The following is a 72,089-nucleotide window of genomic DNA, read 5'->3' on the forward strand; positions in this document are numbered from 1 at the left end:
AGCTGCAATCGCCACCAAACGTGTTCTGAAAAAGTTGACTCAGGGGTGTGAATACTTATGTAAATGAGATATCAGGATTCAATTCTCAATACATTTGGAAAGATGTCTAAAAATATGTTCCCACTTTGTCATTATTGGGTATTGTGTGTAGATGGTTGAGAAACAAATATAAAATGTAATAAGTCAATGAGTATAAATACTTTCTGAAGGCACCATACAAATGCACAACAACAAAATACAAAAAATAAAAAGGGGATTGTGCCTTAAATTCTCAATTCATGGAACACACCAACTTGGTGATGCTTAGAGGGGAAAAAAACCTTTCTCCGTGTTTGTTCTGTGTGCAAAAACCCTGAGGTATTAGGGTGCACTAATCTTTAAAAGGTTAATTTATTCATAGAGATTTTGACAGAGATGTATGGCCAAGCCAACATCTCAGGCAGCTCTTCCCAGAGGGAGACGGCTGGTGCGAAGAACAGAAGGGGGAAAGGGAGGAGGGAGAGGGAGAGTGGTAGAGAGGGAGAGAGGGAGAGATGGAGTGCAAGAAAGAGAGAGAAAGTATAGGGAGTCAACATTCTATAAACACAAAGACATAATTACCTCATAGAGGTTGGCAATGACTCTGCCCTTTCACCCAGTACACTTACAACACCATACTTCTTATTTTAGCTCGGGGAGAGTAGGGGGGGACTTGAACATACATACAGTAAATTACACTTAGTACTGATAACTGTAGCGTAAAAATGTAATACAGTGTCAATATGACAGATGTCAGTGTGTTGCAGAGTGTAATATAGTACATGCCTTTACTTTGATCTAAAAAAATAAACTGAGGTCCGAGCACGCCCCCATTCTCATCGACAGGGCTGTAGTGGAGCAGGTTGAGAGCTTCAAGTTCCTTGGTGTCCACATCACCAACAAACTATCATGGTCCAAACACACCAAGACAGTCGTGAAGAGGGCACGACAAAGCCTATTCCCCCTCAGGAGACTGAAAAGATTTGGCATGGGTCCTCAGATCCTCAAAAGGTTCTACAGCTGCACCATCGAGAGCATCCTGACTGGGTGCATCACTGCCTGGTATGGCAACTGCTCGGCCTCAGACCGCATGGCACTACAGAGGGTAGGGCGTATGGCCCAGTACATCACTGGGGTCAAGCTTCCTGCCATCCAGGACCTCTATACCATGCGGTGTCAGAGGAAGGGCCTAATAATTGTTAAAGACTCCAGACTATTTTCATTGTCCCGCCCTTTTTATGTGGCTGCTACTCTGTTTATTATCTATGCATAACTCTACCTACATTTAACCTCAACTAACCTGTGCCCCACACATTGACTCTATACCCCTTGTATGTAGCCTTGCTACTGTTAGTTTACTACAGCTCTTTAATAATTTTTTTACTTATCTATTTTTTACTTAGCACTTATATTTCTTAAAACTGCATTGTTGGATAAGGGCTTGTTAGTAAGCATTTCACGGTAAGGTCCACACCTGTTGTATTCGGCGCATGTGACAAATCAAATTTGATGATAGCATTTCTGTTCAATGGGTCTTTCCAGGTAACGATAGACATCCATTGATTCTCGAAGAACGTAACTTATGAACGTACATTAAAGTTATTTAGCAGACGCTATTGTACAGAGCAGCTTACATTAAGGACGTGCATTCACGGTTGTTTCACAACACAATCATTGCTTAATATATCAACTATCATGTGCATAGACTGTCATATTTGTCCAAGTTTGAGAGGGGTTACATTTCCCCAGCCCCATCCCTCAGCTAACCAAACAAAGTGGCAGGGTCAGGCTGTTGAACTGACAGATTGTGCCTTTATTAACATGTCATCTACGTTTTAAATAATTAGGTTTCGGGCAAATATGACCATTAAATATGGACTTTTAAATAGCCAAACCCATATTTAGAGAATGGGCTTTTGTAAGTTTATGACCTTTAGAAAATGAGGTAATACACAAAATGCCTACCTGTGTCAGTTTATAAACTCGGGCTCCACTACAGGAATTAAGCCACATGCATACAATAACCCCACGGTTTAAGCTAAATGACGCTGAAAGCATAACAGTGAGATTTCTCTATTTTTAATGGATAGGTTTCAAAAAAAAATGTTTTAAGTAAAAATAAAACATTGAAGTCTAAACAATTAGAGCTTTTGCTTCGCTGACCAACAAGAACCTAAACACCAGAGGGGTCCGCGTAGTGGCATGTACAAAAGGTCCCCCACTGGATATGTCGGGGCCGAATGAAGTGATTCTTTGTGAAGCTGAGTTTACGCCATCCATAGGAGGGTTCCATACATATCAATCATCCATGTCAGACTCTATAACCGAGGATCTGTTGCTGCGACTGACTCGCTAGGTAACACATGATTTCATTTGTCCCATGTTTTTTGTGTGTGTGTGTGTGTGTGTGTAAAAAAAAAAAAAGGCCACGCATCACTTCCCATGGCCACATTCAACATTCAAATGTTTACCCAGGGCCTGCATTCTCTGGCTACGTTGTTCCAAGTGCTTTGGTTTAAACCAGGGTGGGGTCATCATCATACCCAATTCTTTTACTTTTTGAATGAATGACCCGTCTTGTACAACTACTTCAGTAAATGGTTCTGTTCCATTCAGAAGTTAATGAGGAACGTAAACTATTGTGGTACAAATGTCACCGTAAAAGGTGGCCATATGGCAGTCACCTAAAGTGTGAACGTACGACAGATGTACAGGACACTCTGATCTTTTGGAGTCTCCCTAGCACTAGAGGTAGAGATTGTACATTGGTCAGCTTGCCTGGAACATGCCTAAGTGACATCAGTGAAATGTTCCATTGCCTCCGACCCACGTTCGTTCTATTCCTGGTTTCCAGATTGAAAACGGCATCATAAGGCTGGCATGGGAATCCAGCACACATGTGAATGTGCCATCACTGATTACGTTTAAGTGGGCCATGTGAAGCCACACTGACACAAGCTAGTATCCATTAGTCCCAGCCCCCCCCTCCACCTGCTCCAAAAGCATACAGAGCCTTTTATAAAGGGGGGGGGGGGGTGCGACATGCCCTCCCTCTTTCACCTCTCACTCCAATCTTAGGCCAGGTTTCCCCTTCTCCAAAAACCTCCCTTGCCCTGGGCGCATCTAATTGAAAGCCATCTCTGGGCTGAGAGAGTTCCGTTTCTTCTTTAATCCTTCCACTGGGGGAGGCTCACATGGTCTCAATTACCCCAGCACACTGGTTCTCCTCCGCAGTACCCTCTCCCTCTCTCCCCTCCTGCTCCAGCCTGCTCCTCTGCCAGCTAGCGCACCGGCCTGGGCCCTTTTTCAGCAGTTTATGTTATTAACCGCACGCTGCCTAGTTCCTGTCCGTCACGGGGGCCTGGAGATGTTATCGCCAGCGTATACAGTTACCTCCAAAATATTCCATAAATTAGATTGGGATTGGCAATTCGGAATATGGAAGTGGGGTTTGGGGCAGCGGGGGTGGAGGGGGGCTGGTGTTGAGGAGGGAGGCTGCAGTGCGGTGTAAGTAATAGCAGGAGAGGATCTCTCGTGTTTAGGTTGGACGGAGAACCGGCTGGGAGGTATGTCACTGGCAAAATGAAGGAGAAACACACGAGAGGGAGAAAGCGCTTAAGGGCTTTGGGACGAGAGGGAGAAGAGACCCAAATTCATTTTCTATTTGGATAGAGATTCCTTCTGGTGGGGATTTGAATATCTGGATTCCAAAGACGAAGCGGGCAAGGGTCGGACATCGGGATATATCGCCGGTGATAGCCGTGCATTCCCCTTGTAATGAAACAAGGCTGTGACTTTTCAACCCCCGGCCAGCCCCTGTCAATCCCCAGAGCATGGCTAAAGGTCCTGAGCTGAGACAGCCATCTGAGATTGGATTAGTAGGAACCTGTGAGGTCTCCAAACAATGGGCTCTCAGATGATCTGAACGACACAAACAGACAGTCTAAGTCAAAGAGTTTCAAAATGCACAGTGATAACCAAACATTCATTAGGGATGGAGAGTATTCTGTCAGACTAGATCACAGATAACACACACACACCTACATTTGACTGAGTTTCAACTAGTCTGTTGCTAGACCTAGCCTCATCCCATACTGTTTCACCTCATTTCTACCAGTATGTCACATGTACAACCAGAGGGGGGAAAAAACACACAAAAAATACAAATAAACTCTAGACCACCTTCACTCCACACACAGAGATGCATACAAAGCTGACCATAATTCTATCCTCCTGATTCAGATGACGCAGATGCTACGCGGACTGTTTTGCTAGCACAGACTGGAATATTTTCTGGGATTCATCCAATGGCATTGAGGAGTATACCACCTCAGTCACCGGCTTCATCAATAAGTGCATCGACGACGTCTTCCCGACAGTGACCGTATGTACATATTGAAACCAGAAGGCATGGATGAGAGGAAAAAATCCACACCGAGCTAAAGGGACAAAACACACATCACGACAAGAGACAACATAACACTATATAAAAGAGAGACCTAATACAACAACATAGCATGGCAGAAGCACATGACAACAGAGCATGGTAGCAACACAACATGACAACATGGTAGCAAAACAACATGGCAGCAGCACAACATGGTAGCAGCACAAAACATGGTACAAAAATAATTGGGCACAAACAACAGCACAAAGGGAAAGGAGCTATAGACAACAATACATCACACAAAGCAGCCACAACTGGCAGTAAGAGTGTCCATGATTGAGTCTTTGAATGAAGAGACAGATAAAATTGTCCAGTTTGAGTGTTTGTAGCAGTTTGTTTGTTGCAGCGAACTGAGTTGTGTGTGCTTTGGGGACCTTTAAGACTTTTATGCTCACATCGAGACAAGCAATACTGAAGCACGAGAGCACCGGGTGGTCCGGATGACTGTGTGATCACGCTCTCCATGGTCGATGTGAGCAAGATCTTTAAAACAGGTCAACATTCACAAAGCCACAGGGCCAGATGGATTAACAGGATGTGTACTCAAAGCATGCGCAGACCAAATGGCAAGTGTCTTTATTTTCAACCTCTAACTGACCAAGTGTGTAATACTGACATGTTTCAAACAGACCACCATAGTCCCTGTGCCCAAGAACACCAAGGTAACCTGCCTAAATGATTACCACCCCGTAGCACTCACATCGGTAGCCATGAAGTGCTTTGAAAGGCTGGTCATGGCTCACATCAACAGCATCCTCCCGGATACCCTAGACCCACTCCAATTTGCATACTTCCCCATCAGATCCACAGATGACACACTTTCCCACCTGGACAAAAGGAACACCTATGTGAGAATGCTGTTAATTGACTACAGCCCAGCGTTCAACACCGTAGTGCCCTCAAAGCTCATCAATAAGCTAAGGACCCTGGGACTAAACACCTCCCTCTGCAACTGGATCCTGGACTTCCTGACGGGCCGCCCCCAGGTGGTAAGGGTAGGTAACAACACATCTGCCACTCTGATCATCAACACCGGGGCCCCTCAGAGGTGTGTGCTTAGTCCCCTCCTGTACTCCCTGTTCACCCACGACTGTGTGGCCAAGCACGACTCCAACACCATCATTAAGTTGGCTGACAACAGTGGTTGTCAGCAAACAACGATGAGACAGCCTATAAGGAGGAGGTCAGAATGCCAGGACAACAACCGCTCCCTCAATGCGAGCATGACAAAGGAGCTGATCGTGGACGATAGGAAAAGGAGGGCTGAACAGGCCCCCATTAACATAGACGGGGCTGAAGTGGAGCGGGGTCGAGAGTTTCAAGTTCCTTGGTGTCTACTGTATATTACGAACAAACTGTTATGGTCCAAACACACCAAGACAGTTGTGAAGAGGGCACAACAACACAAAAAGATTTGTCATGTGTCCTCAGATTCTCCAAAAGTTATACAACTGCACCATCGAGAGCATCCAGACCGGTTGCATCACCACCTAGTATGGCAACTGCTCGGCATCTGACCGTAAGGCACTAGAGGGCAGTGCGTACGGCCCAGTACATCACTGAGCCCAAGCTTCCTGACATCCAGGACCTATATACTAGGCGGTGTCAGAGGAAGACTCCAGTCACGCAAGTCATAGACTGTTCTCTCTGCTGCCACACGGAAAGTGGTACAGGAGCGCCAAGTCTAGGACCCCCAAACCATATGACTGATGAACAATTATTCAAATGGACACCCGGACTATTTACATTGACAAACCCCTTCCCCCCTCTTTGTTTTTACACTGCTGCTACTCACGGTTTATTATCTATGCATAGTCACTTTACAAATGACCTCAACTAACCTGTACCCCCTGCACATTGACTCAGTACCCACTGTAAATAGCCTAGTTATTGTTATGTAATTCTCGTGTTACGTAAGTAGGCATTTCACGGTAATACAATACCTGTTGTATTCGCGCATGTGACGGATACAATTTGATTGGATTTTTGAATTGGCTTCAGCACATATAGTAGAAGACTAGTGGACCTGCATGTACTTCCTAGACGGATGTCAGTGATGAGGATATCACACAACTCAAGCCAAGGTTTCCAAGAGTGTTTATTTGGAGGTTGATTCTAAACGTGGACCAGACCTGTAGAACTATCGTTCAGACCACACAAGACAAAGAAATGTTTACTGCACACACATCTTCTGTCAAAACACTGCTGAACTCCATAACACAAGTTCAAGTTAAACCTGAATTTTCATTGTCATTCCCAGACGCTAAAGTCACAGAATTGGTTTAGGGCTGGAATTAGATTGTTATCAAAGCTGGAGTACAGACACCTGCACTACTGCAAGAATCTCAATACCTTTCTCATTAACACCTGCACCAATCCCCAGGGAGGGGGGGGGGGGGGGGTCATTAACAATCCTGTAACTATCCAGTATCCACAAGAAAGTAATCAGACATCCAAACAAAAATACCGGTAGACACTCCCTCGCTCCCCATAACACAGTGTACACATGCACTGGAAGACCTACCCTTGTCTCCCCTCCTCCTCCGAGGTGCACTGCCATGTCAAAGAAGAGGAAGCTCAGTGATTTCTGTCCTCGTTATTTTGCAGGCAGGCCTGTTGGGGTGGAGGTGCCCTCTGAGAACAGATAGAGCTCAGAGAGCCTGTTTCACTGTGGAGAGAGAGGGGGGGGGGACGAGGAAATGAGAAACTGTTTAGTCCCCTGCTCAAGCAAAAGCAGGCAGGCAGGCAGCTCAACTAAGGTAAACACAAGTAGGCTGCAAAAAGGGGGTCAGGGGTTCAGCCGCCGCCCGGGGCCAGACTGATCTAAATTCTGTTACCTGCTTGACTGTAACTCCATGCATGACTAATGTGGCGCGCTGTCCCTTTAATTAGGGCTGACCTCCTGTAGAGTCACTGGCGTTTTACAGCCGGGCATCTTGAGAACGGGGGCCGCTTCAATTTTACCCAACACTTGGATTTAAGTTGTTCATCTGCGTATTGAGCATCTACCTGGTCAGGCAACCCTCTGTGAGGGGAATCATTGTAAAAACCCTTTATTTGACTGAGCGCATCATAGAACAGCAGCTAACCATTCGCTTTTAGGGATTACTCAGCACGTCAGTTTTACGAGGAAAAAGAGCACAAGCAGAATTGTGCTGGTTGTTAAGACAGCGGCCGTTAAGCACAAGCAGAATTGTGCTGGTTGTTAAGACAGCGGCCGTTAAGCACAAGCAGCAGCTCTGCTAATAATCCGCAATTCTGGTGACCTGGTAATGGCACAGGTTATGAGACAAGGAGAGAGGAGATTGGGATCACTCTTCAGGCCAAGACAGCCTACAATAGCTAAGATGATATGACCACTGAGAAACTTTGAGAGGATGGGTGGAATAGCTGAACTAAATGAAGGACATTTCAAATGAACTTACATTAAGATTCTGATCAATAAATTCCAGTTTAATCTACTAACATCCAACATTCTTGAATAGGTCAAATATTCCGTCCTCCATAAATTGCCTACATATACTTTGTGTGAACAGTAAGAAGACAGAAAAAAAGGGGTAGGAATTTAAAATCAGAAAATTAGCATTTAGGCTAATTGCCTCTGACCTCAGATCTGAACAGGGGAAGTGAGCGGGAACAGAGGATGTCAAGCAGTGAGGCTCGTGCTTCAACAGAAACTGCAGGCTTGTTCCCAGAGGACAGATGACTACCTCTACATAATATACCTTGCCCTGTTGATCCCAAGCATTTAGGAATTATGTCTAGTCTCAAACAAGGCCATTTGAAACTGTTACAAGTGATGGGTGATGCCCTATATACACTTTGTTGTGTTAACGTTGACTTTAAAAAGCGCAAACTGATGCATGATCTTCTATGCCCTGGTCAAATCAATATGCCAGCTGACATTGACGATTTGCTTAAAAAGTTGTACATTGAAGCCAAATTATCTTGCCCACTTCAATTCTTTCTGTTGGTCAAATGGACTGTTGTCGAATGGTATTTTGGTGAATTACAGGAAGTGTTTTGATTTGGCTTGAGCTGGGAAGTGCATCAGAGAATACAAAAAGGTCAAAAGGTCATTTACACTACGAGACTGTGGTAATGTGGCATTGAGATCGTCACGATTTGATTTGCAACATTTGTCCAGACCAAAGGGCATGGCCTTGCCAAGTTTACATGCATCATTACATTGGTTTCACTGGAAATAACAGTACATGTTCATGTACAAGCATCTGCTGCACCAGCAACACTTGCAATGACACTTAAAGCCTCAGAAGATATGACAGTCTAGGAAGTGTTCCTTTCTGGTAATAATCCACACTCATCGCGGTAAAAATGCCAGGCTCCTGTTAAAAATCATATATATTTTACAACGTCAAAACATTCAGCGGTAAACGACATGTTCAACTGTGGTTCAAATGCGTTGAGCCAAATGTGCTTTTTGTCTGCACATCATTGATGGTTAGACAACCGGGTCTTCATTTTGGTTTCCTGATCCACGTGAAATGAACAACGTCTAACAAGAGTGTGGCACTGGAGTCAGAGAGCCCCACCGTCCCAGACAGGACAACAGCTCCCCCCTGCTCTGTGGAGCATACTGCAGGGGTCTGACTGCGTCTGTCCTCCACTCTGGAACATGTGCTTTTGGTTACAGAATGTTTTACTGCTGAACAATGTGTCTGCCTTGGAGCTCGGCACACCGCATAAAGGGCACTTTGTCCCTGGTGCCCACACGGGAAGAAGTCCACCCCATCACACACACACACACACACACACACACACACACTGGGCCATGATGACATCAGCAGCCCGTGCTGGCGAGGCCCGCGACGATAAAGCCTTTTTCACCCGCCTATCAGAGCGAGTGTGTTAGTGCCGTGCCCCTCGTATTCCCATAATTCCTCCCCTTTTTCCTTTGTCTGACTGACGTCTGTGTGCTGATGTGTCCATTTGCAGTGAGGTGATGTTAAAGGAAACTGTGTCTGCTGCTGCCTCTGCTGCACCAGGTCCTGGTTGTAAAAAAGGACCGAGCACAAGCTACCAAACCCCTGCTCTATGACAGATGGATCATTGGATCAAAGTGAGAACAGCAGAATGCTGCAGAGAGCCAAGTGCTCCGGACTGAAACGAATAAAGATCAGACGTACTGAGCGGTAGGGTCGTATAAAAAAATAATGAAACAAGAACTACAAAAAAATTGAATTACATAGGCGCATGTAAAAGCCAAATAAAACTACAAAGGGAATGACAAATTACCAAATTATAACAATGGGATCGCAACAGCCAATATGCTGCGAGAAAAACGGCACAACTTCAAGAGACAAGTATTCAATGTGACCAGCAAAAACATGACCAATGTGGCTGCATTCATCCAAAAAGGTGTAAAGTGAATGAGATGATGATGATGAGAGCGCAGGTGACTAGTACACCCAGGGGTGCAGGGGGAAGAAAGGGGGCCAGGCCTGGCATGACGTCACTCCTGTTTCTCAGCACCTCTCCATGGCTCAAAAATAATCATTCATATGCATTGACACAGCTGCTGTATGTAACGGCTAGTGATGCACGGGTTGACTCGTAACCCACAGTCCACCCGGTTATATACGCAGGGAGGGCAGGTTTAGGGCCATGAAATATTGTGTGGATGAAGGGCGGGTGGGTGGTGGGCGGGTTGAATACACAGAAACATTTATGGATTTATTTATTTTTAAAAGCTAAAGTTATCATTCTAGTGCAATTTATATCTATAATGTAATTTAGTTTTTTTTAGCACCTCTACAGATGGTGTCCATCTTCATCAACATCATAAAAGCTGATAGTATTTCAACCAGCATTCATTGAAGCATTCCTTCTACTGATTTATGATATTCTGGTGAGTAAGGGTTTATTTAGTCTTTTAGGGCAACATCAAATCAAATTTGATTTGTCACATGCGCCGAATACAACAGGTTTAGATCCAACTGTGAAATGCTTCACTTACAAGCCCTTAATTAACCAACAATGCAGTTAAGAAAAAAAAGTGATAAGAAAGTATTTACTCAAATAAATTGAAGTAAAAAATAGATAGAATTTTAACTATTTCTTATCTCTTACTGAAAGTTGCTGTCCATGGTCATGATACCACACCATGATCCAGATATTGTATCAATTGATAGGGAATATTTTACACCAATAAAATAAACCTTACAGAGTTTCTGACGCTGGTACTTTGATACCCCACAGAGTATAGGTTAAACCACTTGAACTTGGTTGATGGGCAGACATACATGTCTACCTACTCCTTCACCATGTCCATATCACTTTCTCCATGTGATGGGAGGTCATCATCTAACCAGGCCAAAAACATGTGACACACACTCTGCCCTCCCAACCCCTGAACACGCCAACAGATGGAGCCAGGTCAGAGTAGAGCGGCAGAGCCACAGGAATTCTGCCAGTGCCCAAAGCTCTGCCATTGTTGTCACTTGAGACTTCGCCTCGGAGGGAAAGCGCATAATATCAACAGAGACCTCAATGCTTCTGTAAAGCCATTAGATTTTCATGTATTCAGCTTGACATCTGTGCAGTTGCTTTAGCTTTGACAGATCTCACAAATCAAACATGAACGTGAATAAAAATGGAAATGTTTCTGTTTCATCGCCCTCAAAGCTTCTTATCTGCTGACATGTGAACACAGGCAGCTGAAATGTCTGTGATGTGATAAGTGTGCATGTGTAAAGTTCACATGCGTCATTACATTGGTTTCACTTTCATGCCATAACATGCAATCTACTATAAAGTCAGATTCACAGGGATAATCTGCAGCTGAAACAATAGTGTTCCCCCGCCACTGCTTCGGTATAAAAGTTGAGAGATGGGGCTGGGGAAATGGAACCACTTACATTCCTAAACAGTTCAATGGATACAAGGAGAGAGCATCCGAGACACACTACAGGGCCAAAAGTATGTGGACACCTGCTCGTTGAACGTCTCATTCCAAAATCATCTCTTCTGGGAAGGCTTTCCACTAGATGTTGGAACATTGCTGCAGGGACTTGCTTCCATTCAGCCACAACACCATTAGTGAGATCGGGCACTGATGTTGGGCGATTAAGCCAGGCTTGCAGTCGGCGTTCCAATGCATCAAGGTGTTCGATGGGGTTGAGGTCAGGGCTCTGTGCAGGCCAGGAAAGTTCTTCCACACCGATCTCAACAAACCATTTCTGTATGGACCTCGCTTTGTGTGCATGACAATGCCCCTGTGCACATTTCCACTTCACAATAACAATACTTACAGTTGACCGGGGCAGCTCCAGCAGAGTAGACACTTCATAAACTGACTTGTTGGAAAGGTGGCATCCTATGATGGTGCCACATTGAAAGTCACTGAGCACTTCAGTACGGACCATTCTGCTGCCAATCTTTTTATTTAACCAGGCAAGTCAGTTAAGAACAAATTCTTATTTTCAATGGCGGCCAAGGAACAGTGCGTTAACTGCCTTGTTCAGCGGCAGAACGACAGATTGTTAGCTTGTCGGCTCGGGGATTCGATATTTCAGTTACTGATCCAACACTAACCACTAGGCTACCCGCTGCCCCAATGTTCGTCTATGGAGATTGCTTGGTTGTATGTTCAATTTTATATGCCTGTCAGCAACAGGTATGGCTGAAATAGCCATATCCACTAATTTGAAAGGGTGTCCACATACATTTGGTCATGTAGTATATCAAAATGATAGTTTTAATCATGCAGTGTTCGTTTACATTTGCTTTGTTCACAAACAGAGTAAAACAAAGCTTATATTTTGAGTTCTGATGGGGTACAACAGTTGAACTAAGCTTATGTGGCATTTTTACAAGTTATATTCTTCAAGAATCAATTGCTACAAATAATTTATATAAATAATTTATAAATCCAAAAAATAATGTCGCACCCACAGATTGTCCCTTTAAAGTAGGGCCTAGGTCTACAGTAAATTAACAAGGTTTTATATGGGTGTATTCATTAATTGGATTCCGATGCAAAAGGTTTTGCAACGGAAATCCTTTACCGTTTACTTTAGGAACCAAGCGGACACAAACCTAGCCAAACAGGGAGGGACCTACCTACATTGTCCAATAGAAACTCTGGTCTTTGGAGTAAACGGTTTCCGTTGCAAAAACTGTTTACCATTACTCTAGGAACCAAACGGATTCAAACTGAACGAGACCTACCAGGGGTGTATTCATTACACCAATTCTGTTGCAAAACGTATCTTAAACAGAAGCAAACGGACGAAACGAGGAGGGACAATAGGTACATTTAGAAAACGCTTTGCCACAAAAACGCGAGTTTATATTGGACAAATTCAGATAGGTCCTGCCCCGTTTCGCTTACTCGGTTTGCTTCAATATGATTCATAGAGAAAACGGTAAACATAAAACGTTTTGCAACGGAATCTGACTAATGAATAGGTCTAGACCCCAGGTGTTATGGGGTTGTACCTGGCCCACTCAACAAAAGTGAATGGGAGAAACTCATCCTCTACAATCTGTGTGAATTGTCATATTGATAGCATAATTGTTCTAATATATAATCCAGGAGGGTGAACATTTGGTGGATAGGCCTAAAAAGGTCCCATAAAACCAGACTACACCTAATACAATTGAAACGACCTGACTGAACTATCCAATATAAGCAGAGTTAAGAAAATGGAATTAACAACAAAAAAAACTATTTCAATTTAGGTTTCGAAATTACACCAAAATTCAATCTAATGATAAAATAAAAATCATTACTCACTCTGTCTGGTGCTTGTCGATTCGGTCTCGCGCAAAGGGTTTTCGTTGTCATTTAAGCGTCTTTTCATTAATTGGAAACTTCAATTATCCCCAGTCCCCACAAATCCACCGAGATTGAATAAATTACCTACTACTACGGTCACTGAGTTGTAAACAGACATTTGTAATTTAATGGTTTTGGATCGTTCAAATAGCCCGTTGATAAATGTTGCTATTGTGGTGGTTCCTCCTCAATGCTCGCCTGTTTAACTAAAATATTATTACCTGTTTAACGTCATTACGCACCATTCATTCAGGTATGCGTCCTTAAATAAAATAAAAATACTAATAGCCTATTAATATAATATTCAATAAATAAACATATTTGACAGATTACATTTAATCTTATAACATGAGGGGCAAAATTGTTTATATCTGTACTTTGAAAGTTAGGTTTTAATCCTAAAAAGAGTAACCTGCTCTACGCAAATGTTATATTGATGTTTACCATAATAAAAAGCATTAGTATATGACATTAAAATGTAAGTCGCTCATCTTCTTAAAATATAGGTTTGTTTCAGTTGGACACATATTACTCCTCTCTCAGACGGATGAAGTGTAGTGGCCAAAAACTAGATTTTGTCGCCCTCCTCTGGTAAGTGTGTGCCACGCATCACACCAGAGCATAGCAAATACATTTTTAAAAATCAAGACAGAAACTGAACGGTTGTACAGTAATATGCATACTATTTTGTACACTTTTACATATACATACATAAAAAATAATAATAAAGAGTTATATGTTCTATGACTTTCCACACACAGACTTTGTTGGCTTAGACAGAGACATTATTCTCGCACTACCACTACTTAAATGCAAATTTGTGAGTCTTTTCATTGAAATACATTAAATGTGATTTGCATCAAAGCACAATTGAGATATAGCTTATAGAGAATGAATTATGAGGAAATTACATGTAATAATGTTGACCTCAGAGCCATCCAAAACAATGGCAACAAAGGTAGCAAAACCCTAATCTCATTTAATACATTCCCGGGGCTTACAGCGAACACTTCAAATCTGAGAGAAATGTTGGTGGAGAGAATTATTAAATTGCTAATTTGGCTGATAGGGCTTGTTTCCCCCACCACTAATGATAATTAACATGCAAATGAGTCTGGGGATCGTAAAGGAGGCACAGTGGTTCTCTGTTCATTACTGACTTAATTACTGTTTGAACAGTGGAATATCATGGTTATAAATGGGAGCGTTTCAGGTAATGGGCAGGACAATAATTAGGGTTATGACACCTAGAGAAATGTTCTGTTGTTGGTGCCCCAGCAAACTGATGCCACAGCCATTGAGCACATTACTTACTTAGCTTGATATACTGTAAAGGTAAAGTGGACAGTGGTTAATACACTCTGTTTGAACTGATCATTAGACCAACTAAGAGATTCTGCAAAGTGACAGCTGGACTGATGTTGATGAGACAAAGTTAATGTTAATTTATTAGGTGCTCAAGTGAAAGGCCAGTCAGTCCTAGAATTTATACTGAACAAAAATATAAATGCAACATGCAATGATTTTACTGAGTTACAGTTCATAAGGAAATCAGTCAATTGTAATAAATTAATTAGGCCTGAATCTATGGATTTCACATGGCTGAGCAGGGGAGCCAGGCCGAGCCAATCAAAATTAGTTCTCTCTACAAAAGGGCATCATTACAGACAGAAACACTACTCAATTTCATCAGCTGTCTGGGTGGCTGCTCTCGGACGATCCCGCAGGTGAAGCAGCCGGATGTGGAGGTCCTGGGCTGGCATGGTTACATGTGGTCTACGGTTGCGAGGCAGGTTGGATGTACTGCGAAATTCTCTAAAACAATGTTAGAGGCGGTTTATGGTAGAGAATTGAACATTCAATTCACTGGTAACAGCTATGGGGGACATTATTGTAGTGAGCATACCAATTGCACGCTCCCTCAAAACTTGAGACATCTGTGGCATTGTGTTGTGTGACATAACTACACATTTTAGAGTGGCCTTTTACCCTCCCCAGCACAAGGTGCACCTGTGTAATGATCATGCTGTTTAATAAGCTTTTTGATATGCCACACCTGTCAGGTAGATGGATTATTATAGAAATGCTCACTAACAGGGATGAAAACAAATTTGTGCACAAAATGAGAGAAAATCTTTGTGCATATGGAACATTTCTGGGATCTTTTATTTCAGCTCATGAAAATTAGGGACCAACACTTTACATGTTGCATTTATATTTTTGTTCAGTATACATATGAAGTACTCGGACCATAGAATATTCTCTCTGGTATAGTAACATTATACATTTGGTTAAACTTTTTTCTCTATATTACATTCAACAGCAATTTAAATAAGTTATCACTTTAAATCCTATAGTTCTTTAATTAAGCACTATATTTCCATATCCAGCTCCTGACAGGTGCAAGGGGACTCATTACTGTGATTTACAGCCAATACAAATGTATCTTAAAGCAAAGGAGCTAATTGGACTGTAAATGTCATTATCCTGTGTATTCAATTATGCTCCCCTGAGCTGAAACTAATGTTAATCAATACAAGTCACCGATTCCACCATAACGCAGATCCCTGCAACTCGAAGGGTTAAGCCAAATACAATGAACACCTTCTCCATACACATTTCATTCTTCTTCATCAACACTTCTTTAATGCACTTAACTAGCTTTTTTACATGAATGGTTAACATGACAACAAAATTACAGTAGTCACTGCATGCAAGTTTACACATTACAATCTCTCAAACATCTATCCACCATTGTATTTGCTTTGTAACTAGGGGGGGGGGGGAAATAAACTAAAAGCCAAATTGACATGTACAAAAAAAATAAAACAGAAGCAGAAAAGTATAAAGTGCACATTTTCATTCAGAACTTTCCAGAACACTTTCCAACTGCCTTGGCACAACCACGACCCAACGCGCACACAGCCAGACATATACCTGAAGGACAACTGCCATTAGTGACACTATTCAGAGACATTAAGGTTGAGACATTTACAAGTCATAAATAGGCCTTTCAATGATAGTGCTAATGCCTGAATATCATATTTAAAAGAGAAAAAAAGGTTTATGCCAACATAGCAAGTACATGTACCTTTCGCCATCTAAAATATCACCTGCTAAGAAGCAAGGCTTTGGGGTGCAGAGGTTTGATCATGATAAATGGTGATGTTTCCACTATAACGATCCTTTACAGTCACTATGATGAAAAAGCACAGGCTCAATGACCACACACTGAAAGTTATTATTTTTAAAGATCCTTACTTGTAGTTTATTTGCATTTTAAATAGAAGCTTGTTTGTAAATGATTATAAAGCCCAAATGGGTTGTTTAGTGTCTTAGCGCTAAACAAGCAGTCTAAACAGCTACAACTTCTCAACAATGATCGCTGAATTGCTACAGGCAAACAGCTCGGACAGAGCGTGATCCACTCTGTCCAACACTGATTTACACGGAGCAGCAGACAAATCAAAGCAAGCAGGACATAATACAGTGCACGACCCCAAGGCATGTGAGTGCATTCAGAACGGACTAACGCCTCCATCACCTAGTATGCTAGTCTACGCTCTTTCATATAGCCAGTGTCATTTCATAATCTGAATATAGAGTTACCACCACACCGTGGTGCAGTAAGCTTATAGAAATAAATCACTTTGCATTTCTGCTGCACTTTTGGATGTTCCCTGGTATTTACAACAAAAAGGTTTAGTTGTTTTGTGTGTGACCACCTTCAGATTGCCATCATTTCAGGGTGGCACTTAAATCATCTTCTGTGTTCAAGGCATGTAACGTCAAATCAAGTACACAAACGATATGCAACCTCTTTTGCAACGCATGACAACATATCATATGGCTGTATTTGGTATAAAATAAATTCATCTTCCATAAAATGTACTGATAAAAGATGTTACCTTTAAATTAATGTGAGTGCAAAAACAATATTCTAAAATGTCCTAAAGGAGAGAGTGAATGATTTGAAGGGGGTCATCCATGTCTAGCAGGGTTGGGTGTCAATTCATTTTCAAGCCATTCCACTTTTTGTTGTTGTATTTTGTTCCGATACGGCATTTTCAAATTCATCCATTGAATTTCAGTTCACTTTCTGATTTGACCGCATTGAAAACCAAATTGACCCCGACCCCATTGTCTAGGTAGCGAGGACTCCCTCGGGTTAACACAGAACAGTCGTGGTCAACGTTCTCTCCACGGTTCATCTCACGGCCGGTCAGTGGTCACTTCTACCGGCCCTGCTGCAAGTACTGCTGGGTGAACATGTTCAACTCACTGTCCAGCCAGCCAGCCTTATTCCTGCCAGGGGACAAGGCAACACCATACTCAGGTACAGAGATAGGTACACACCATCAAGACAGTAGTAGTGCCTTGTCTTCAATGAAAACAGATGGTACTTTAATATCACACTGCACAAAAATAAAATCACAACAATTTCAAAGATTGTTACAGTTCATTTAAGTAAAATCAGTCAATTGAAATGAATTCATTAAGCCCTAATCTATGGATTTTACATGACTGGGCAGGGGCACAGCCATGGGTGGGTGTCAGGCCCAGCCAATCAGAATGAGTTTCATAGGTTAGAATGGTCTGTTAATTGAATGATTAGAATATTCCGCCCTGAAACATGTAATTGTATGGAATTGATTAGAATGTATAAAATCATAATCAATAAAAATGTGTAGTCCTAGTCAGAATTAGGGTAAAACAATATGTCTTTATGGTATTTTAAACACAGACCGTCTGAGCTTGGTGCCGACCTGACTAGAGATTTGGGAGAGAACGGGGAGTACGTCTCAAGGACAAGGTCACTATCTCTGTCGGCTGGGTAGTGAGACACAGTGTGTGCGTCTGTGTGCATGGGTATGTGTGTATGTGCGTCTGTTTGTGTGCATGTGTGTGTGGGTATGTGTGCATGTGTGTGTGGGTATGTGGGTATGTGGGTATGTGTGTGTGTGTGTGTGTGTGTGTGCGAGCATGGCTGTGTGGGCGTGAGAAGTCAGTATAAACAGAATTGTATTCTTGACTTTAGAACGTTCCGTGAATAAACCTTTGACTATTAAGCTGGGCCTCCGTCTGTTTCATTCGGATCTTACAAATTCTGGTTTGCAGACAAGAGTATTATAATTCAATTGGGTGATGTACCTGGAGAACATAATTCTCTTATCAGTTTTTCCCCCACAAAAGGTCTTTATTACAAACAGAAATACTCCTCAGCACCCCTCTCAATCCCACAGGTGAAGAAACTGGATGTAGAGGTCCTTGGCTGGTGTAGTTACATGTGGTCTGCGGTTGTGAAGCCGGTTCGACCTATTGCCATATTCTCTAAAACATTGGAGGAGGCTTATGGTAGATAATTTCTCTGTGGTAACAGCTCTGGTGGACATTCCTGCAGTCAGCATGCCAATTGCATACTCCCTCAAAACTTGAGACATCTGTGGCATTGTGTTGCGTGACAAAAATGCTTATTTTAGAGTGGCCTTTTATATACCCCAGCACAAGGTGCACCCGTTTAATGATCATGCCGTTTAATCAGCTTCTTGATATGCCTGTCAGGTGTATGGATTATCTTGACAAAAGGATAAATTGCTCACTAACAGGGAAGTAAACAAATTTGAGCACAATTTTAGAGAAATAAGGTTTTTGTGCGTACGGAACATTTCTTATTTCAGCTCATCAAACATGGGACCAGCACTTTACATGTTGCGTTTCTATTTTTGTTCAGTGCAGTTAAGCCCAATTATTTTTTCCCCTTTACTATGAGCCCGTTGTAGTTATTGAGAATGCCAAGGAGCCTTGATCACTGAGCAATGTTGACTGAGCAGTGTCCGAAATAGTACCCTATCCCCTATGCAGTGCTCTACTTCTGACCAGTCTTTTGGGCACTTGGTTTTATAGGGAATAGGGTGCCATTTCAGACACAACCAGTGTGTTACCGAGCATCTTACCGGAGCAGTTTGGCCTTGCTCTGCAGCGCATCCAGCAGCTCTATCTTCGTGTTCATGTTGGTGATCTCATCCTCCAAGTTCTGCCGCGTCACGTCCACCTGCTGACACAGCTGAGCAAAGGTGCCGGCCAGCTCCCTGCACAGACAGACACACACCAGCAGCTCAGGGCCACGTAGTCTCAACTCTACTTAGTGAACTCGCTGAACAAAATTCCTGTAGAGCCATGTCAACTTCAGCATGTCCTCAAGCGTTTAGGCATTTTGAGGAATAGCGCTCTGAGATTCAGGGGCCATATGTGTACCAAGCATCTCTGAGTAGAGGTGCTCATCTAGGATCGGTTTGCCCCTATCCGTGTCATTTTAGGCCTCGTGATAAAAATAAAAAAAACTGGTCGTAAATCAGGAGTCCTTGGGTCCTACTTACGACTGTTAAGTCAGCTTTGTTTTCAGAATGACCAACAACTGCAAAGAGCAATAGGCTCACTCGGTAGCTTATAGGCAAACCAGATCCCACTGCCAGTCCCTCTCACCACCAGAGGGCCTCTATGAGGCATGTTCAGAGAACAACTCCCACACGGCAGGAGACAATCTATTTATATAAAGCAGGCTTACATAACGTTGTGTGACAGATTGACTGGCCAGTGGTTCTATGAAGAAGCTTTAGCAAATTCTATCCTAGCTGTCAAACATGCAGAACTGAACTACGGAGAGTGGCAGTGTGGAGCCCTGCCAAACATCCCATCTCTTTGTTGAGGGGATTATATTGGCCTTGTAAGACTCGGTTGTGGTGGAGTAGGAGGGCAGCAGGCAGATAGAGAAATAGATGGAGAGCAAATGGATAGATGGAGAAAGAGAGATAGGAAGGGATGTTTTTACTTTACCTCCCTCACCTCATTTGCTCACATTGTATATAGACTTATTTTTCTACTGTATTATTGACTGCATGTTTGTTTTACTCCATGTGTAACTCTGTGTCGTTGTATGTGTCGAACTGCTTTGCTTTATCTTGGCCAGGTCGCAATTGTAAATGAGAACTTGTTCTCAACTTGCCTACCGGGTTAAATAAAGGTGAAATAAATGTTTAAAAAAAGAAAGAGGGGATGTAGTGAGAAGAGGAGTGAGGGAGTCAGACAAAACAGACCGCTGTAGATGGGGTGTCCATTACTCACTGCTGAACCTGGTGGCTGCAGTTGGAGCCGGTGTAGCTGACGATGAGCTGCAGCTTCTCGCTGGCGTAGTCCACAAACTGGCGCTTGAAGGCCCTCTCCTTGGCCTTGGTGGTCCAAGTGAGGCGCTCGTACACGTACAGCAGGCCGTACAACCCTACCGAAAGGGCAATCAGACGCCAGCCCACTGCCTTCCAGATCTGACACACACATTTTCAATACTTAACATTTTCAAATGAACCGTTGTTGAGGGTAAAGGAAGAACATACATTTCATGCCTGGGTTAAACAGGGAAAAACATTGAAAGTGTAAACTCCTTTCCTACTTGTTTACGGAAACGATACTTTTGGTTTAGGGCATTGTCAACAACCATTTGCACATTCTTTAAAGGTTTCATGCAGTGCGTCTCCTCTATCCTTACCACGCCACCGACGACTATGATGCCCATGGATGTACGGGAGGTGAGGGAGGCCAGGCCGGTCACCATGGAGACCATCAGCTCCTCCTGAGTCATGGAGTTCTGGGGGAAAGGGGGCATGCTGGTGCTGACCGGGGTGAGGGCCATGGGCCGAGGAACCTACAGGACAGACACCAATGAAGTAAATAAACCGTGAGTAGCTGATGCTACGTCTTGACCAATAAGAGCCTTCAAAAGCCACCGTTACGCCATCATACTCGTCCTTTCAGAGATTTGATAACCGGAAGTGAATCAGGGGGGGAAAAAATGATATCCCCACATTAAAATAACCAACTTGTCAGCAATGCCACAATGTGCGGAATATGGATGCAGCCAGCACCAATTCAAGCAATGCGGGAAGACATTTCATAGGCAAATATCGAATGTAGTACTTTATGGTCCATTTTAAGAGAGACTGCTCCTGACAGCTTGTGGTACGGTGTAACTATAGCAACGCACGTAAGCCAATGTATGTATGCTAGCTAGCTTAAAAAGCGATAGTAAGCATGGATGACGTGGCGATACGTGTGTGGAATTAAACTGCTATTCTTATGGATTTTCTAATTGTCCTTTCACAGCGGTTGAACAAATATTGTGCATTGACAATGAATGTAGTTCACGTCAGCAGCCAGCCTGGTGCTGCTCTGTGACATGCTGTATGGAAAGAGGCCACCAGTGAACTCCGTGTTCACAGTCTATAGGTGGGTTAGCTGACAACGTCACAAAACCACGTGCGCGCTTCAAATGGGGCAGAAGTCAGAGTGCTGTTGTGATTCTGGAGGGCCAGATCGCTTGCAAGAGTGACAAACTGCCATGTGGGGAATCGGAAGTGGCTCGTTTCAGCTCATTTCACTTTGTTCTTGACACCATGTCTTGTTTTGAGGCGTTTTGACTGGATTTTATGTCAACGTCATTTGGGCAAAAATTCACTCGCTAACCAACAACTGTAACAGATGTATTTGAGAGACAAGTGCTCATTGTGCAAATGTATTTGTTTTCAATAAACATAGATGAAATATAGCTTACGTGTCAACAATCTCAGCCAACACAGTCCGTTCTGACCCATAGTTGCGCACACGTCGATTTTGTAGCTAAACAACCAACCCATCCATGAGTGAACCAGTTCCTACGTTTATTGTACTGATAGTAATTCATGGCTCTTTTTACTGCCTTCATGGGGGATTAACTTGACATCAGAGTGATCTCAGAGCACTGAGGAAGCACAGGAATAACAACCCAGAATGGGAGTATGCTTGTCTGCTCCCAAAGAGGATTCGCCCCTTGTTCCACTGAGAAAGGTATTATTTTATCTTCTCTTTACAGGGACAAGATGCAGTTCAAACAATAACAAAGTGGTCACCCAGCCAATGACTTGGTAAATAGCTGAGGGATGGTGCTGGAGAAATGGAACCACTCAAAATGAATAGACAAGAGCTATGGATGACCATCCATGAGATCAAAATGATAGTTTTAACCATGTTTTGAGCCTATACAGTGTTTGCTTACAATTACATCATAAAACAAGCTTATAATGATTTTTGGGGTTCTGATGGGGTAAGAACATTTAAATAAACTAGAGGCATTGTAAATGCTATTCTTTAAGAATAAATACATTTAAAAAGTCAAAAAAATTGAGGAAGCGATCACAATGACGCCTTTAGGGTCAGGATTGGGGGCTGGTGTAAACCTGATCCTAGATGTGTGGTGAAGGGCTACCTCTACCTAACCCTTTTCTTAGGGAAATAACACGCACACACACACCTGGTCGTTGTAGCCCATGAGGGCACGTCGTGTGTTCTTGGGTCCCAGAAAGCGGTTGACCAGCATGGTCCAGCCCAGGGAGAAGTGGAAGCCAATGTCCTCCTGGAAGTCACTGCACAACTTGTCGCAGGCCAGGTCGTAGCTGAGGGTGAAGATCTGCTGCCTCGGCACCAGCTTGTCCACCTGCTCCTGGACCGGCCCTGGCAGCAGGGGCTTCAGACCATCTGAGAAGGGGGATGCTAGTTGAGAACATCTCCACATGGTTTCACAATTGAACAACAAGTTAATTTACTGGGAATATTTCAGCCAGTGTGGCTGGTGGACCAAACAGTTCCTTTAAGAATGGGATGGGGTTTGGAATTGTGTGAGTGCCGCTGCTGCGGGACTGACCGATCATCTCTGTCTGGGTGGACTGCAGGGCGGCGGTGATGGCTGTGGAACACCTCTCAGACATGTTCCTGCCCAGGCCCTCCTCAATGTGCCTGTGGAGCTCCTGGAAAGAACACGCACACAGTACAACATCACCACCGCAATCTCAATGGTTCAGTCCAAAATGGACACCCTATTACCTATGTAATGCACTGCTTTTGGCCTGACCCTTACACTACAGCCACTTCCAAAATGTGCACCCTATTCTGTACATAGTGCAACACATTTGGTCAGAGAGAAAACTGCACATTATGACATTCTGAACACACACTAAAATATAAAACAATCCAAGTTCATGGAAGTTTGCCAATCTGAACACACCCTTAAAATGTCAAAGGGTGTGTTCAAGTAATTCCCTGCAAAGGGTTGTTCTCTTAGAGAAGATAGACACCAGGACAAAAACAGGCCCTAGGGAGAATTCCACTAACACGCTGAAAAGGATTGAGGCCTACGGCAACAGTGGCCCATCCTCCTCCTAGAGACCTACTGGGTATACAGGCTTCTGTTCCAGCCCTGTTCAAACACACCTGATTCAGCTAATCAAAGTCCCGATGACAGCCGATTAGTAGAATCAAGCATAAACACCCGGTAGCAAAAGGAGCAGGTGGTGTGTGTGTGTGCTCGTACGAACGCTCGTTTGTGTTGGAGGCCAGGGAATCACTCACGTTCTTGTACACCTTGAGCACCACCTGAGACGGATGGAAGTCCATGTGGAAGTCATCCACCAGCACAAAGAGTCGCCTGATCTCCTCTGCCATGGCGTTGGACACCTACACACAGGTAAACACACAAACAGGGAAGGAAGAACAATGTTCACTAGACCATTCTTAGAATTCAATCGTAGCGCGGGAGCCCATTTTAAACCTACCTGTCGCTCTACTTCCTCTGTGATCTTCTTGATCTTGCTCTTGCAGTCCAGCGTCAGCAGGTCCAGCTGTTTGTCGATGAACTCCATGCGGTCCTGGCGCTCCTCCCTGGTTTCTAGGCAGTGAATCCTGAACACAAGGTTCACAAAACATGGAGCACAACCGGTTGCCTCGCACAGCAGCCGTTCCCCATCACTTCTATCATATCGGTTCAAATGAAGGAAAGGAGACAAGGAAGACATTAACAATTGAGGCAGCCTGGGTACTTGGCTTGACCCGAGAACTCACCTCTGCTCCTGAGCCGCCACGTGCACCGAGTCCATGATGAGCCGTAGGGTCTCCGAGATCTGCTTGGCCCTCACAGTGTGCTGCTCAAACTTGGTCTTCACCGCAGACTGAGAGATACACTCCTACAAGAACAGGGAAAAACAGAGCGTTTCACAAGAGGGCCTAGTCAATGGGCAGAAATATCCCGACACATTCAATGGCTTTCAACTGTAGAGCTCACTCTCTCCTAACTAGAGCATGCAGACATGATGTGAAACAAGTGATAAAAGAATGGTGTTGGATTGGAAGTGAACTGCACTGGCACTTGAGCAGAGTTCGGTACATCTCTAATGGGAACCGAGACGAAGTATTGTAAACTGAAAACCCCATTCACTCAGAGGTTCTTTCATTAGAAAGCCTTACCTCGAAGCGCCTCTCAAAGTTCTGGAACTCAAACATCCTGGCCTGGAATCCCTCCGCCAGAGCACCACCTGAACAAGTAAGGAGTGTGTTTTTTTTTTTGGGGGGTGGGGGGAAATCATAATTTTCTTGGATATTAGATCATTGTTTTTCTGTGAATGTTTACCTGTGTGGCTTACAGTGCATTAGGGAAGTATTCAGACCCCTGGACCTTTTCCACATTTTATTATGTTACAGCCTTATTCTAAAATTGATTAAAATCTTAATCTACACAGAATACCCCACAATGACAAAGCGAAAACAGGTTTAAACATTTTTGAAAATGTATTAAAAAAATAAAACAGAAATGGCTTATTCACATAATTATTCAGACCCTTTAATATTGAGACTCAATTTCCATTGATCATCCTTGAGATGTTTCTACATCTTTATTGAAATCCACCTGTGGTAAATTCAATTGATTGGACATGATTTGGAAAGGCTCACACCTGTCTATATAAGGTCCCACAGTTGACAGTGCATGTCAGAGAAAAAAAACATGAGGTCGTAGGAATTATCCGTAGAGATTGTGTCGAGGCACAGATCTGGGGAAGGGTACCAACACATTTATGCAACATTGAAGGTCCCTAAGAACAGTGGCCTCCATCATTCTTAAATGGAAGAAGCTTGGAACCACCAAGACTCTTCCTAGAGCTGGCCGGACAGTCAAACTGAGCAATCGGCAGAGAAGAGCCTTGGTCACTCCGATGGTCACTCTGACAGAGCTCCAGAGTTCCTCTGTGGAGATGGGAGAACCTTCCAGAAGGACAACCATCTCCGCCAATCAGGCCCTTATGGTAGAGTGGCTAGACAGAAGCCACTCCTCAGTAAAAGGCACATGACAGCCCATTTGGAGTTTGCAAAAAGGCACCTGAAGTACTCTCAGACCTTGAGAAACAACATTGAACTATTTTGCCAGAATTCCAAGCACCACATCTGGAGGAAACCTGGCACCATCCCTACGGTGAAACATGGTGGTGGCTGCATCATGCTGGGTGGATGTTTTCAGTGGCAGGGACTGGCAGAATAGTCGGGATCGAGGCAAAGATGAACGGAGCAAAGTAGAGATCCTTGATGAAAACCTGCTCCAGGACCTCAGACCGGGGAAAAGGTTCACCTTCCAACAGGACAACAACACTAAGCACAGCCAAGACAACGCAGGAGTGGCTTCGGGACAAGTCTCTGAATGTTCGAGTGACCTAGCCAGAGGCTGGACTTGAACCCGATCTAACATCTCTGGAGAGACCTGAAAATAGCTGTGCAGCAAGGCTCCCCATCCAACCTGACAGAGCTTGAGAGGATCTGCAGAGAAGAATGGGATAAACTCCACAAATACAGGTATGCCAAGCTTGTCGTGTCATACCCAAGTGTGTGTGCATGTACCTGCTTCTGGCATCCCCTGGGCCTTCTGAACGCGGGCCTGTAGGACCTCCTTTGCAGACACAAAGAAGATGCGGTCGCTGGCCTGGGCTCGGTCCACCACGCCCAGCTCGTCCACCAGGAAACTGCTGCAGCGGTCCATGTGCTGCCTCCTCACCTGGGGGGGGCACAGAGTGACAGGGAGACCGGGTTCAATAGAGCCATTTTGTGTTTACCATCAAACGTCACGTTCGAGTGATGTGCGCATCCCGACGTCAGAACGCTCTGTACCTTGACAAATTTGCGCTGCGTGAGTGAGGACCCTGAGGACATGTAAGACTGATGGCTATCTTGCTTTATCTGGGATATTGTACCTTGCCTCACTGGTATGTAGCAGGTTTCTAGGTTATCAAACCTCTAACATATGTAGACAGTCTGATTACATGTTAACTCACACGAGCGCCATTTGAAGTTGCAAGTGGTCGTATCAACTTCCATGTAAACAAACAGCTTTCTGATGCGCACGCAACTTTTCAAACACACACAGCAGGAAAAATGATATATATATATATATATATATATATATATATATATATATATATATATATATATATATATATATATATATATATATATATATATATATATATATATATATATATATATACACACACACACGTGTAAACACAAGCCTACAGGTACATGCTCTTCCTTCAACAAGTTGTATCGGCAGACCTGAAATGATCACAACATATGGGATGTTCACTAAAGGGCCGGGACATTACCAGTATCGCAATGCTTGTTAGTGTCGTGCCAAGGAAACAAAAACGCCAAGCGGTATTAACTTCTTTAGGAAAACGGACCTAATGTTGAAAACAAACATCATTATGTTGTCATCCAGAGTCACAATTATTTATTTTAAAGTCTATAGCACACAATTTACGTACAGCAGGTTTTTAAAAAGTACCAGAGAGTCAGTTATGTTTTTATTTTTCCCCGTGGAAAAAGTATTGCGATACTGGCATCGTTGCAGCCCTCATGTTCAACCTGACATTTATTTCAAGGACATAAAGCCAGACTGAGGCCAGTCAGTCTCAGTTCAGTCTCCTGGCCAATCTCCAGGTGTCGTGTCAGTGTTGTGTTGTATTATATCAAACATCTCAAGTGTTTCCCTTGTTGGACGACTCAGATAACCGTTTAAAATTGATAATTTACCCAAGTTACCTAAAATTTCCATAACCCTTGAGAAAGGCACTTTAACCTAAATTGCTTCTGTCAGTCTCTCTGGATAAGAGCACCTGCTAAAATGACTCAAATGTAAATGTATGAGTTATTAACAAGACTGTGGTGGATTACAACCTCTCCTGGCCCATAGAAGACGTTCAAGATAACATCCAACTTCTTTGGGAGAAGTAGACGGCACAGAGAGAGCTGGGTTGAGTATCACAAGCCCGAAAGGCAGGTAGTCCCACAAGGTCTCGCTCAACCACCGGCATGATACGGCCATGTGAGGTGCAACCCTATACTTGAAATCAACACTTTGGCAGACCCTAGTGCCAACCCTACCTCAACATTAACTTAATTGCTGAATCTAATACTGTACTCTTGCAGGGAGTAGTTACCCCATGTACTCGGCTCAACCACGACCCAGAATCTGGCACAAACCCATCTAGCCTCTCCTTGTATAATGTTACCCAGAACACCTTTCACCTCTTCCATTTACTAGTGCAATTATTAGCCCAAAAAAATATCGCTAATTCTCAACAAAACACTGGTATCTGGTATAACCGTGATCTAAGGGTCAAAGCTAACGCTAATTCAGCTCAGAATTCTCATTGTAACCCTGACGGCTAATTCTAACTCACCTGAGAGTTCACAGTTCACAATGTACACCATTTTAAAACCATCCAAACTCCATTCGCAACCAGATTCATTTGGTAAGAGAGATTCAGTCAATAATAGGAATAGATTGTTCACCATCTATTTTAAATACTATTTGAGAAGGTCCGGTCTGGGTATGTGACAAATGTTCATGTTTCAAACTTCTCTCGTTCAAACAATAAAAATAAAAAAAATGACGTGAATTCACAATTCAGATATGGTCCTGTGTATGACTGCAAATCAATCTACCGCAGTTCTGGAAACCTACCATAGGGTTGTCACTAGTTACCACAGCCACAAAGTCATAAACCCTGTCTATTTCTACAATTGATCGTCTTAAAAATTTGATTTTAAACCCAACCACACTGATGCCTAACCTGGATGGTGTGTTTACGGACATATTCAATCAATCCTTATCCCAGTCTTCTGTCCCCACATGCTTCAAGAGGGCCACCATTGTTCCTGTTCCCAAGAAAGCTAAGGTAACTGAGCTAAATGACTACCGCCACGTAGCAGTCACTTCCGTCAACATGAAGTGCTTTGAGACTAGTCAAGGACCATATCACCTTCACCCTACCTGACACCCTAGACACACTCCAATTTGCTTACCGCCCCAACAGGTCCACAGACGACGCAATCACACTACCCTAACACATCTGGACAAGAGGAATACGTATGTGAGAATGCTGTTCATCGACGACAGCTCAGCATTTAACATAATGGTACCCTCCAAACTCATCATCAAGCTTGAGACCCTGGGTCTCAACCTCGCCCTGTGCAACTGGGTCCTGGACTGCCTGACAGGCCGCCTCCAGGTGGTGAGGGTAGGTAACAACATCTCCACCCCGCTGATCCTCAACACTGGGGCCCCACAAGGGTGCTTTCTCAGTCCTCTCCTGTACTACCTGTTCACCCAAGACTGCGTGGCCATGCACGCCTCCAACTCGATCATCAAGTTTGCAGACGACACTATAGTGGTAGGCTTGATTACCAACAATGACTTCAGGAAACAGCAGAGGGAGCACCCCCCTATCCACAGAGAGGGTAGAAAGTTAAGTTCCTCGGCGTACACATCACGGACAAACTGAAATGGTCCACCCACACAGACAGCGTGGTGAAGGAGCAGCAGCGTCTCTTCAACCTCAGGAGGCTGAAGAAATTCGGCTTGTCAACAAAAACACTCAAACTTTCACAGATGCACAATCGAGAGCATCCTGTCTGGCTCTATCACCGCCTGGTACGGCAACTTCTCCGCCCACAACCGTAAGGCAATCCAGAGGGTAGTAAGGTCTGAACAACGCATTACCGGGGGCTAACTACCTGCCCCCCAGGACACCTACACCACCCGATGTCTCAGGAAGGCCAAAAAGATCAAGGACAACAACCACCCGAGCAACTGCCTGTTCACCCCGCTATCATCCAGAAGGCAAGGTCAGTACAGGTGCATCAAAGCAGGGACCGAGAGACTGAAAAACAGCTTCTATCTCAAAGCCATCAGACTTAAACAGCCAACATCTGCCAACATACTGACTCAACTCCAGCCACTTTAATAATGGAAAAATATATTACATACATCACTAGCCATTTTAAACAATGCCACTTCATATAATGTTTACTTACCCTACATTACTCATCTCATATGTATATACTGTACTCTATACCATCCACTGCATTTTTTATGTCCGTATTCTTATTCATTCCTTTACTTGTATGTGTGTGTGTGTGTGTGTGTGTGTGTGTGTGTGTGTGTGTGTGTGTGTGTGTATAAGGTAGTTGTTGTGAAATTGTTAGGCTAGATTACTCGTTGGATATTACTGCATTGTCGGAACTAGAAACACAAGCATTTCTCTACAATCGCATTAACATCTGCTAACCATGTGTATGTGACAACTATTTTTATTTGATTAAAACCGAAAAGCAAAAATATAGCCAATTGACTGTGGTTGTGCCATCTAGTCCAAACCCTTACCAGTGTTCCACACCCATTCAGCAACAATTCTCTGCTGTGTGCCTCTCCATGTTCTCACTTCTAATCATTGTGATGGATTGTTGCAGTGCTATATGTAACAGCGTGTTCATAGACGTCCAACAATCTGTTAAAGCCACGTATGGTGCGCTTTGTACAATTTCTCCATCCGGACCGTCACAATTTTTCGACATGGCATCTTGTTGTATGTTTCTAGACATTCCATTAGGGTAACATTGAAGCTGACATCCTCTACCTTTGACAATGGCTGCATATCAAATGCAATCATTTCTGTAATCAGCGTTGTGATTTTCTCAGTCTCACGGTGCCTCCCTTTCAGCATTGCACCTGTACTGCCACAGTAGCTCAATTTCACGTCGCAAAGTTTGCATTTCACCACCTTCTCCTTTAAAAACGTATCAAAGTATTGCCATACAGGACTTAGCTGCTGTCGCTTCCGTCTCACTGACAATTTTCTGAACTGAACTGTTAACAACGATGACGTGCGGAGCGCTTTATATCCGTGGCAAATCATTTGAAAGATGCATATCTCCTACTAATGTAACAATGCTGTAAGTATTTAATCAAACACTTTCCCTTTATGATGATGATCAGGACCTGTTAGTGGCAGCTTTGTGATCCTAATTCTGAAAAAAAAAAAAAAAAAAGCAGCCCGCCCGAGTTCCTACACACACATATGCATTTTCTTTTTTGTAGTCAGGGCCCGCGGTCTGTAATGAACCAGTGTTTTCCTTATGTGTCAATATGTCAGTGTATTCTTTCTGTTGATTGGAACAGTGTTGTGAAAATGTGAACATATTATAAAGTTGTTTTGTCAATTTTAAAGACTCTTGGAAGATTAGTCCTAAAATAAAAATACGTTTAGGCCCTGACTGCCAACGCTAACCTCAGCGTGGCAATGACTGCCAACGCTAACCTCAGCGTGGCAATGACTGCCAACGCTAACCTCAGCGTGGCAATGACTGCCAACGCTAACCTCAGCGTGGCAATGACTGCCAACGCTAACCTCAGCGTGGCAATGACTGCCAACGCTAACCTCAGCGTGGCAATGACTGCCAACGCTAACCTCAGCGTGGCAATGACTGCCAACGCTAACCTCAGCGTGGCAATGACTGCCAACGCTAACCTCAGCGTGGCAATGACTGCCAACGCTAACCTCAGCGTGGCAATGACTGCCAACGCTAACCTCAGCGTGGCAATGACTGCCAACGCTAACCTCAGCGTGGCAATGACTGCCAACGCTAACCTCAGCGTGGCAATGACTGCCAACGCTAACCTCAGCGTGGCAATGACTGCCAACGCTAACCTCAGCGTGGCAATGACTGCCAACGCTAACCTCAGCGTGGCAATGACTGCCAACGCTAACCTCAGCGTGGCAATGACTGCCAACGCTAACCTCAGCGTGGCAATGACTGCCAACGCTAACCTCAGCGTGGCAATGACTGCCAACGTTAACTCACCTCCTCCATGTACTCCGGCTCCGAGGCAGAGGCATCCCAGCGGTTGTTTAAGATGAAGATGTTTGGACTGGAGAGACGCTCGTTGACCTTGTGGAAGAATGACTTCTCCTGCAAAGAGTAGCATTTGTCTATTCAAAATCCAATATACAGTATACCCTCAGACATAGCATTTGGTCAACATGCAAGTTCGGGCCGAGTGGATTTCTTTCTAGAGTAGAAACATCTTTCTTACCGTCTGCATCAAAGTGGACTCAGAGTTTGCCACCAGGACAAAGACGTCGGCATCCAGGCAGAACTTGTCGATCCAGCTGTCCAGCTCTGTCGTGACGTCAATACCGGGGCTATAGGAGCAGAAATATGGGATGACTTCAGGTCACAAGGCCACAGTAAAAACTATATTGAACAAAAATAAAACGCAACATGAAACGATTTCAATGATTTTACTGAGTTACAGGTCATATCAGTCAAATTAAGTAAATGACTTATGCATATCTGAAATCCATAGATTAGGGCCTCTCTTAGTCGGACACCTTAAAACAAAAAGTAGAGGCGTGGATCAGAAAACAAGTCAGTATCTGTTGTGAACACCATTTGCCTCATGCAGCACGACATCTCCTTCGCATAGAGTTGATCAGGCTGTTGATTGTGGCCTGTGGAATGTTGTCCCACTCCTCGTCACTGGCTGTGCGAAGTTGCTGGATATTGGCGGGAACTGGAACACACTGTCGTACACGTCAATCCAGAGCATCCCAAATACGCTCAAATGGGTGACATGTCTGGTGAGTATGCAGGCCATGGAGGAACTGGGACATTTTCAGCTTCCAGGAATTGTGTTCAGATCCTTTCAACATGCATTATCATGCTGAAACATGGGGTGATGGCTGTGGATGAATGGCACAATGGGCCTCAGGATCTCGTCACGGTATCTCTGTGCATTCAAATTGCCATCAACAAAATGCAATTCTGTTTGTGGTCCGTAATGTTTGCCCATACCATAACCGCACTGCCACCAGGGGGCACTGTTCACAATGTTGACATCAGCAAACCGCTCGCACACACGACGCCATACAGGTGGTCTGCGGTTGTGAGGCCGGTTGGACATACTGCCAAATTCTCTAAAACGATTTTGGAGGCGGCTTACGGTAGAGAACTTAACATTCAATTCTGGTAACAGCTCTGGTGGACATTCCTGCAGTCAGCATGCCAATTGCACGCTCCCTCAAAACTTGAGACATCTGTGGCATTGTGTTGTGTGACACAACTGCACATTTTGGAGTGGCCTTTTAGTGTCCCCCAGCACAAGGTGCACCTGTGTAATGATCATGCTGTTTAATCAGCTTCTTGATATGCCACACCCATGAGGTGGATGGATTATCTTCGCAAAGTAGAAATGTTCACTAACAGGGATGTAAACAAATTTGTGCACAAAACCTGAGATACACTTTCTGCGTATGAAACAATTCTGGAATATTTTATTCCAGCTCGTGGGACCAACACTATACATGCTGCGTTTGTTTGTAGAGGAGGAGTAGGCATACAACATTTAAGGGCGAAGTGAAGAGTGGTACCCATTCCAACATCAACCTCCGAGCACTTCCAGAGGACACCTGGTTGTGCTAAAATAACTGAATGCCAGAAGGGAATGGTCTACCTGATCCTTTTAGATGTGTGGTGTGTGTTGCCCTCACCTGTCCACCAGCACCAGGTCGTCCCTAAGCAGGGCACACTTGACTTTAGGCCACATGACACACACCAGGCTTCCTGCATCCAGGTCCTCATCCTGATGTAGAGCATGGGCTAGCTGGTTCACCGTCTGAGAAACAGTGAGCGAGACAGAAATAGAAAATTATTGTCCAAGAGAGAGACAAAACATGCAATAACATGTGTTCACATTTGAACTTTGACTACATTTGATTGTATGAGTTATTGTAATAAAAGGACAGATTACTAGGAAGGAAATATATTCATAATCTATTGGCATGTGTCCCCATTTAAACCCATAGCAACAATACCACGATGACATAACATATTTCCATAGAGATAAGGATTCGAGGGAAAAGGTTGCATCAAAAAGGTTACTCATCTGTGCCAACAAATAAAGTAGCCAGGCAGAGATTTTTCCTATGAGCAGAGTGGAGGTCTGTGTTGATCATTAGCCAGCGGAAATGACCGGCTTTCCGGGGTTTAGTCCCCATGGGGAGAGAAGAGAGGCCTGGGGAAGCTGTTAGCAGCCAACATGCTTTACACAGACCTACAGTACAGTCAAAAGTTTGGATACACCTTCTCATTCAAGATTTTTATTTTTACATTGAAGAATAACAGTGAAGACATTAAAACTATGAAATAACCAAAAAAAAAGTGTTATATTTTGATTTGTTTATTTTATATTTGAGATTCTTCAAAGTAGCTACCCTTTGCCTTGACAGCTTTGCACTTGCTTGGCATTCTCTCAACCAGCTTCATTGCAGGTAGTCCCCTGCAATGCGTTTAAATTAACAGATGTGCCTTGTTCAAAGTTACATTTGTGGAATTTCTTTCCTTCTTAATGTGTTTCAGCCAATCAGTTGTGTTGTGACATGGTAGGGTGGTATACAGAAGATAGCCCTATTTGGTAAAAGACCAAGTCCATATGGCAAAGAACAGCTGAAATAGGCAAAGAGAAACGACAGTCCATTATTAGTTTAAGACAAGGTCTGTCAATATGGAAAATTAAGAACTTTGAAAGTTTCTTCAAGTGCAGTCGCAAAAACCATCAAGTGCTATGATGAAATTGGCTCTCATGAGGACCGCCACAGGAAAGGAAGACCCAGAGTTACCTTTGCTGCAGAGGATAAGTTCATTAGTTTACCAGCCTCAGAAATTGCAGCCCAAATAAATGCTTCAGAGTTCAAGTAACAGACACAACAGATCTCAACATGAACTGTTCAGAGACCGCGTGAAATCAGGACTTCATGGTGGAATTGCTGCAAAGAAACCACTACTAAAGGACACCAATAAGAAGAGACTTGCTTGAACAAAGAAATATGAGCAATGGACATTAGACCAGGGGAAATCGGTCCTTTGGTCTGATGATCTCTGCATGTGTGGTTCCCACTGTGAAGCATGGAGGAGGTGGTGTTATGGTTTGGGGGGGTACTTTGCTGGTGACACTGATTTATTTAGAATTCAAGGCACACTTACCCAGCATGGCTACCACAGCGCTACACCATCCCATCTGGTTAGGACTTACACAGCTGGAATGTGAACACATGATAAGAGCGGCTGAGAGCATTCAGGGTTGCTGGTGTTTTGTTGATTCTGTTGCTATGTTTGGACACGCGGGTCAGTAACAGGTTTGATCAGGATGCATATCATAGGCACACGGCCATTTCTGGGTCATAAACTACAGTCAACAGGGAAGTGGATATTTCTGGGCTCCTTTAGGTGATTATGTGATACATCGCACCAACATTTCGGGATGCTGGTATTTTAAATAATAAAATAACATTGATAAGAAGTAGCTTAAATTCAAGAAGGAAAAAAAAAAAAGATATTCCATTAAGAGATGTCTACTTTCCAAGTGACAAAGGTGTGGTACTCATTAAACTGTGGTGCAACTGGCTAAGAGAGGTTTGCTTGCGTAGAATTTTAAAAAAATTAGGTGCTGGATAACCAGTGAGTCATGGTTTTGAGGGAGGACTATTGGTCTACCGGGCCACCCACCGTTTACTAAATAAGACAACTGCGCAACAGAAAGCCACCGTGACAGATCTGACTTCATCTGCTGTAGGACAAGCAGAAATGTATTCATACAGTACAGACAATTACAAGCCACCTGTTTTACTGCTGTTAAACTTAGATGGGCATTGCATCACAGTAATTACAATGCCTAAACTAAGATGGGCTTGGGAGATTTGAACACATCAAAAGGTTGAGAGCATGTTCTTGTCTCAACAAACTACATTCAATTTAAATCTTAAACTTCCTCTAAAAAGGTGTGTGTTGTGCTGAGCAAACTCCGAGGAAGGCGCAGTGCCGAAACGTTTGTTATCTTCAATACATTTTTGGGAGGACACGTGCGACTTTATTTTTCATAAAGTATGTTTCTCTCCCCCCCCCCCCCCCCCCCATTAGCCAGCACCTCAAACTTATTGTGTGTGTGTGCACTTAGCTAGCGTGCTAAGAGTTCAGAGAAGTCTTCCAGGGTGCAGTATCCAACTTCAAAGAGCTTTAAGTAACGTCTTGTTTTTTTTTAAACTTACAATTAATTGTATTCCAAAAAGGAAACTTGTTCCTGTTGCTATTTTTAAAAGTTTCTCTTTAACCACTGGGGAGGTACTGACTTTGATGCTCTTCTTCTCCTCTGACCCCTCTGTGAGCAGGAAGGACTCGTTGCCATCTGTCCCCTCCACCTGCAGGAAACAGTTGGTGGTATGTCCTATCCCAGAGGGGAGCACCTTATCACACAGCATGGCGTTGATCACTGAGCTCTTCCCATTACTTGTCCTATAAAGTAGAACACACTGATGAGTGAGGAACATTTAACACAGGTCTAGAGCATTTTCCAGAAATGTGCAGTAGTCCAACCCATTTTTAGAGAGACAAATTTGATTGTGTGATTCATTGAAAAATGAATAGCGGGGAAAACGTGCAGCTTCCGAACTCCAATGACTGGTGGCGGCATCGCCAGTGGTCATTACGCGGTGGAGGGAATGTACCTTCCGAAGAAGACACACTTCATGTGTCTGCGTGCCAGCACCTCTCCGATCCCTGCCACCTTTGACAGGTAACCGTGCACCTCCTGAACCTGCTCCTCTGTCGTGACCGGGTCCAGCTCCTCATTCCTATAGGTGTCTGTAGGCGGTAGAATTTTTTTTTATCACACAACCATTGCAAACCCCTAGGAACTACACGAGAGGTCGACAGTTTAATCGAAATGGCCGATTAATTAGGGCCGATTTGAAGTTATAACAATCGGTAATCGGCATTTTTGGACATCAATTGTGGCCGATTACATTGCACTCCATGAGGAGACTGCGTGGCAGGCTGACTACCTGTTACGCGAGTGCAGCAGGGAGCCAAGGTAAGTTGCTAGCTAGCATTAAACTTATATTAACATAGTCAGCCACCAATTGTGCAAGTCCTTCCACTTAAAAAGATGAGGCCTGTAATTTATCATAGGTACACTTCAACTATCTGCATGGAGGAATGGGCCAAAATACCAGCAACAGTGTGTGAAAACCTTGTGAAGACTTACAGAAAACGTTTGACCTCGGTCAGTGCCAACAAAGGGTATATAACAAAGTATTGAGAAACTTTTGTTATTGACCAAATACTTATTCTCCACCATAATTTGCAAATAAATTAATTAAAAATCCTACAATGTGATTTTCTGGATTTTTTTTCTTCTCATTTTGTCTGTCATAGTTGAAATGTACCTATGATAAATTACAGGCCTCATCTTTTTAAGTGGGAGAACTTGCACAATTGGTGGCTGACTAAATACTTTTTTGCCCCACTGTACACACACCTCTAAACTGGACCAACACTGAGAGAATGTGGCATAAATACATTGGAATCAGCACTACAAAGCAAACTTGAGCTGAAAAATTCACTTAGTGAATGACATGTGTGGGTGTTGAGTGCCAAAGACAGACGGAATAATATTTCCGTTGTACTCCACACACAGTACTGTTTGGACTGAAACCTAGCTGCCAATAGAACAGGCAAGTGTCAATCAATTCCACACCACAAAACATTGTGCTGTTCATTGGTGTAAACGAAAGCCAGCTTTATCGAACACAACTTGTGGTAAGGTGGAAGGCTGGTAGCTACCTTCCAGAAAGTAGGAGCTTTCTTTGATGTACGCGGCCAGCTGCTCGAAGATGCCGTTGATTTTCTTCTTGGCCGTGACAAAGTGCTTGAGCGGGCTGGCGTTCACCTCCGCCATGAGTCTTTTGTCTTTCTTGCCAATAGCGTTGGGGTTAGGTCGTGTGAAAACCAGAGACATTGCACTGAAAAAGAGAGCAAAGAGACAAAAATGTGTAATACTGAAAACAGATCATCCTAGGTAAAAAATAAAAAATAAAAAGAGGGAAAAAAGGATGAACTCATTTACAAATGTAGGCTGTCACTAATATGTAGGCCCTAGCTTCCTCTGAAACTGTGATGGCATTGGCAGGATAGGCTTAGCGAGCGACTAATCTGAACTGAAAGTTCAAAACCCAGGGAGAAAATAAAACAAAGCCAAATCCTTATCATATTCCAGTTGACAAGGTCTTAAAAAAAAAAGATAATACCATGTTATGTGATTAGGCTACATTTCTTAGCCTACCTGCTGTAAAATACAAATTGTAGAAGGCATTCGAAGTGTTTCAACAGTGAAAACAGAAGGAATGACAAGACACCTTACTAGTCAAATAGTAGCAGAACAATGGCTTATGTTCAATGAAAAACTAAACTTCATTAACTGACCCCTATTTTTACATTGTTCATTGGGGAGTCAAATGTAGAGTAGAACGGTCCTTTGAATGCCAGCTGCTAATAGGAAAAATGCTGCTCTGTTCAAAATGGTGAGGATGTAAACAATACATTCACTCTCCTATTAGGATCCCACAGAAAGGAAACCGGGATGTTTCCAGATCCCTTTTCAGCTAGTAAGCCTAGGCTATAGGCTTATATCCACTCTAAACTTGTTTTACAGTTGACTTTTTCAGGAGATTGCTTTAGATTTGGGTACCATATGCAAGCAAGATAGATTGTGAATAGTTTTGGAGCTGAACGACACCTCATTATCAGATGACAATTACACAGGAGAAAAATCAACTTCAGAATGAAAACCAGCTAGAATATAATCAGTTTAGTTTCCATAAAAAACATTGACAAACAATAGGCTAATGGTCAATCAGCTGATTTTTTTACTTGTGATTGGGGGGGGTCAATAGTCACATATCGGGATATTATTTAACGCTATAACGCAATATTACTTGTGTTAGTTGGCTGTAACTGCATAAAAAACACCAGTATTTTCCCTACATATCTTGTTCTCCATCTTTTTTCAATAGTGAGCGAATTTGTTTTCAGCACTTTTATTTCCATGATGGATCAAAACTTGTTTTCTCATGTCTCTCTTGTCCCTCTGGGCAATTCCACATTAATAGAGTGATGCCGCGACTCAGATTTTCCACTTTAAAATGTTTCAGTGCATATGAATAGTTTGGTAACAGAATGACGGCACCAAAAGCACAAACTGTCATTATTTTATCAAACTTCGCATCTGCACTGTTCTTCAAGTAAAATGTGTTTGTCAAAGTCCGAGGAGTTTCTTTTTAAATTAGTCCTTGTGCATCGAGTTGTTGTTTTCACTTTGAAATCATTGCTTTTTGTTTGGCATACATTTTAAAGTGAATAACGCGAGTCTCAGCATCACTTTGTTACCGTGGAATTGGCCCACTGCAGCAAACATATGGTGAGCAATATTTTTGAAACATAAAATCACAATAAATCTTGAGAATCGCAATAGGCCTACATTTAGTATCGGCACCTAGGTGATAATGTCGTATCGGAAGGTAGCCTAGTGGTTAGCGCATTGGGCCAGTAACCGAAAGGTTACTAGATCGAATCCCTGAGCTGATAATGGAAAAAAATCTGTTGTTCTGCCACAGAACAAGGCAGTTTACCCACTGTTCTTTGGGGGTCATTTTAAATAAGAATTTGTTCTTAACGGACTTGCCTAGTTAAATAAAGGTTCAATTCCCGGCCCTAGTTTTAATCTAAACAAATGACATTGTCATATAGCCTATATTACTCATGCAGTAGCCTAGTCAATCACACAACCATCATAAACACATCTCAACCGGGTTCACTTGACTTCCTGATAGATATAAAAGGATAGTGTCTTCTATCAAAGCATTTTTGTAGTCCTGGAGACAGACAGTATAGTATGGGCCTACAGGTCTAAGCCAAAAAGCACATGCACTGGCACGTGCTCTGCAGGAGTGCCAGACTTCACAGGCAATTGACTGTCACCAGGAGCTCTTGGCACCAGGTTACTAGTGTCAGGTGTCAACCTAACAGAAGCCTTAGACATTGCCATCTGATAATCTACCAAAACTCCATGGTAATCTGTGATTAAAGTGCCTGAGTGAGTTAACTACAACTCCTGAAACCTTATTTTTGTCATATTGTAGAGTTGACATCAGCAAGCAATGCATCAACTCATAATATCGAAAAGGATCTTAGAGTGCACTCTTAATAATGATAGTAAAAAGCTCAAAGTACAGAATCTTAATTTATTATTGTTCAATATGATCCTAAACCTACCCAACCCTAGTGACTCAGCCAATAAGAAAGAGAGACACAGAGACACAGAGAGAGAGAGAGAGAAGCTCTGTGAGTCACCTTCAGTAAGGCCTACACTGTAAGGACAAGCATGATTTGCTTTTGGCAGCTGTCCCCATTCCCAGTGTCAGACAGCCGTGGTTCACATGGACTACTGCCCTGTCAATAATGACAAAGTTCAAGCCACAAGCATATTGTAGCCCATGTAAAATTCAGATGTCTTTTTCAGCCACAGCCTACTCTTTGCAGTCAATTCTCAATTACAATCTCAAATGTGTTTTGCATAAAAGCAGTCAAACGTGCAATATCTTGAAAATGTGACTGCTGACATGCAACACAATTTGGGACTGTATCAACAGTTGACTAATGAAGAAATAAAAAAGAGTTTGGGTAGATTTTCCCTTTAATGCTGCTTTCGAGACAAAAAAAAAATTGCTCAGTTTCCCACTTGAAAAATATAGGAAGCTATAGGGAAAAAGAGTATGCAAATGTTAACTAATGGATTCCTAGTTGTCGTAAAAGCACTAATCACATTATCTGGTTTATGTACAATCTGTAGCTAACTGCCTGACTATGTGCATAGGCACCACTCCCCCTGGATGACTGCCTGTGATCCCTGGCCCTTGACCCAACTGTCCGAGGGTGCCTCAGGGAGAGCTGGATATGCAAAACATTTTTTTTACATTTCACACTTGTACATATGTGAAAAAGAACAACTATAAGCGGATCCTATTTGACCTTCTGTGTAAAGAGTAGAAAAATTCCCATCAAAAGCGATTCAGCATTGAGTAAAACTGAGGGTAGGTGCCACTTACCTTACCTACTTGTTAGATCAACCTTCAGGGAAAATATTAGGCTAATGTTACTTTATCTAGTTAGCTAGACAAGAACTTGATCGTTACCATTCACCTACATTTCGCAAGAGACTCAGCTGAGGCTGCAGTGGTCAACAGACTACATTAACGTTACCGCAGTGACCTAAGGGATAATCCACCCTAAAAATTAAACGTGCGACGTCATGATAACGTTCTCATGACTGGAGATAGGGGATAATTTGCCTAGAGATAGACCACAGACCTTGTATATCGTCATGACGGAGTAGATATTTCACCGACATGTGCTAAAACGAAACAGTGAACCAAATTAATCAACTCAGTTTTTCCGTGATTTTCGCTTCTCGTCTTGTCCTACTCGCCCTGTTTGTTTCTGTGTGAAAGGGCCGTTGGCCTTGCGAAAACTGGAATCACAATGACAATTGTGAAATGTTATAGCTAGCAAAATATTTCACATGCTGATATTGACTTTGGTATTATTGTGGGGTAGCTAGTTTGTGTAGTCTGGGTTACCGGTCTTTTAGCGAACATCCCACTCCTGTCATTTGCCAAAGACTGGCTAATGGCGGGTAGCTTGCTGCCGTTAACTAACCACAGGTGACAATTGCGCTGGTTTTACAAGTTTCTCTCTGACTTTGGACATGACATAGCTAGCTAAAGAGTTAGCTACAAAGGTAGATCGCTAGAAGGCTCCGATGCTTCACGTTGTCTCACGTGAATGTAACAACGTTAGCAGCTAGCTAACATTAGCCAACGACCGTTAGCATCACTGGAGAAGTCTTACCACGAAAGGGTGGACTGATTTATAACCAGTCTTCTTGCATCTTGGTCCTTCGATTATAGCAATGAATATGTACTTAAATGTTACAAAATCTAGTTAGTTAGCTGTTTTCTCCGACCTATCCAATTAAATGACCTAGCCAATGAATGGAAAAGTAGTCAATTTTGTAATTTTCACGTCCTTGTCAGTTTTGTGGTGGTTGACAACTACAGCAAAGGCACGTTATCGCCACCTACTGGAGTGGAGTGGAACTACCTACAATCACTGTAAATAGATGAATCAATCATTTAACGTAAATGTGGGTATACAGAAAGTACGCAAATAAATACAAAATATCGATAAATCAACACATTTAAAAATAATTACAGATAAAAAAACATATACGCCTTGTATCTTGAGAGACAATACTTTGTGGCTTGAGAGTAAATAAATAAATAATTAACTAGTAAGATCTATCAATAAATATTTCAAAAAATATGTATGGGAATAGAGTAATCAAAAAAACAAACTGTAATCACTATAACGACAACACATCAGTTGAAAAGTCACAGCCTAAAAGCTGTTTCCCCAAGATACAGATATAGGATTATTTTCCCCTCCCCCAATTCAAACCTTAACCATTAGTAGGGAAAATGCTAAACTGACCCAAGATCAGAATCTAAGCCTAGGGGCAACTTCACCCTACCCCAGCCTAAACAGCAGCTACTGTCTAAATATTCATCAAAGTAAAGGCATTTGGCCATGAGATTTGTGGAGAAGCAGGTATTGTATACACTATGTTGGGACAAATCAATGAATATACATTTATTTAGGACATGTCATTGGCATAACCTCTGACTGAACAGTCCATTCTGTAATTCATTCATTCCGCTATCTTTGTTAGGGCCACAATAAAAACGGTGTTTTGGCTTTTGATACAGTACCAACTACTCAAAGGATTGGTTGCAGAATGGAATCATAGTTTGGTTCAGTGTTTTATTGACAAATGACCAAAATATAAATTCGCACAACTATCTCTACTAGTGTTTACAACATTCTTCAGAGTATGCCCAGGCAGCATCAGATCAATTCAGTCAAACTTTGTCCTCAATGATTACTTGTCATGGAATGTTTTAAAAAATGTAGTTATTTAAGAGAAACATACAGTATATGTTCTGGTGCGCTTTCAGCAGGATGCAACGTTTTGGAACATTCTGATAGAAGTAGGCAATGTAGAACAAACATGCCTGTCTGACATGTAGAATAAGCACTCATGTCGGCTCTATTCATTGCATCGACAATGTTTGGGTGCTGAACATGGACTTGTTTTCAACATGAAAATGACAAGGGGACTGAGAATGTGTTACGAGCTGTGTTCTTTAGATATTACACATTCGAAAAGCCACACGGAATCTTTGGAATAAACTCCTTTTATACAAATATCAAAATAATAAATAGGACAGATGTTTTAATTATCTCCACCACCATGGTGCATGGCATACTGTATTAGGAGTGTATTTAGAAATGAAGGGCACTTTACAAATAAAGTTATTCTTATTGCCTCATACTGTATGTAGGAGTGTCTTGATTCAACAAAACAAGTTATTTTGACAGTTAAAATAATAATACTAAAACAGTACATTTGTCTCACAAAAGTTTCAAATGACTTTCAGTGGAAAGGGGTTTCAAGAGAAAAGGTCTCCCGCAACGCACACTTGGATTTGGCTAATGGAGTTTTCCTGAATGAACAAACGTTCAGTAAAGGCACCATAGAAACAACAGCTGACACCTGGAAGTGGCAGCACATTGCCATTGGCACTCAGGGGTCCACAAATGACACTGCGATGTATCGAGTGCCTGCAGTGGTTCGCAGGCCCTCGTGATAGTGGGTGAGCCGTCCAGGGTGCATGAGGGCCCAGCCTTTGCGGGGTGCCTCGACGGAGCAGTTATACCGTATGAACCTGCATCCCCCACCCTTCAATGGGAAAGCAAACAGAGATGAAGTCAGGAAAGGTATATCCAGCCAGGAGATTCACACATGCTTCACATTCTATACATAGGGAAACGTCAACTTGTCTAAGACTCAAGGTCATACTGCACAGGAGAACACTGAAGGCTTTCATCATAGGTACATAACTATGTGCAAATAACACATTGTGAACAGTGGAGAAACAGTAACTGTGCGGAAAGCACTTTCTTCTCAAAACAAACCAGATTATGCACCTATTCTTTGAAAGATGCAGGGTAATGACACGGATGCAATACAACACATCTTCAAAAGCCTTTCAAATGATGGTTGGGTTTTTTTTACGTGCAAAGGAGAAAGAATGAGAGTCACCAAAATGATTCTGATGAAAGCAATCTGGGGTGAGTTTCCCAGAAACATAAAGACCATCTTTAGCAATAAGATCATCTTAAATCCATTGGTGGGCAATGGAGGAACGAGTATCTTAATGCTAAAGACGGTCTTGATGTTTCTGGGAAACTCACCCTGGAATAATTGTATTCATAGAAACAAACAGTGATGAAAACATACAAAGCAACTAGTGGTCTGCATGCTTAGAACATTTCAGAAGACATACTGTACATTCATACACTTGCATTCCTACTTGAAATAAGTTGATTGGCAAACTTGATTGCAACATTTCAGGAAAACACACAACTTCACTGATCTTTCTGTTCCAATTTCACACTAAATGACCGTATACAGTAGTCGGGTTATCCTAACCAATTGTAATAGATGTTAATAATAGTGGGGCGCAGGGTTTTAATTACAGAGGTGCCTGAGGGTATAACAAATCAGGGCACATCCATAAGTGTTACAAATATTACCATGGGGGTAGCCCTACAAGTGTTCACATATCAAAGTTGGTCCAACCCAGTCTTTAGAGGCCAATTCCCCAAGTCAATGTGTAAATCATCACACAAACACACTCACCTGGTAATCAAGCACTTTTTGATTGAGTGCAATATTTATAGTAAATGTGGACGCGTCATGGTGTGGCCTTAAAAAGGGCTGCTCGTCTGGCTTATATCTAACTACAAACGCCAAGTCAAACTGAGCCTGCAAAGAGAGAGACAGACAGAAAATACCAGAGTGATGCAAAGAGTCATGCAGCATTCACAAACGAGCCGGGAGGGCTGCCGGGACAGGCCGCATGCCCCTTGACCTCCTGGTTGAAACCTCAGCTAAGAAAAAGAAAGAGCTCCCTGATTCCAGCATACATTCCCAGAGAAGAGACAGGAAAGAGGACAAAACACCTGCACCCTGTCCTCAAACAAGGGCTTAAGGGGTATTTGTCTAGGTTACCTGCCAGTTTAGTGTGTCTTACTGTACTGGACCCCTAATACTCATTTACCTCATAGTCAATTTCTTTGCTGTTGAGAGCTACATTAATAGTGAAAGTAGATGCATCGTGGTGAGGGGTGAGCAGGGGCTGCTCGTCAGGTTTGTACCTCACTACGAAGTTGAGGTAAGAGATACACTGATAAGAGAAGAGATGCATGTCAGGGTCAACATGGTAGCACAGAGGGACCCTGTTCTATACATAAGATTCTATTCAAAATATATATTTGCAATATAATTAAACACGTCTGTTGCATTTGAATTAAATTAATGATGCATTGTATAAATGTAGACCATTCTACTGTAAATCCTGCAGCATACAGTATAATTCTACATTTTGAAAACATAAATAAGAATATTAATATTGTTAACCTGTGAACAAAGTAATATTCAAAAGTTAATCAAAATAACAGGAGAGGTGTGCATTTAAACATATTTAGAAAAACAAACATAACTCTACTTGGCTAAATCAACGGATATCAGGCCACAAGGTGGCGATAAGTAACAGAACGGTGCACAAATTTGCAGAAATATTTACATTTTGTGGGACTTACTAAAGCAAGAACCACGATGTACCATTATAACCACACAAACAACCCCTCCAGCTGAAAGTGGAATATAAAATAAAACTTTCCTGATCATTTATGCATTCTCTAATGTTCTCCACGTTGTAATGATATAATTCAGGGGTTAAAATCCATGAAAAATGTGTAGAATAATGAAAATATGAATTTCTGTTGAGCTGCGCATAAATCCATCTAAAATGAGTATAAATGTGTGTTGATGTTTTTTTTAACATACCTTGGTGTAGTATCCAGGATACATTGTCTCTGTGATTGGGGCTATGTAATCCAACAGAAGCTTCTGCCACTCTTTCTCATAATTGATTTGAGTCATGTGGATATCAATGGTGGGGACATTCTCATAGCCACCCTGGATCCTTGTGTCCTTCAGTAAATAAGAACATATAAAAACATGATACAATGCTCAAGTTACTACATTTACAGGTTTGTTAGGTAAGATAATAATTGTAGGCTACATTGGTTTAGGAGTATAAATACATACCGTATTTCGGCCACCTGACCACTGTCCAAAGTTTTCCATTTCTTGAACAATGTGGTCACATCCAATATCAGAGAATAGCGGGAACCAGTATACATCAGGGCAAGGCTGGAAGGGGGCAAAAAAAATGTACAATTGAGTGACCTTGCATTTTCAAAGAGTAGTAGATAGGCATGGAATTTATACTCTCTCCATAAACAGTAAATTCTATAAATATTTTGAGCATGCAGTTTGTGGTCTTCATTTGTAGCCAACTGGACTTTGACCACCCGGAAATAGTCTTCTGTAGCTAAGTTGGTAGAGAATGACGCTTGAAATAGTGCGTTCGATTTCCGAGGCCACCCGTACGTAAAATGTATGCACACATGATTTGTAAGTCGCTTAGGATAAAAGGGTCTGCTACATGGTATATATTATTATATATTAAGACACTTCGGTTATTACCTTTATTAGCCACTATCATCATTTTATATAGAGCAATAGGCAATGTCAGTGATCTTGAGTGAGCATTGAAATATTATACTTTGATAGAAAAACAAGTACTCACTGTTTCAATCAGTTTGTCTCTCATTATCTTTGTGTAGTTCTCATGGATGTAACGCTCCTCCCAATCCTGAGGAAAATGAAGAATATACAGTGAGTGTACAAAACATTAAGAACACCTGCTCTTTCCATGACACGGACTCACCAGCTGAAACCAGGTGAAAGCTAAACTGAAAGCGCGAACCACCACATTTAACCATGGCAAGGTGACTGGGAATATAGCAGAATACCAATAGTGTAGTTATTCCCTCCGTAAGGCAATCCAACAGGCAAAACATCAGTAAAGAGACAAAGTGGAGTCGCAATTCAACAACTCAGACATGAGACGTATGTGGCAGGGTCTACAATCACAGACTACAAAGGGAAAACCAGCCACGTAGCGGACACTGACGTCTTGCTTCTGGACAAGCTAAACATCTTCGCCCTCTTTGAGGATAACACAGTGCCAACGCAGCTCGCTACCAAGGACTGTGGGCTCTCCTCCGTGGCCGATGTGAGTAAGACATTTAAGCGTGTCAATCCTCGCAAGGCTGCCGGCCCATACGGCATCCCTAGCCACGTCATCAGAGCATGTGCAGACCAGCTGGTTGTAATGTTTACAGACATTTTCAATCTCACCCTATCCCAGCATTCAACACCATAGTACCCTCCAAGCTCATCATTAAGCTCAGGTCCATGGGTCTGAACCCCACCCTGTGCAACTGGCTCCTGGACTTCCTGACGGGTCACCCCCGAGTGGTGAAGGTAGGAAACATCTCCACTACGCTGGTCCTCATCACTGGGGCCCCACAAGGGTGCGTGCTCAGCCCCCTCCTGTACTCCCTGTTCACCCACAACTGCAGGCCACACACGTCTCCTACTCAATCATCAAGTTTGCAGACGACACTACAGTGGTAGGCTTGATTACCAACAATGACGAGACAGCCTACAGGGAGGAGGTGAGGGCCCTCGAAGTGTGGTGTCATGAAAATAACATTTTACTCAATGTCAACAAAACAAAGGAGCTGATCGTGGACTTCAGGAAACAGCAGAGGAAGTACCCCCTATCCACATTGATGGGACCGCAGTGGAGAAGGTGGAAAGTGTCGAGTTCCTCGGCGTACACATCACTGATGATCTGAAATGGTCCACCCACACAGACAGTGTGGTGAAGAAGGTTGGCTTGGCCCCTAACACCCTCAAACTTTTACAGATGCACAATTGAGAGCATCCTGTCGGGCTGTATCACTGCCATGTACGGCAACTACACCGCCCGCAACCGCAGTGCTCTCCAGAAGGTAGTGAGGTCTGCCAAATGCATCACTGGGGGCAAACTACCTGCCCTCCAGGACACCTACAGCACCCAATGTTACAGGAAGGCCAAAAAGATCATTAAGAACATCAACCACCCGAGCCACGGGCCTGTTCACCCCACTATCATCCAGAAGGCGAGGTCAGTACAGGTGCATCAAAGCTGGGACCAAGACTGAAAAACAGCTTCTATCTCAAGGCGATCAGACTGGAGTCAGCATGGGCCAGCATCCCTGTGGAACGCTTTCAACACCTTGTAGAACCCATGCCTCAACGAATTGGAGCTGTTCTGAGGGCAAAAGGGGGTGCAACTAAATCTTAGGAAGGTGCTCCTAATGTTTGGTATACTCAGTGTAGAGATGCATTACTATATTTATTGTGATTAGACAAGTTAACACATGAACAGATACAAAGTGTCTACATAAGCAGATTTAGATAAGACAATGGCATTCTTACTGTTGCAAAGCACTGCAGAAAATACACTTGCATGTAATGACATGCAATAAGCTCTTCTTCAGCTGAGTGCTGCAATTAGTCTTCAAACTAATTCAAAGTTGTGAGGTACATGATGCTGTCTAGGCCTGAATTGAGTCAAGGGGAGCCTTTGTTTTTTCCCCCCAATGACTACTTGACAACCCAATTCTCACCTTAGGGTTTTCAAAGATCTGCCACAAATCGTTGTGGAGATGGCTCATCTGGTAGTTTTCTGTCGACAGCATCCGTCCAAAGGTGTGCATATTCGTAACATACATGAAGACTCCCTGAAAAATTGAAGCAAAGGGTGTTAAAACTTTTTTTTAAATAATTTAGTTTGAAGCTATAATTTTAAAATATTTGCTACCTGGCCTAAGTTTTGGGACTTCTACGGGTTCAACGCTGTTTGGGTGTCTCACTTCTAATCAGAGTTTTGCTATCTTTTGAAACCTAAGCACCCGTGACTAATACTGGACACTGAAGGACTGAGAGCAAGACGAGACTTCAGAATAAATTACGATAGAATCCTACATGTCATTGCCTGCCGGTGCCCCCTTGAGCAAGGCACTTAATTCCTCAAATTTTTCCAAGGGGTGCTGCTGACCCATTGCTTTATGTTCTGAGCATAAAGACACATTTAAGTTCTCTGCAAGGTAATGGACAGTAAAGTATTCTTACATTTTTATTTTAATTTTATATTTGACCCCTTTTTCTGCCCAATTTCGTGGTATCCAATTGGTAGTTACAGTCTTGTCTCATCGCTGCAACTCCCGTATGGACTCGGGTGAGGCAAAGGTCGAGAGCCGTGCATCCTCTGAAACCCAACCAAGCCGCACTGCTTCTTGACACAATTCCCACTTAACCTGGAAGCCAGCCGCACCAATGTGTAGGAGGAAACACCGTGTCAGCGTGCACTGCGCCCGGCCCACCACAGGAGTCGCCAAGGACATCCCTGCTGGCCAAACCCTCCCCTAACCCGGACGACGCTGGGCCAATTGTGCGCCGCCCCATGGGTCTCCCAGTCGCGGCTGGCTGCCACAGAACCTGGATTCGAACCCAGAATCTCTAGCGGCACAGCTAGCACTGCGATGCAGTGCCTTAGACCACTGCGCCACTTGGAGGCCTGTCATGCATTATTTTATGCCCAAAATGAAATGGAGAATTTGACCAATCAATCTATCATAGCTTTCCAACACTGACTTTGTTTCTGGCGTTGTGACAGAAGGCCATGTCGAGGTCCAGAGTGCCCGAGCTGAAGAGGTCGTTGTTGGAGAGCTCCTCGTGAAGGAGGCTGGCCTTCACCAGGTACACCTTGGTCAGGTAGGGGACATTCCACACACCACTGTAGTGACAATAAACTATATTTAGAACAGGCTTCCCATACATTGTGCTGGAAGCGCTCTCTAAAACAAGACTATGATACTGGCATGGAAGCTGTAGTAGTGTTGCCGAGTTTAGCAAAATATGATCCTACAGCAGGAAACAAGCATTTCTGCCCCCCGGGGAGAGTCATAACAAAAACCCATCAGACCTCAGCTCTCTATAAAATAACATTGTTCCATAATGACCATATTGGTATAATCAGTTATGGGAAATAATGTGTGTGTGACTTACACTCTGCGTCCTTGCACAATGTCCACATAGTCCTCCGACCTAGCGTAGTAACCATCAGCACTGAGTGCTCCCCAGAAGTTGGTCCACAGGCGGCCTTCTCGGGTTATCATGGGTGCAATTATAGGCCTGAAGGGTGACAGGGGATGATTAATCACGTCCCACTGAAAACCAGCTGAGCTTTGAAAGTGTATCCACCCAAATACACGTGTATATGTGTGTCCAGTATTTTTAGGAGAGCAGTTATTGCATGCATCATCAGAGATCGGGAATCTGGTCAGGCATAATCGACAGGCTCATTTTTATTGCCGCTTACTCATTTTGCTCGATGAGAATCTTTAGGGTGTCCTTGTTCTTCAGAACCACTTCGATATCCATGCTGAAGAAATACTCACAGTCCTTGTCCTGTCGGCACATATCACTGGGAACCAAAAAATAGGAAACATAGTAAACACACATTTATGGGGCAGTCCCAAACCTAACATTTTTGTTTCTTCCTTGGGGATTCGAACCCAGATTGATACAGTGCGTGTATGCGCTGAAGGCAGCGGCCCTAATCAGTAAACTACCCCATGTCACATGCTGAACATCTTTGAAAAACTTGGGAATAATGTCAAGCTAGGTTGTATGTGCGAATCCAAAGCTAGTATGAGAGAGAAAGCCAAGGTGAACTCACAGGCCGAGGTTGCGGGAAGCCACCCTGTCCATGTTCTCCTCAGGCCCGATGACCTTAACATCCTGGTACTCTTTCCCATGGTCCTTCAGGAAAGAGCTGACCGCTACCTCGTGGTGCTGCTCCTGTAAGAGGACATTGTGGGACAGTAGCAAAGACAAGAGTTGTTGTGCTTCTGTAACAGTCTTAGTCACATTCACACATAGGAAAAATAAAGAGTTACAATGAGAGCATTACAGCCCACCAGATGTTTGAGGTTGATATTAAACAAAGCCATTGAGCTACAATGTGGGATATGGTAATCTGTTCAATGAAATCATTTCAATTCTTGATAAATATGGCTACCTCGCTCTCCAACCAAGGTGTATGAATTGAGGAGCAAAACTGAAGTAGTGATTCAGCAACTCTTGATGGAAATTAGAAGTGAATAGAAACGCTTTTTTTTTTTTTTATGAAAGGAAAACCAGCGCGTTCCAGCTTTTGGCCTTCTTCAGGGTTTTCCCAAACTTCTATTGTCCACTAAGAGTTGCTGAATCTCCTCTCTACTTCAATTGTGGAAGACTAGAACTTATGAAAGCATCAACTTTTAACAACAAATTTCAAGTGTTGTAATACAACTTTGATTCATGTCAACATATCTCATGCACGGACCCTGAAGTTAAGCCGGTTGACCCTTGACTGGTACTTGCACAGATCCAACACATTCCTCGTCATTGTTATACTATCCAAAGAGGCATGTGAGCACATGTGTGGATTGGCAACAATTCGGAGGGAGAAATGCACAAGAGGTTACTGGGTGTAACTAACACGGTGTTCCATTCATACAAGACCAAACGGTTACTCAAATCAAAAGGGAAAATATTTAATTATACACATTTATTAAAGGGATACTTGCATCTACTTACAATGATCTACTTCCCCAGAGCCTGATGAACTCGTGGATACAATTTTTATTTCTCTGCATGCAGTTTGAAGGAAGTTAGTAACTAGCGATAGCGCCATGACTAGAAGTCTATGGTAACAGCTAGCTGCGCTAACAATCAATAAACTACCTGTATACTGGATGCAGAGACATCAAAATGGTATCCATGGGTTCACCTGACTCTGGGGAAGTAGATAAAAGGCCTCATTGACAAAACCGCAAAGTATCCCTTTAAATGTTAGATCGATGGTACTATGTAATAAAATATGTTTCTCTCACCTGGTTGTAGATGAAGAGTTTGAGTCGGTTCTTTGGGTATTCCAGTTTGAGCAAGGTCTCAAAGAACACACTGACAAAGGGGGTGGGCTGCTGGATGAAGATTCCAATAACCACCAGTGGGTATTCGCTCTCCTGTACAGTATTAAAAAGAATCATGTAATGACATTGTCATGTATATTGCAGTCGACTTGAAAACCTTGCATATAAAAATCCAATGCCTTTTCATTCAGTCCCCCCCAGAGAATCTTGTCACCCAACCTGCAATCAAGCTACATTGGCACACACCACAGGTAACCATTAATCGCACCGGTATACATTGCGTGTCGGGCCGTGCATGTCGTTTCCGACGCAGGTGTATTACAATTCATCTTAAGAGTGTATTCTCACTACGAGAGCTACATTAGAGGTTTAGAGAAAATAACCTCGGCTAGACCTTTTAGTGTAATGTAAACTTGTCACTTCTCCTACGGAGGTCGCAGGCGAGCCTTGCTCGAAAGTCACCCCTATCTGAGCAGTCAACAGTAAACAGAATGGTCTCTTCAAGCGAAATGCCCCTACAGTAAAAATCGAAATGGCAGAGCAATGCTTTTGAAACAGCTGAAATGTGTTCCTTATATTTAAGACTTTTTTTAAATCTGAAATATAATGAGTGTACGGATAAGAAAATAAACCCTTTAATACTCTGCACACGGTTGTGAATTGTTGCATTATACAAGATAGTGTAATATGCTTAAGATGAAAAGTTGGTTAAGATGAAGTTGCTTGCATAGTTGAATAGTTTGTTAAAAGGATGCTTACTGGCTGGTGGCTATACTGGGACATTTACGGTAAATTTAAGCCGCGAAGCAAGAATGTCCATTGCCAATCCCCCGAACCTTCTCTAGGCACGTGAAATTCCGTTGCTCATGTCAATTGAAAAGTTTATGTACATATTAGGTCAATTGAAATTTCATCACGATACCTCTGCTACAACTCTCCAATGAGAATACGCCCTAAGAGTGTATTACCAGAATACTTCACATAAACAGACAGGCAACCCACCTTGAGTCCTGAGAGTGGCCGCAGGTCCTCAAGACACACACTGCATCCCGTCTCAAACGTCCACACTGTGGGGATGTAGTTGCTTAAGTAGTTGATCTGGAGCTTAAACAAGAAACATTTATTTTATTTTTTACCACTTCCTGATACTGTTTATCTACCTTTTTCCAAATATTTGGATGATTTTTTTGGTCTTACATTTACATTCTATTTATTGTGTCTGAATTTCAATGGTCAATAGAATTACAACGGACAATAGGGGTCAAAGGGTCAAAAGTTGGAAGGTTACCTTGGTGGGCCCGTTGCCATGAATAACGACAGGTAATGTATCATACAACACATTTCTGGCCCGCACTTGCCCGTCCTCAAACTTCAACACCACCTCATCTAGGCGCAAACACACAAACCGTAACATCAGTACCAGTCCTGCGACAAAATGACTGGAACGAATTGCAAAAATCACTGAAGCTGGAGACTTATATCTCCCTCTCTAACTTTAAGCATCAGCTGTCAGAGCAGCTTACCGATCACTGTACCTGTACACAGCCCATCTGTAAATAGCCCACCCAACTACCTCATCCCCTTATTGTTATTTTTTATTTTGCTCTTTTGCACCCCAGTAACTCTACTTGCACATCATCATCTGCACATCTATCACTCCAGTGTTAATGTTAAATTGTAATTACTTCGCCACTATGGCCTATTTATTACCTTCCCTCCCTAATCTTACTACATTTGCACACACTGTACATAGATTTTTCTATTGTGTTATTGACTGTACGTTTGTTTATCCCATGTGTAACTCTGTGTTGTTGTTTTTGTCGCACTGCTTTGCTGTATCTTGGCCAGGTTGCAGTTGTTCTCACTTGTTCAACTGGCCTACCTGGTTAAATAAAGGTGAAATTTAAAAAAATAAACGTATACATGCCACTGCAACAAATTTTCCCCATGGGGACAATAAAGTCAGCAAAGCCTGCCAATTGTTGGCCGGCCACGTGTCTTCCAAGAGAGACTTGAAGCATGCCACTCAGTGGCTAATCAATCCACAGTACTGAAACATACAATACACTCAGGACATCATGTATTGGAGATGGATTTCATTACACAGTAATTCAACAGATTTTGTTACAAAACTAACAAACTCTGTATTTAATGTGTTCAGGGCTCACTTATAAACAATGCCTAGGTCTCAATGTAATTTGCCTGTGTAAATTAAGGTTAAAAATAAAACACTTTTCCAAAGCTGACCTGCACCAAAAAAACATGTAGCAACTGTGGGGCGTTGCAGTTGAAACCGGCAAACCACCAGAGACGTCACTACTCACTACATTTTGCGAATGATTGCATGTCTCTCTCTGGGAGGTTGGATTCTACAACGATGCTGTGACAATTTCAGCTCTCTCCTTTTCACCTCAAGTAGGTTTCAAGACATGAACACAAACAAGCATGATCTTGCTGTCCCTCTCAAGAAGCTGACTATTATAGGGAAGTCTATAGCTATTAACAGGAAGCCATTGCTGTGGAGTTGGTAGGATGTAGCGTTTATTCAGCACGCCCACCTAACTGCAGCTGCTTAAAAAGTTTATACACATCCAGCCCTGTGCTTTGGGAGCATCTGGAAAAAGCATGGAGGAGCTGTGCCCGACCCCTCCCCCTTCCCTCTCTGGTCTACGTGAGCTCAGACACATCCCTCTCTCACAGCAAACTCATAAATTCCTAACGCAGGCTCAGCCTCAGCCAGCGGCATACAGGAAAAAGAGAGGGCGGGGAAGAGGAGAGAAAGAGAGTAAAAGAGAGGGAAGAATGGCTCAAAGCAGTCTGTCGGCTGAACCAGAAAGCCTAAGGATATGACAACCTGCATCACACTCATACACCTTCATCAAAGCCTCAATCAGCCAATCACGACTAACACAGTCAGGAAGTGAAACCAGAGGGAGGTCGCACTTTCCTCTTTTCTTCTCCAAGCATTTCTTTACAGAACGGGAAAAAGTGTAAACTGAAACAGCCGTTTTGATGTCCCAGGAGGGGGGAGGATCAACCATTTAAAAGCTGATGCCAGTAGGTTTCAGTGGAGCAGTGGCCTTTTCATTCGAAAATGTTGAAGTACATGTGTATACTTGTTGGCTAGAGGTGAAGTGGGAGACAATGGCGAGACATGCTCTAAGAGATAAAGAGATGTGTAATTTGTTAAAAACTCACCAAGGGATCCATGAAGATTATGAAACATTCGGCATCTGTTGTCCAGTGTTATATTGATGGATTTCTGGAGAGAAAAAACAGATCACTTATTATGAAAAGAAAAACAGCATGAGGAAACATACTGCATAGATATAATGTTACAGTATAATACACATACAGTACTCATACCAAGAAGAAATGCATAGATAGTAAAGTGCTAAGGTAGTTCTGAGAGAGACCACTTAAAGAACCATAACAAGATCAGTATAGAGGTAGATTCCTACTCTTTTCTCTGGGTTGATATAAATCTTGGTGAAGAAAAGTTGATCACTGTCACTGTCCTCCCCTGTCCAGTCAGCAACCATCTCTTTGAGGTTAGGAACATAGCCAATGAATCCTAGGGACAAAGATAGAACGTGTGAACGATACGGGTTCTAACCCCAAGCCATAAGACTCCTGAACAGCTAATCAAATGGCTACCCAGACTATTTGCATTGTCCTCCCCCCTCTCTTTTACACTGCTGCTACTCTCTGTTTATTATCTATGCATAGTCACTTTAACTCTGCCTACATGTACATATTACCTCAACTAACCGGTGCCCCCGAACATTGACTCTGTACCGATACCCTCTGTATATAGCCTCGCTAATGTTATTTTACTGCTGCTTTTTAATTATTTGTTATTTACATTTTTTACTTAACAATTTTTTACTCAACACTTATTTTTCTTAAAACTGTATTGTTAGTTAAAGGGCTTGTGCGTTCTACACCTGTTGTATTCGGCACATGTGACAAATAAAAGTTGATTTGATATGACAAAGACAAAGCAGTTTGAACAGTAGAACCGGAATTTCAAAAACAAATGGTCAATGTAATAGAGGTCCAATTCATGTGATTTCATATTCGTGGTTGGACTTCGGTCGCTCTGGTTTTCAGCTGCTGACTTAAACATTAAGATTATAAAACTGCCATTCACAATCTCAAACCTTAGTGGATAAACTGCCAGGTGAATTCATCCCCAGTTCATATGTCTTAGGCCCAATGTCATCCTTTTTATAAAAATGACAGACAACTTCTAACTGGACTGTTACATGTCAACGTTTAAAAAGCAAAGCTGTGTTTGTTAGTATTAGTGTTTAACTGACAACAACTTCCTGTTGACAGTTAACAAAATGGCTGCCTTCCATTGCCTGGTGATCAAGAGGAGTGTGTTTACATACCCCCTGAGCCCAAGAACCTCTTTCCCTCTCGGAAGTGGGGGTGCTTGTCCTCCAAGTGTCTGTCGGGCCAGATGAGGGTCTCTGCAGAGAAGACCACCTTGTGTCTTGTCTGCTGGAACTTCTTCAGCAGCTCTTTGGGACCGGAGGCGAAGACAACATCATAGCTGGTCAGAGTGAGAGAAAAGAGAACCTTTATGAGCCTCATTGTTCAGGGGGGGATTTATTAGGATCCCCATTAGCCGACGCCAATGGTGACAGCTAGTCTTCCTGGGGTCTGACACATAACGAAAAAGACATTACAGACTAAATACTTTACAATTGACATACATTTAAAAACATTAACATTTAGTGTGTGTGTGTGTGTGCATCTATCAGTTACACATACATGTCAGTACATACACACAAGTAGGTCACATGGGGAAGAGGCTATGTGGTGTTGCTTTATTTGTTTTTTGAAACCAAGTTTGCTGTTCACTTCCCCTATATGAGATGGAAGGAAGTTCCATGCAATCATGGCTCTGTATAATACTGTACATTTTCTTGAATTTGTTTTGGACCTTGGGACTGCGAAAAGACTCCCGTTGGCATGTCTGGTGGGGTAAGACCAGTGCTGAACCAGTCGTTGGGCAAGCTGAATTTTGATGTACACTGAATTTTGTGTGTGAATATATTCAATAATATATTCAATAATGCTGAAGGCAGATTGAAGGCTACCTGTCAATGAAGAGGACAACCTTGTCTTCCTCCATCTCCTGCAAACCAGCTTTAAGAAGGCGCACTTTCTGACCCCCTCCTGGCTCGGTCATATAGTCCCCACCTTTCCATGGCTCCCCTCTGCCAAGCACCTTCAAACCCAAAGAGAACAACTGCAAAACACATTCTCCACAACAAAAATATATATACCTTCTTCAAAAAGGCTTGTTTCCTCACAAATATATATTTTCCAGAGGGAGAGAGTGAATGGTTGCCAGTCATTGTCTGGACACAAATGTTAGATCAGTTTTATCTTGTCATAACTTTCCATACCTTGATAGTGTAGTTAAAGTGTCGGGCAGACCTCATGAAACGCCTGAAGCCATCTGTCTCTTTGGTCGCAACAGTCACAACTAAAAGGTTGCCTGAAAGAAATTAAAAACAATGGAAGTATGTAATTGATGCGATAATTGACCCGTGTAGTGTGTGTGCAATGTAAAATCACATAAAACTTGAAGTAAACAGTCTGTACCAACCATGCTCAATTGGATAATATATCCAGAGGTGGTCTCTGAGAATGTATAGATGTGTCTACTTGACCATTGAAATGTTCCCCTTCTCTCTTATGATAGCATACTGTAGTATGTCATTAGTGTATGTTTAATGAGTGTTTTCTTAAAACTGTGAAGTGATACTTTCCATCAATCTCTATCAATAAAAATATATTTCCAGCACACATGCAATGTTGATTTATAGCTCAGTAAACATTATGCTAAACTGAAGTAGAAAAAAACATTAGTATGTGTACAGTAGCTAGAAAATTCCTACAAGAAAAAAATATATTAAACTAGGCTAAAAGTAAGTAACCTAATGTTAACTGATCTCTGCCACTTGCGCATAACATACTTCAACCCCTGATGAAATCCATAATATGCTATCAAGCATTGTAGGCCTATATTGCATCTTTCTTGACATTTATTTGTTTTCAATAGAACATTAGGCACAAGTCTGAATTAAATCAGACACGATCCAGTCCACGTCAGCGGCATGGAACTCTCGAGAACACCCGGTGGAACTTTGTATCTGCAATGCAATTGCTTTTTATCAGTCCGAGAGAGTTACATGCAAATTACAATGTAATAACGTTTGAATAGCGACTTCCATGACTCCATCTTTATATCTAGCGAGATTGCAAAATACTCAGCAACATTTAAAACGTTGGAATGCAAGTTGAGTTGCTATTTGAGCTGTCCTACCTTCGGATAGTTCTCGCTGTTCTTTACAACGTATCACTGGTAAAACCACAAGCAAGGACATCCAGGCCAATATTAATAAGGAAAAAGCTCTCATTTTCGCGTTAAATCTTCACCAATCCTCAGCCTAACACTTCCTTGGCGATACCATATGATTTTAGTCAAACAGTTGTGTAGTTAAAGTGTTTCCAGATTTGATTGACACTTAGTAGACCAATCAGACACAAAAACCCGCCCAACCCAGTAAAATAAGCCCACTTTGGAGAAGCTTGATTAGGTTTTTAGTTGACCCGGTAGGCCAGAACAGCTGCATCAAGTGCACGATTTTTACTGCATCATTAGTCTTTAAAGTGAGACCTCCGCCGACCAGACACAGGCAAATATGAAAATAAAAGAAATAGGCTAAGCAAAAATATCTACTCAAAATATTCTGTAAAAATAAAACACTATCTTGATGAGATAAGTATTCAACCCCGAGTCAATAATACATGTTAAGAATAATCTTTGGCAGCCCTTACAGCGGCGAGTCTGTAGGGGCAAGTCACTAAGAGCTTTGGACACCTGGATTGTACAATATTGGCACTTTTTTGTATTTTTCAAGCTCTGTCAAGTTGGTTGTAGAACATTGCTAGACAACCATTTTCATGTCTTGCCATAGATTTTAAAGCCGATTTAAGTCGAAACTAACCAGGCCACTCAGGAACATACAATGTCATCTTGAGATGCAACTCCAGTGTATATTTGGCCTTCAGTTTTAGCTTATTGTCCTGCTGAAATGTACATTTTCCTCCCAATATATGTTGGAAAGCAGACTGAAACAGGATTTGCTCTAGGATTTTGCCAGTGTTTAGCCTTATTCCGTAAATGTTTATTCCCCCCAAAATACTCTCTTGCTGATGACATATTTTCAAATCAAATTTTATTTGTCACATACACATGGCTAGCAGATGTTAATGCGAGTGTAGCGAAATGCTTGTGCTTCTAGTTCCGACAATGCAGTAATATCCAACGAGTAATCTAACCTAACAATTTCACAACAACTACCTTATACACACAAGTGTAAAGGAATGATTAAGAATATGTACATAAAAAAAATATATGAATGAGTGATGGTATAGAACGGCATAGGCAAGATGCAGTAGATGGTATAGAGTACAGTATATACATATGAGATGAGTAATGTAGGGTATGTAAACATATAAAAGTGGCATTGTTTAAAGGGGCTAGTGATAAATTATATCAAGATGGCAAGATGCAGTAGATGGTATAGAGTAGCCGGGGCGGCAGCGTAGCCTAGCGTAGCCTAGTGGTTAGAGTAGCCTAGTGGTTAGAGCGTTGGACTAGTAACCGGAAGGTTGCGAGTTCAAACCCCCCAGCTGACAAGGTACAAATCTGTCGTTCTGCCCCTGAACAGGCAGTTAACCCATTGTTCCCAGGCCGTCATTGAAAATAAGAATATGTTCTTAACTGACTTGCCTGGTTAAATAAAGGTAAAATTAAAAAATATATATACATATGAGTAATGTAGGGTATGTAAACATTTTATGAAGTGGCATTGTTTAAAATGGCTAGTGATACATTTATTACATCAATTTTTCCATTATTAAAGTGGCTGGAGTTGAGTCAGTATGTTGGCAGCAGCCACCCAATGTGGCTGTTTAACAGTCTGATGGCCTTGAGACAGAAGCTGTTTTTCAGTCTCTCGGTCCCTGCTTTGATGCACCTGTACTGACCTCGCCTTCTGGATGATAGTGGGGTGAACAGGCAGTGGCTCGGGTGGTTGTTGTCCTTGATGATCTTTTTGGCCTTCCTGTGACATCGGGTGGTGTAGGTGTCCTAGAGGGCAGGTAGTTTGCCCCTGGTGATGCGTTGTGCAGACCTCACTACCCTCTGGAGAGCACTGCGGTTCTGGGCGGAGCAGTTGCCGTACCAGGCGGTGATAGAGCCCGACAGGATGCTCTCGATTGTGCATCTGTGAAAGTTTGTGAGTGTTGTTGGTGACAAGCCAAATTTCTTCAGCCTCCTGAGGTTGAAGAGACGCAGCTGTGCCTTCTTCACCACGCTGTCCGTGATGTGTACGCCAAGGAACTTAAAACTTTCTACCCTCTCCACTACTGTCTCGTCGATGTGGATAGGGGGGTTTCTCTGCTGTTTTCTGAAGTCCACAATCATCTCCTTTGTTTTGTTGACATTGAGTGTGAGGTTATTTTCCTGACACCACACTCCGAGGGCCCTCACCTCCTCCCTGTAGACAGTCTCGTCGTTGTTGGTAATCAAGCCTAGTAGGCTACTACTACTACTGTAGTGTCGTCTGTAGTGTCGTCTGCAAACTTGAGGATTGAGTTTGAGGCGTGCATGGCCACGCAGTCGTGGGTGAACAGGGAGTACAGGAGAGGTCTGCGAACGCACCCTTGTGGGGCCCCAGTGTTGAGGATCAGCGGGGTGGAGATGTTGTTACCTACCCTCACCACCTGGGGGCGCCCCGTCAGGAAGTCCAGGACCCAGTTGCACAGGGCGGGGTCGAGACCCAGGGTCTCGAGCTTGATGACGAGTTTGGAGGGTACTATGGTGTTAAATGCTGAGCTGTAGTCGATGAACAGCATTCTCACATAGGTATTCTTCTTGTCCAGATGGGTTAGGGCAGTGTGCAGTGTCATTGCGATAGCGTCGTCTGTGGACCTGTTGGGGCGGTAAGCAAATTGGAATGGGTATAGGGTGTCAGGTAGGGTGGAGGTGATATGGTCCTTGATTAGTCTCTCAAAGCACTTCATGATGACGGAAGTGAGGGCTACGGGGTGGTAGTCATTTAGCTCAGTTACCTTAGCTTTCTTGGGAACAGGAACAATGGTGGCCCTCTTGAAGCATGTAGGGACAGCAGACTGGGATAAGGATTGATTGAATATGTCCGTAAACACCAGCCAGCTGGTCTGCGCATGCTCTGAGGACGCGGATGGGGATCCCGTCTGGGCCTGACGCCTTGCGAGGGTTGACACCTTTAAATGTCTTGCTCACGTCAGCTGCAGTGAAGGAGAGCCCGCAGGTTTTGGTAGCGGGCCATGTCAGTGGCACTGTAGTGTCCTCAAAGCGAGCAAAGAAGATGTTTAGTTTGTCTGGGAGCAAGACATCCTGGTCCGCGATGGGGCTGGTTTTCCTTTTATAGTCCGTGATTGACTGTAGACCCTGCCTACCTCTCGTGTCTGAGCCGTTGAATTGCAACTCTATGTCTCTATACTAATGCTTAGCTTGTTTGATAGCCTTGCGGAGGGAATAGCTACACTGTTTGTATTCAGTCATGTTTCCAGTCACCTTGCCCTGATTAAAAGCAGTGGTTCGCGCTTTCAGTTTTGCACGAATGCTGCCATCAATCCACGGTTTCTGGTTTGGGAATGTTTTAATAGACGCTGTGGGTACGACATAGCCGATGCACTTGCTAATAAACCCGCTCACCGAATCAGCGTATACATCAATGTTGTTGTCCGCCACAATGAAGACCATATCCCAGTCCACGTGATCGAAGCAATCTTGAAGCGTGGAACCCGATTGGTCGGACCAGCGGTGAACAGACCTGAGCGTGGGAGATTCCTGCTTTAGTTTCTGTCTATAGGCTGGGAGCAACAAAATGGAGTCGTCGTCAGCTTTTCCGAAAGGAGGGCGGGGGAAGGCCTTATATATGTCGCGGAAGTTAGAATAACAATGATCTAGGGTTTTGCCAGCCCTGGTTGCACAATCGATGTGCTGATAGAATTTAGGGAGCCTTGTTTTCAGATTAGCCTTGTTAAAATCCCCAGCTACAATAAATGCATCCTCAGGATATGTGCTTTCCAGTTTACATAGAGTCAAATTAAGTTCGTTCAGGGCCATCAATGTGTCTGCTTGGGGGGGGGGGGGGTATATGCGGCTGTGATTCTAATCGAAGATAATTCTCTAGGTAGATAATGCGGTCGGCATTTGATTGTGAGGAATTCTAAGTCAGGTGAACAGAAGGACTTGAGTTCCTGTGTTGTTATGATCACACCACGTCTCATTAATCTGAAGGCCTTCTTCTTACCAGAAAGAATCAAGAATCATGTCGTAAGCCAAAAAAGTGTTACAAATCAAAATATCTTTCATATTTGAGATACTTCAAAGTAGGCACCCTTTGCCTTGATGACAGCTTTGCACACTCTTGGCATTCCCACAACCAGCTTCATGAGGTAGTCACCTGGAATCCATTTCAATTGACAGGTGTGTCTTGTTAATTTGTGGAATGTGGAAGGTAGGGGTGGTATACAGAAGATAGCCCTATTTGGTAAAAACCAAGTCCATATTATGGCAAGAACAGCTCAAATAAGCAAAGAGAAATGACAGTCCATCATTAGTTTAAGATATGAAGGTCAGTCAATCGGGAAAATTAAGAACTTTGAAAGTTTCTACAAGTGTAGTCGCAAAAACCATCAAACGCTATGATGAAACTGGCTCTCGTGAGGACCGTCACAGGAAAGGAAGACCCAGAGTTACATCTGCTACAGAGGATAAGTTCATTAGAGTTACAGTGCCTTGCGAAAGTATTCGGCCCCCTTGAACTTTGTGACCTTTTGCCACATTTCAGGCTTCAAACATAAAGATATAAAATTGTATTTTTTTGTGAAGAATCAACAACAAGTGGGACACAATCATGAAGTGGAACGACATTTATTGGATATTTCAAACTTTTTTAACAAATCAAAAACTGAAAAATTGGGCGTGCAAAATTATTGAACTGTAGAGTTCAAATAACCTACAACATCAACAGTACAGATGGTCAAATTGCTGCAAAGAAACCACTACTAAAGGACACCAGTAAGAAGAAGAGACTTGCTTCGGTCAAAAAACACGAGCAATGGACATTAGACCAGGGGAAATTTGTCCTTTGGTCTGATGAATCCAAATTTGAGATTTTTGGTTCCAACCGCAGTGTCTTTGTGAGACGCAGTGTAGGTGAACGGATGATCTCTGCATATGTGGTTCCCACTGTGAAGCATGAAGGAGGTGGTGTGATGGTGCTTTGCTGGTGACACTGTCTGTAATTTATTTAGAATTCAAAGCACACTTAACCAGCATGGCTACCACAGCATTCTGCAGTGGTACGCCATACCATCTGGTTTGCGCTTAGTGGGACTATCCTTTGTTTTTCAACAGGACAATGACCCAAAACACACCTTCAGGCTGTGTAAGGTCATTGTATGTGTGGGGTACAGAGATAGGGTAATCATTCAAAACCCACGTTAACCACTATTGTTAAGCACATTTTTACTCCTGAATGTGTTTAGGCTTGCTATAACAAAAGGTTTGAATTGACTCAATACATTTCAGGTACATTTTTTAAATGATTTGTAAACATTTCTAAAAATGTAATTCTACTTTGACATGGTCGGGTATTGTGTGTAGATCATTGGCACAAAATCTCAATTTAATCCATTTTAAATTCAGGCTGTAACACAAAATAATATGGAAAAAGTCAAGGGGTGTGAATAATTTCTGAAGGCACTGTATATACAGAGGAAATGAAAGAACAGTAAAAAACATTTTTGAAATAAACAGAGGAAAGAGGTGGAAAATAATGACAGAGGGACAGATGGAGGTGGCATTATGTCATAAAAGGATGACATTTAATTGGGGATCTTTGTCTATGACATTACAAATACGGGTGCATTGTAGAGCTTTGTTGATCTATGACATCAAACATTCCACGGGTGGTTTGGATACCAGATGCTGATTCAGACCATTAGACCTGGCAGAGGACACTCACAAACTGGTAAGTTCTCATAGCTGTTCATGTTTGACTTTTTTCCCTCTTTGATTTGCCAGTAAGGTAGACTTCTAAAGACAATCAACTTAATGTTGCGATCTTCATACTGTCAAAATATCCAATGGGTAATTGACAGCCCTTTCCCATCTGGACAAAAGGAACATCTACGCAAGAATGCTGTTTGTTGACTACAACTCAGTGTTCAACACCATAATTCCCTCAAAGCGCATCACTAAGCTAAGCTTACACCTCCCTCTGCAACTGGATCCTGGACTACCTGATAGGCCGCCCCCAGGTGGTAAGGGTAGGTAACAACACATCTGCCACACCAGGGCTTCTTTGCTCCATGATCCCCTCCTGTACTCCCTGTTCACCCACAACTGTGTGGCCACACAAGTCTCCAACACCATCATTAAGTTTGCCGACGACACAACGGTGGTAGGCCTGATCACCAACAACGATGAGACAGCCTATAGCGATGAAGTCAGACACCTGGCAGTGTGGGGCCAGGAAAATAACCTCTCCCTCAATATGAGCAAGACAAAGGAGCTGATCGTGGACTACAGGAAAAGGAGGGCCGAGCATGCCCCCATTGACATCGACACGGCTGTAGTGGAGTGGGTCGAGAGCTTCAAGTGCCTTGGTGTCCACATCACTAACAAACTATCATGGTCCAAACACACCAAGATAGTCGTGAAGAGGGCTCGACAATGCCTATTCCCCCTCAAGAGACTGAAAAGATTTGGCATGGGTCCTTAGATCTTCAAAATGTCCTACAGCTGCACCATCGAGAGCATCCTGACTGGTTGCATCACCGCTTGGTATGGCAACTGCTGGGCATCCGATCGAAAGGCGCTACAGAGGGTAGTGCGTACAGCCCAGTACATCACTGTGGCCAAGCTTCCTGCCACCCATTAGCTCTATACCAGGCGGGGTCAGAGGAAGGCTCTAAAAATGATCAAAGACTCCAGCCACCCAAGTCATACTATTCTCTCTGCTACCGCATGGTAAGCGGTACCGGAAAACGAAGTTTAGGTCCGAAAGGCTCCTTAACAGCTTCTACCCCCAAGCCGTAAGACTGCTAAACAGTTAATCAGATGGCTACCTGGACTATTTGCATTGACCCCCTTTTTTACGCTGCTGCTACTCGCTGTTTATTATCTATGAATAGTCACGTTACCCCTACCTACCACACTTCATGTTTCTGTACCTCAATTATCTCGACATTACTTACCCATATTGACTCGGTACCCCCTGTTTTTAGCCTCATTATTTTATTGTGTTCCTTAAAAAAAAACTTGTGTATTATTTGTAACTTCTTTCAGTAAATATGTTCATTACTTTAAAACAACTCTGCATTGCTAGTTAAAGGGCTTGTTGTTAGTTAAGGTCACACCTGTTGTATTCGACACGTGTGACAAATAACATTTGATTTATTGAATAGGCTATATATTTGCTTTCCTTTAACCTAAGATTTTTTCAGATTTTACTGATAATAATCAGTGATAATGGGAGAAAGAGACATTTTCTGAGATTCGGGAGATAATTTTGGAAAAAGAAAAGGATGTTCAGAAGGAAAATAAGGTAAAAAGTAGGAAAATGAAGAATGCATAGAGGATGACTAAGGAGAGCTTGCAGGAGTGGGAGATCTCAATGTCTAAACGAAAAGGGAAGACCAAAAAACACATGGCCGGAAAAGACATGAAAAGTGTAATGGAAGATCTGGAAAGGCACAAGGAAGAGATGGGATAGAGAAGTGAGAGCAATAAAAGAGAGCAATAAAAGACTTGTCAAGTGACCGTGAAGTTCTGGAAAAAAAGAGAAGGAAGTGATGGGTGAGAGAAATGAAGAGGAAATCATCTGGAGAAAATAAGTTCAGAAGGAAAATAAAAACTAAGACGGAGAGGAGAGGAGGAAAATGGAGAACAAAGGCAACACCATTGAAAATTACAAAATGAAAGAGCCTTCGGGAGAGGAAGAGAGGTGGAGACAGGAGAAAAATAGAGAAACAATTGAAAATGAGCAGAGGATGCAAGAGGAGAGCCTTTGGGGGAGGGAGAGAGAAGAGGAAAATGGAGAGTAAGCAGATAATGAGAGAAGAGGGCCTTCAGGAAAGGGTGAAGGAGATGCATTAAACATTTTAAATGTCCAAAAGAAAAAGGGACACTGAAGATCTGAACAAGGAATTCGTGAGAGAGTTTAAAAAAGACGACAAATAAAATAAAATCACACAAGAAAGTCCAAAGGAACAGAACGTCAAAGTAGATGTTGTTAAAGTACAGTCGTGGCCAAAAGTTTTGAGAATGAAACAAATATTAATTTCCACAAAGTTCGCTGCTTCGGTGTCTTTAGATATTTTTGTCAGATGTTACTATGGAATACTGAAGTATAATTACAAGCATTTCATAAGTGTCAAAGGCTTTTATTGACGATTACATGAGGTTGATGCAACGAGTCGACCCTTCTTTTTCAAGACCTCTGCAATCCACCCTGGCATGCTGTCAATTAACTTCTGGGCCACATGGCACTGATGGCAGCCCATTCTTGCATAAATCAATGCTTGGAGTTTGTCAGCATTTGTGGGGTTTTGTTTGTCCAAGCGCCTCTTGAGGTTTGACCACACATTTTCAATGGGATTAAGGTCTGGGGAGTTTCCTGGCCATGGACCCAAAATATTGATGTTTTGTTCCCCGAGCCACTTAGTTATCACTTTTTCCTTATGGCAAGGTGCTCTGTCATGCTGGAAAAGGTCATGTTCGTCACCAAACTGTTCCTGGATGGTTGGGAGAAGTTGCTCTCGGGGGATGTGTTGGTACCATTCTTTATTCATGGCTGTGTTCTTAGGCAAAATTGTGAGTGAGCCCACTCCCTTGGCTGAGAAGCAACCCCACACATGAATGGTCTCAGGATGCTTTACTGTTGGCATGACACAGGACTGATGGTAGCGCTCACCTTGTCTTCTCCGGACAAGCTTTTTTTCCGGATTCCCCAAACAATCGGAAAGGGGATTCATCAGAGAAAAGGACTTTACCCCAGTCCTGAGCAGTCCAATCCCTGTACCTTTTGCAGAATATCAGTCTGTCCCTGTTTTTCCTGGAGAGAAGTGGCTTCTTTGCTGCCCTTCTTGAGACCAGGCCATCCTCCAAAAATATTCGCCTCACTGTGCGTGCAGATGCACTCACACCTGCCTGCTGCCATTCCTGAGCAAGCTCTGTACTGGTGGTGCCCCGATCACGCATCAACTTTAGGAGACGGTCCTGGTGCTTGCTGGTCTTTCTTGGGCGCCCTAAAGTCTTCTTCACAGCAATTGAACCGCTCTCCTTGAAGTTCTTGATGATCCAATAAATGGTTGATTTAGGTGCAATCTTACTAGCAGCAATGTCCTTGCCTGTGAAACCCTTTTTGTGCAAAGAAATGATGACGGCACGTGTTTCCTAGCAGGTAACCATGGTTGACAGAGGAAGAACAATGATTCCAAGCACCACCCTCCTTTTGAAGCTTCCAGTCTGTTATTCGAACTCAATCAGCATGACAGAGTGATCTCCAGCCTGGTGCTCGTCAACACTCGAACCTGTGTTAACGAGAGAATCACTAACATGATGTCAGCTGGTCCTTTTGTGGCAGGGCTGAAATGCAGTGGAATTTTTGGGGGGGATTCAGTTCATTTGCATGGCAAAGAGGGACTTCGCAATTAATTGCAATTCATCTGATCACTGTTCATACCATTCTGGAGTATATGTAAATTGCCATCATGCAAACTGAGGCAGCAGACTTTGTGAAAATGAATATTTGTATCTTTCTCAACTTTTGGCCACGACTGTAGACAAGCAAAATAAGAGTGCAACGAGGACTTGTTCATGCAAGAGCTAGAGATACTGTGAAGTGGGATGGATGGGGGAATGGAGCAGATAGTAAAAGGGACAAGCAAAGAAGTCATGAAAGAAAATAAAAATAAACAATGCAAAAGGATATGATAAAAAAGGTAGACACACAAGTAAAAGAAGAGACTGACAAGAAGACCAAGAGGAGATGCTGAAGACCGATTTAGATCTCTTTATCAGTCAGGACATGCTTTACAACTTTGACAACTGAGCACTGACTAGCAGTGTAAGTCAGAAACTACACTTGACAAGCTGAAAAAGAAAAGAGACCAATACAAATCTAATCAAGAAGAGAAAGGGAAGCAAAAACATCTTCAAGTCCTGGACGCTGCAATGGCCAAGCAGGAAGAGGCAGAAGCCTCATTAAAGACACCAAGCAGCAAAACAGAAGGCATTTGATGAATGGAAGACATTGGCACAAGCAGAAAAGGGGAAAGTGGGATACTTAGTCAGTTGTACAACTGAAATGTGTCTTCCACATTTAACCCAACCCCTCTGAATCAGAGAGGTGCGGGGGGCTGCCATAATCGACATCTACATCTTCGGCACCCAGGGAACAGTGGGTTAACTGCCTTGCTCAGGAGCAGAACAACAGATTTTTACCTTGTCAGCTCTGGGATTCGATCCAGTAACCTTTCGTTTCCTGGGCCAACACTAACCACTAGGCTACCTGCAGAATTATTAAGATCAATATTAGGTCTCTGTGGCGAAGATGAAGAGCAAGATGCAGCGGGGGTAATGGAGGAGCCTAAATGCAAACATTAAACAAGCCAAACTCAAAGATGAATTTTGGAAGAGGCTACACAATTCAATTAGCATTTTATAATTTGCTGACAGTTCACCTGCCACAACCTTTTGTATTAAATTAACAGGGTATTCAGTGGATTATAATGGGCTTAAATGATTAGTATACTGTATATACTTTTCAAAAGTGTCCTTGAAATTACTACAGTAGAGCTGTGCATGATGGGGTTGTTGAGCTATATTGAGTGAACAAATCTGGAAAAGATATTGGCTATATAGAAAATGAGGTTATCCGGAAGCGCAGAGCTTCTTTGCTCCATGTCCATTACTAACTGAAATTACACTTTCCCTTTCAAATTTGTCAACATTTTCAGTTTAAATCAACTATCGTACATACCCTGTACATTGACTGTGGCCATACAGACGCTTCGAGGTTCTGGAGCGCCTCATTTACATTTTCCTCATTATTGTACATGATAAAATAAACCTGGTCTGCTGTCCACAGGTTTTACTGTCCACCTAAATACTTAAGAATTTGAGTATGCATGTTATTTATCATTCAGTGGATTATTATATATATATATATATATTTAAACCAGATAACATCCAAAATTATGTCTTTCCCAAGAGTCGACCTTATTGTAATTTGGTAATATTGTCACGCCTAGATTCCAACCAATCAAAAAAAGAATTGCAAAAGTTTGTTGGATAGAACAATTTATTTACCCACATGAGAAAATACTGATTCAGACAGGTTATTTGGTGAGTAGGTCAAATCTGCAATTTGTACAAGCTTACAATGTTTGTCTGCATTTTATAAACCGGTCTGGAATACTATGAATATTCTATAATAAATATAACATTCTGTTCTTCACGGTGGGCTAAGGATTGGTCAGCCCCTGAATGCAATATCTGAACACCTCTGCATCAGTAGCTCACCTTGGTTGCTAATCTTATAATCTTAAACAGATTTCATTTTCCATCTATAACCAATATATAAACTTCATTTCAATACTTTCCAATTTCCATAAATAAATTACATTTCTTTGTATCAAAAAGAATTGATAAAGAACTGGCCATTGCATTGTGTGCCTTTATGCAGATCCACAAAGAGAAGCTGAATACACTCTGTAGCAAGTCAATAAGTATGTACGGCCTTTCTTCATCCCCATTGGTGATTGAATTCGCATTTAAAAGTAGCAACATAAAATTAGGCTTAGTATGATATGCACACATATATACACACACACACACGTGTCTTTACAATATATAACAAGTGGTTTGTAAAACATTAAAATGTAAAAAGTGTTTGTAAGAAATGGCAGTGATCCATTCATACGGGTTCAAGTTCATATAAATATGATAAATCTCTTTTCCAACCATTTGATTCCTTGGCAGTAGCATCATACAAAAAGGGAGGTGTTCGTTGAACTTTGATCCAGCTACTGCAGCTCCATCTGTTCTCGGTGGCATCAAGATGGCTCACAAATAAATACCTCCAATCCCGCTCCTGGATACAGTATTGCAGGTTCATGCTCAGCAGTGAAACAACACCTGATTCAACTCACCAAGGGCTTGAAGATCAGTTGATTAGATGACTCGGGTTTCATGGTGGCACTAATCTGAATTTAAAAGAAACTGCAGAACTACAGCACTCCAGAAACAGGATTGCTGCCTTATGCCCCCCCCAAGTGGGATAGATACCTCTCCCCATATCGCCTTATACAGCCTGAAATCAGATACTGCCGGATTGGTATAGGGGGAAAATGAGGTGCATTGACCCCCCCCAGACACCGCATAGATCTGAAAGGACAAAGAAAGGTGTAACCAGTAGGGTTACCAGTACTGCTTGCAATACACCCGTTCAGACCTATTAGAAGTGTCCAGATAAGCTTAAAGCCATCCAGATCTTTCTGATCAATGACAACTGTTTTAAGGCTAGGGGCTGATTTGGGTCCCCACAGCTACAGGTAGTTTGACGGGACAAAGGCTTGGTCCCGGCGCACGCGGCTCAGGTGGACCATGGCGCGGTCGTAGGCCACCTGCACAGACTTGCGGATGGTGGTCTTCCTACCCTCCATCATACGCAGCTTGTCACCCGTGTCGTCCACACCCAGAGGAGTCACTTTGTCCTGCGGGAGCCACTGCCTGCAGGGGGGAGAAGAGAGGGGAGGGCCGTTGAAGTGACTACATCTATAGCTGAGGGACGTACGCATGCACAGCCAATGGCTTCGAGCAGACACTGGAGATTAAAATGTATGTTCAGGATAAAGGTTAACTTCCCTAATGAAGTCCCACATTTTAATACAGTGAACTTCTTCCTCTTATATGAAACACACTTTTTTCCCTTCACAGACCATACTTTCTACTTATGTATTTTTGAAGTCAGGTGCACTATAAACAGAGGAATGTTTCTGTCTAACCGTTATTGAGCTCAAATACATATGTTTAATTGCCATTCGACAATGCAAAAGCAAAATCTTTTGGGCATGTTCTTCAGTACGCCCTACAACATAGGTGTCAAACATACAAAAAAATGTTTATACTTTAAAAACAAATCAAAACGGTGTATAAATGATAATGGACATACATTCATACAGTTTCTACAGTGTCCAGCTCACTAATAATCACCGAACCGGTCAGCGAGCATAGAAAATTCCCAAAACGATGAATATAGGACAATTTTGTTCCAATGTTGACGGCGAGGAAATAACACATTTCCCAGTGCGGCCCCTGGACAAAATGAGTTTGACACCCCTGCCCTACAAGGAAGCTAGGTCCCCAAAGATATTAAGCAGCCCTTAGAATGTGAGGTTAGAGAGCAGCTTGTGGTCACTTAAGTGCTAGCCAAACACCACCCTCCTCCTCTCACCATGTCCTCTTGTTGTCAAAGAAGAGCACCAGAAAGAGCTTCTCCCCAGCCTCCTCTGTCCTCTGCTCCCCCAGCTGCAGGACATCCAGTGGGGGCACAGGGATGGGGACCCCGTTGTGAAACAAACCCTCCTGGGGCATCTCAGGGTCAATGATCTGGCCAATGGAAAAGATTCATTGGATTGGTTTAATTTGGACAATTCAAACCCCCTTAACCTTAGATACAGCAAATATGTGCCAAATTGTTACACTGGATTTTAGGGTGGCTTAAACTTGTAAAAAATATTTAAAAAACAGTAAAAAGGCAGATGCTGAGCAGTATGGGACTTTTCTGCGATTCTGAACTAACCTATTCAACAGCAAATATGTACTAAAATGCCACATGCTTTGTGTTAGTGGATTTTAGAGTGGCTTAACTTTAGATCTCCTGCCATTTCAGACCATAAATCAATTTCCAAGTGATACTATGATACTAAGCCCAGGTAACCACTAATCTCTTCATTTGGGACCTGTATCAGTGTAGGCAAGCAGATGTTTGCCCAATGCATTCTCTCACCAATGCAGGGTAGGAGGGGTATCCCCGACACTTGGCCCAGACCAAGTCCAGAGGCTCCAGCGCCACTACATTTTCAAAAGGCATCAGGATACCACTGCCTGCGGAGACAGACAGGAAAAGACAAATGTCGATTCTAAATACAAATATGCAGTAAATGGGGTGTTTATCTTGGACACGGTAAAGTTCTGTCATCCAAAAAGGAAAGCGGTTATCAACACCCAAGAAAAAGTAGGCTGCAACAGGACAGACCATTTTCACATTGTTCAAATCAAGACGCTGACCATTTTTCAAGGTCTCTCAAAGCTGTATGAACACAGTACCAGTCAAATGTTGACACTTACCCATTCCAGGATTTCTCTTTTTTACTGTTCTCTATATTGTAACCAAAAAAAGTGTTATACAAATCAAAATATATTTTATGTGAGAGATTTTTCAAAGCAGCCATTGATGACAGCTTTGCACACTC

General features: G+C 42.8%; 3 protein-coding genes across 7 annotated transcripts in view; all 3 read right to left on the minus strand.

Annotated features, from left to right (window-relative positions):
* Positions 1 to 15,883: 15,883 nt before the first annotated feature.
* On the minus strand, positions 15,884 to 41,485 carry mfn2 (mitofusin 2). Of its 3 annotated transcripts, none has more exons than XM_020506190.2 (18): positions 41,247 to 41,485; positions 37,125 to 37,303; positions 36,008 to 36,143; positions 35,633 to 35,795; positions 32,999 to 33,123; positions 31,543 to 31,651; positions 31,311 to 31,418; positions 26,007 to 26,160; positions 24,588 to 24,655; positions 24,186 to 24,307; positions 23,900 to 24,026; positions 23,697 to 23,801; positions 22,993 to 23,095; positions 22,603 to 22,826; positions 20,806 to 20,961; positions 20,388 to 20,584; positions 19,220 to 19,354; positions 15,884 to 17,570 (listed from the first exon to the last, which is right to left on the minus strand). In XM_020506190.2, the coding sequence occupies exons 2-18, from the start codon at positions 37,297 to 37,299 to the stop codon at positions 17,501 to 17,503; spliced, it is 2,277 nt and encodes a 758-aa protein (XP_020361779.1). In that variant the 5' UTR covers positions 37,300 to 37,303; positions 41,247 to 41,485; the 3' UTR covers positions 15,884 to 17,500. The 3 variants fall into 3 exon arrangements, with proteins under 3 accessions (XP_020361779.1, XP_020361777.1, XP_020361781.1); XM_020506188.2 differs by lacking the exon at positions 41,247 to 41,485 and adding an exon at positions 40,445 to 40,600; XM_020506192.2 differs by lacking the exon at positions 41,247 to 41,485 and adding an exon at positions 40,543 to 40,561.
* Positions 41,486 to 42,198: 713 nt separating this feature from the next.
* plod1a (procollagen-lysine, 2-oxoglutarate 5-dioxygenase 1a) lies at positions 42,199 to 58,124 on the minus strand. 2 transcript variants are annotated; one of them, XM_020506194.2, is made up of 19 exons: positions 57,808 to 58,124; positions 56,885 to 56,976; positions 56,573 to 56,703; positions 55,859 to 56,022; positions 54,923 to 55,035; positions 54,660 to 54,723; positions 52,750 to 52,847; positions 52,464 to 52,565; positions 51,423 to 51,554; positions 50,225 to 50,346; positions 49,865 to 49,969; positions 49,552 to 49,677; positions 49,138 to 49,279; positions 48,111 to 48,224; positions 46,178 to 46,243; positions 45,634 to 45,738; positions 45,370 to 45,516; positions 44,582 to 44,707; positions 42,199 to 43,197 (listed from the first exon to the last, which is right to left on the minus strand). In XM_020506194.2, the coding sequence occupies exons 1-19, from the start codon at positions 57,899 to 57,901 to the stop codon at positions 43,042 to 43,044; spliced, it is 2,199 nt and encodes a 732-aa protein (XP_020361783.1). In that variant the 5' UTR covers positions 57,902 to 58,124; the 3' UTR covers positions 42,199 to 43,041. The 2 variants fall into 2 exon arrangements, with proteins under 2 accessions (XP_020361783.1, XP_020361782.1); XM_020506193.2 differs by lacking the exon at positions 44,582 to 44,707 and adding an exon at positions 44,161 to 44,286 and having other exon boundaries at positions 42,202 to 43,197; positions 57,808 to 58,011.
* A 10,772-nt stretch (positions 58,125 to 68,896) lies between these two features.
* The window catches only part of brpf3b (bromodomain and PHD finger containing, 3b), a 14,985-nt gene continuing 11,792 nt past the window's right edge, over positions 68,897 to 72,089 (minus strand). For both annotated transcript variants that reach the window (XM_031794080.1, XM_020506195.2), the window contains exons 11-13: positions 71,624 to 71,721; positions 71,069 to 71,223; positions 68,897 to 70,344 (exon numbers count right to left, since the gene is read on the minus strand). In XM_031794080.1, the coding sequence (XP_031649940.1) occupies positions 70,161 to 70,344; positions 71,069 to 71,223; positions 71,624 to 71,721 (437 nt within the window). In that variant the 3' untranslated portion in view covers positions 68,897 to 70,160. The remainder of the gene's footprint in view (positions 70,345 to 71,068; positions 71,224 to 71,623; positions 71,722 to 72,089) is intronic.

This window comes from Oncorhynchus kisutch, linkage group LG17 (assembly GCF_002021735.2).
Source record: "Oncorhynchus kisutch isolate 150728-3 linkage group LG17, Okis_V2, whole genome shotgun sequence".
Classification (NCBI taxonomy): Eukaryota; Metazoa; Chordata; class Actinopteri; order Salmoniformes; family Salmonidae; genus Oncorhynchus; species Oncorhynchus kisutch.

Excerpts from the sequence above, each read along its gene's own strand:
- mfn2 (XM_020506190.2), bottom strand. The coding sequence starts at position 37,299 with ATGTCTCTGGTTTTCACACGACCTAACCCCAACGCTATTGGCAAGAAA. Across the intron at positions 26,161-31,310 it reads AGCCGGAGTACATGGAGGAG|GTGAGGAGGCAGCACATGGA; the intron begins GTGAGTTAACGT and ends TGCCCCCCCCAG. Across the intron at positions 17,571-19,219 it reads AGCAAGGCCAAACTGCTCCG|GAATAAGGCTGGCTGGCTGG; the intron begins GTAAGATGCTCG and ends GTCCCCTGGCAG.
- plod1a (XM_020506194.2), bottom strand. The coding sequence starts at position 57,901 with ATGAGAGCTTTTTCCTTATTAATATTGGCCTGGATGTCCTTGCTTGTG. Across the intron at positions 50,347-51,422 it reads AACTCTTCATCTACAACCAG|GAGCAGCACCACGAGGTAGC; the intron begins GTGAGAGAAACA and ends GTCCTCTTACAG. Across the intron at positions 46,244-48,110 it reads AGATCTTTGAAAACCCTAAG|GATTGGGAGGAGCGTTACAT; the intron begins GTGAGAATTGGG and ends CATTTTCCTCAG.